At 43.9% G+C, this 72,089-nt stretch overlaps 4 protein-coding genes across 5 annotated transcripts; all 4 read right to left on the reverse strand.

Annotated features, from left to right (window-relative positions):
• Positions 1-26,019: 26,019 nt before the first annotated feature.
• LOC310780481 (chemerin-like receptor 1) lies at positions 26,020-28,212 on the reverse strand (the record flags this gene model as incomplete). Its single annotated transcript, XM_083641059.1, has 2 exons — positions 26,020-27,086; positions 28,203-28,212. 2 exons carry the CDS (start codon positions 28,210-28,212, stop codon positions 26,020-26,022), a joined length of 1,077 nt encoding a protein of 358 aa, XP_083497185.1.
• A 1,773-nt stretch (positions 28,213-29,985) lies between these two features.
• Positions 29,986-43,830, reverse strand: LOC310781787 (membrane-spanning 4-domains subfamily A member 4D-like). Its single transcript, XM_083642417.1, has 7 exons — positions 43,561-43,830; positions 42,048-42,158; positions 40,423-40,479; positions 38,966-39,091; positions 33,096-33,215; positions 30,866-30,970; positions 29,986-30,380 (listed from the first exon to the last, which is right to left on the reverse strand). The coding sequence occupies exons 1-7, from the start codon at positions 43,732-43,734 to the stop codon at positions 30,303-30,305; spliced, it is 771 nt and encodes a 256-aa protein (XP_083498543.1). The 5' UTR covers positions 43,735-43,830; the 3' UTR covers positions 29,986-30,302.
• Positions 43,831-48,471: 4,641 nt separating this feature from the next.
• On the reverse strand, positions 48,472-55,710 carry LOC310780930 (trypsin-2-like). Of its 2 annotated transcripts, none has more exons than XM_083641452.1 (5): positions 55,566-55,710; positions 55,314-55,413; positions 52,047-52,315; positions 49,571-49,704; positions 48,472-48,917 (listed from the first exon to the last, which is right to left on the reverse strand). In XM_083641452.1, the coding sequence occupies exons 1-5, from the start codon at positions 55,603-55,605 to the stop codon at positions 48,747-48,749; spliced, it is 714 nt and encodes a 237-aa protein (XP_083497578.1). In that variant the 5' UTR covers positions 55,606-55,710; the 3' UTR covers positions 48,472-48,746. The 2 variants fall into 2 exon arrangements, with proteins under 2 accessions (XP_083497578.1, XP_083497577.1); XM_083641451.1 differs by having other exon boundaries at positions 55,242-55,413.
• An 8,287-nt stretch (positions 55,711-63,997) lies between these two features.
• On the reverse strand, positions 63,998-66,024 carry LOC310781145 (trypsin-like). The gene is made up of 5 exons (XM_083641690.1): positions 65,880-66,024; positions 65,533-65,686; positions 64,994-65,247; positions 64,732-64,865; positions 63,998-64,543 (listed from the first exon to the last, which is right to left on the reverse strand). The coding sequence occupies exons 1-5, from the start codon at positions 65,917-65,919 to the stop codon at positions 64,394-64,396; spliced, it is 732 nt and encodes a 243-aa protein (XP_083497816.1). The 5' UTR covers positions 65,920-66,024; the 3' UTR covers positions 63,998-64,393.
• Positions 66,025-72,089: the final 6,065 nt, after the last annotated feature.

Genomic DNA, 72,089 nt, shown 5'->3' on the forward strand with positions numbered 1-72,089 from the left:
CATTCTAAAAGATCATACATAAAAACAAGCATTGCAAACACCAGCATCATTAAAATACGACGAGCGTAGATATAAGAAAAGACAGGAGATACACACGGCAGGCGAATAACAGATTGAGTGCTGTATATGATTAAAGGTAGTAGGCTAATTTGAACAGGTGGGTTTTGAGGTGGTATTTGAATGTGGTGATGGAGTCAGACTGTTGGATGTGTGATGGCAAGGAGTTCCAGAGTCTGGGTGCAGAGCAGCTGAAGGCCCTAGCACCCATGGTACTGATGCGAGGGGGGGGGCGGTCAGGAGGTCAGCTGAGGAAGAGCGTAGGGAGCGGGAAGGGGTGTATTCCTGGAGGAGGTCAGAGAGATGGGTGGGTGCTAGGTTGTGTAGGGCTTTGTAAGTGAGCAGAAGGTTTTTGAAGTCAATCCGGTAGTGAATGGGAAGCCAGTGGAGTTGAATGAGGACAGGGGTGAGGTGGTCAGATGATTTAGTGTGGGTGATGATCCAGGCATTTGGAGTCTGTTGAGCAATTTGGTGGGTAGGCCAGAAAGAAGAGAGCTGCAGTAATCAATCTGGGATGTAACAAATGTGTGGATGAGGACTTTGGTGCTGTTTTGGGACAGGGATGGGCGGAGTCTGGAGATGTTGCGGATGTGGAAGAAAGCAGACCGGGTGATGTTTTTTATGTGGGGTGCAAACTGCAAAGGAAAGATTGCTGTCCAGAATGACGCTGAGTCTCTTGACTTGGGTGGAGAAGGGAACAGGGAAGCTGTCAATGATGATGTTTGGGGCAGTGGTGTTTTGAGCTTTGGACAGGATATTTTATGGGCAAGGCCTCGGTTTTACTGGCATTTAACTTCAGGAAGTTACTGCTCATCCAGCTCCTGATGTCCTGGCTGGAGGTAGGCAGTGAGGGAGGTGGGAGGAAGAGCAGTGGTGGGTTTGGTGGAGATATAGACCTGGGTATCATCGGCGTAGCAGTGAAACTGGACACCATGGTGTCGGAGGATTTTACCCAGGGGGAGGAGGTAGGTGATGAATAGGAGTGGACCCAATACTGACCCCTGGGTCAAATGGCAGAACACCCGGACGAGTGGTTCCCTAGTTGGACAAACTGTTGTCTGTCGGGAGGTAGGATGCAAACCAGGAAAGTGCAACACCAGTGATTACCATTCACCTATTCATGCACCGATGGCGGCAGTTTAGGGTGCTGGCACACCATCAGGAGCAATTTGGGGTTCAGTATCTTGACCAAACACACTTCGACATGCAGACTGGAGGAGGTGGGAATCGAACCACCGACCTCTTTTATCCAAAGCGATTAGTGGACGACCCGCTCTACCTCCTGAGCTACAGCCGCTCCAGGCGGTTTGTAATTTAGATCAACTTTATTTTATTGGGTTACTCACATTCTGACTATTTGGTGATGTAGTTCAGCCACCTGGTATTTCCCTCTCCAAATATGATGACCATCAGAGTGAGCATTCTTAACTTATAGGCTATTATGCCAGTTATCCCCATTCGGAATCACCTAATTTGACTGTTTCAGAGAAGATGTAGTAGGCCTATGTCTAAAGAAATCTCATTTGCAATACAACTGTACCAGATATCTCCATACAACTACTGGTCAGTGTTCAATAGCACCCTAGACAACTCAGTAATGGTATATTTTTCAGGGATTTCAGTTTTTCTGATAAATGAGAGAAAAGTGATGGAGTCCTATGTTCCTATCACCACAAAGTACAATTTCCGCCTAAACTAAAGCTATATTTACAGGACTATAATTCATTATCTTTTTAGTTAAATCATTTTCTGACTATTTGGTGATGTAGGGCAGCCACCTGGTTCATACCTCAGCAAATCTGATGAGGAAAAGAGTGAGCATTCTCAAGTTATTGGCTTTTTTGTCACCTTTCCCCTATCGGACTGGCCTAATTTGGCTCTTTTTCAGGGATTGGGATAGTTCTAAAGAACAGCCAAAAAAACCTTTTTTCCCCCAATTTTTTTTTGACAACATTCAATTTCATTAATGGGAGACCCTAAAGATAAGAAAAATCATTGTTGTCATTTGTTCTACCTCGGGTAGGGGTATCTCAAAAACTAAAGCCTTTTTTGAGGACTTGCTGCTAGACTATTAATTTATGCTTACTGCATCATCAACTAATGAAAGGTATGTTTGATGAACAGACTGAGTCATATATGAATTACTATTAAGTAGGCTATGCCTATCTATGTCATGAATTAATTCCTCATCAACACCTAGCATTAATTAATACCGTAATACATGTGTTAATTACCACTATCAACATCCAGCCGCCTGAAACCGAGATGCCACTTTAGCGTTAACCAGCCGCATCTGTTTATAGCCGCCTAACATTACCTTGTTCATCGGGCATTCCTTCCTCCTCGAGGCTTGGTGCAGTGCAGGATTCAAAGCTGGCAGAACATGTCTAGACTCAATAGGAGTAGTTTAAAATACTTATGGCAACTTGCTGTGTCCAATCCTCACAGAAATGATACCCGAATGAACAGCCCTGGAGTTCACTTGTCAAAATACTGGTGAACAAGAAGAGGCATGGTACACGTAATAGACCCTTCCCACGGGGGGGATGGGGGGATTTTGTGTCGAAAAGGCAGGGTAAACACAAGTGCAAGCAAAACACTAATGAGGGTTTCAAACTTCCATGGTTGGAATTTGGAAACCCTCGTGTTTTGCTTGCACCTGTATTTATTAGGATTTAGCGCAGCCACACCTGGTTTAGCATAAGAAACACCCACAGCTGCGCAGACGCAGAAAAACCGGCGCAAAAGTGTCTGCTATCATGGCCGGCACGCAAATTGGCAGCTATGCTCATCCGACGATAGTGACCATTGTGACGCCAATTTTTAAATCTGGTAGCAGGGTATCAGTGGCCAACTACAGGCCAATCAGCATCCTACCCACCATATCTAAGGTTGCTGAAAAGTGGGTGTCGAAACTCATGATTAAACATCTTGACAAAGGTCACACCCCACTCCACCCACTACAATTTCGCTTCCGTGCTCATCACTCCACTGAGTCAGCTAACTGTGTTTTCATTGAAAAGGTTAAGCACATGCTGGACAAAAACCCATATGTTGGTGCTGTGTTCCTGGATCTCAGGAAGGCATTTGACACTGTCAACCATCAAGTACTTCTGGCTAAGTTGTCTCACTTCAATTTCTCTTCAGATACTATACAATGGTTTAAGTCCTACTTAACAAACAGAAAACAGTGTGTCATGGTTGATGGCGTCAGATCCCCTTTTCTTGACAACCCAGTCGGTGTGCCACAAGGATCGATCCTTGGGCCATTACTGTTTTCCCTGTACATCAATGACCTGCCGGACATATGCCCTGACTTCAATGTACAGATGTACGCTGACGACGCGGTCATTTTTGTACATGGTAAAAAAAACGACCTGATCTCTTGTAACCTCACAAATGTTTTAAACAAGGTCCAATACTGGTTGCAAAACACGTGCCTGCTGCTAAATACAAAAAAAACTGTATGCATGATGTTCAGCAAATGACCAGTTGGCATCACAAGGTCCAATGTGTTTCTGGGGGGGGGGAGGAATTGGAATTGGTCTCCCAGTTCAAGTACCTCGGAGTCATCTTGGACTCGAACCTTTCCTTCAAGAAACATATCAAAAAAGTGAAACGCACAATTAATTTTAATTTAGTTAATTTTAGACAAATCCGGCCTTTCTTAACAGTTGATGCTGCTAAAACGTATCTTCACTGCATGATATTCTCTCACATTGAATACTGCTTCACAAACTGGTCGTTTGCAGGTGCCACTGTCATAAAACCTATTGAACAGCTTTATCACAGAGCCATCAAGGTATTTGCTAGAAAACCATTGGCATACCACCACTGTAACATTCTGGAACAACATCTCTTTCTGAGCTTTGAAAATTTCAAAGTCTTAAAAAGTGCTTGTTTTATCTACAAATGCCTACATGGACTAGCTCCCCTTCCTGTACAGGAATTCATCCATAAAAATAGAATCATTGGACTTGGCACCAGGTCAGACACCAGAGGTGACTGCAAGGTCCAACGTAGACTGACCACGTTTGGTCAGAACGTCCTGTCTATAAAAGGCAGCCAAACGTGGAACAGTCTCCCCGTCTCCATAAGGGACAGCCCCACCCTTGCTACTTTTAAAGGTAAACTTAAACAATGGCTGAAGTCCAACCAGTCATGTGACCACAGGTAATATGTTTTTTGTGTATTGCTGCTATGTATTTTTATAAGTGTATTGCTGCTATGTATTTTTGAGTGTATTGCTGCTACTTATGTTTTACGTTTTATATATTCTGTTTTTTGTGTCTTTCGGGGACAATGGATGGAAATTAGCCTCGTGCTAAATCCGGCAATTTTTACACTCTTATTATGTTCCAGGTGACTGTATCTGCTTCATGGTTTTTGTGTTCATTGATTTTGCACTGTCCCGTCCAAATAAACAAATAAATAAATAAACATTTATGTTGACAATTTTATAAGTGGAGCTATAGACAACAGTGACGCGGCTGCGAAACTGTGCAAAAGGCCAGTGAAATAATGGCAATTGTGCTGGAATGGATCTTTGCAAGTGGAAAACGAATAGCTCTGAGCTACAACAAAAATGGACACATGAAGAACAGGGGGAAAACAAGATTTCCACTCCTTTAGAAGTTTTAGGTGTGATCTGGAACAGTGAAACCGATGATTTCACCTTTGAAATGACGGATGTGATAAAACATATCAAAGACAAGAAACTCACAAAGAGAGCGATGCTTCAAACTGCATCAAGGATATTCAATCCCATTGGATTCTTGTCTCCATTCAGTATCAGAGCGAAAAGTCTCTCCCAGAAGATGTGGGAGAGAGGTTTAGATTGGGGTGAAGAACTTCCAACCGATCTAGCCTTATGTTGGACTCAGTGGTGTGAAGAGCTGCCTGATGTGAGTAAAGTGTCTATAAATAGATGTTATGATTCACAGTTTGAACAGAGTGAACGGTCTCAAGCAACGCAAGAGATTGATGTTTTGCGACCAGTGTTGGGGGTACCTCATTACAAAAGTAACATATTACATGTAATATATTACTTTTAGCAGTAACTCAGTAATATAACTTATTACTTACAGGATTTCAGTATACCAGTTACTCTGTCAAGTAACTCAAGTTACAAATTGAGTTACTTTTGATTAAATCAAAGCACATAAAAAAACAATACAATCATTTCCTAATCAAACTGTGTGTTTTTATGCAAATAGCCACTATAGATGACAATAACAAAGGAAAAGGATAACATTTAGAATTTTGGATTGTTTACACTGACTTCAAAGCGGTTGACATTATTTTTCAGGATTGTTCCGGGGCGGCGATGTCATTCTGCTGCTGCTGTTGTTTTGGTAAAAGTAATGCAAAAGTAGTGTAATAATAAGTAATGAGTTACTCTACATAGACAGTAATATTGTAAAGTAACTTATTACTTTCAAATGAAAGTAACTAGTAATATGTAGTATATTACATTTTGAAAGTAACTTGCCCAACACTGTTTGCGACACGAGTGACAGTGCCTACTGTGCCGCTGCGTATTTAGGCACAGCAAAACCAGATGGAGAATGAGATGAAGTTCATGGTTGTAGTAGTTAAATCTGTGGCTAGAAAAAATATTTTTTTAATGGAATATCTTATTTTCAACTGTATTGAGCTAATAACGGGCAGCTTTATGTTTATATGCGTGGTTTGTGTGGAGTTTGGGAACTCACGATACTCTATTTCAAGTTAGCTTGCTAGGTCAGCACTAACCCTGCGTCACCAGGCACAGTCCTTTGACAACACTTCAGGGAAGAGGTGATCACGTGACCATTTGGGAGAGTTGCAGCGACCATTTGTTAGAATTGGCGGAGCCTGAGGTGAATCATCTAGATAGTAATGGAAGATCTATGAAACTATGGCTTCAGATTGTTGTATCTCACACTTCCTGGTTTCCTTCAGTACACAGACGGAGCTGTATGAGTAGACAGACAGTATCCGTCAAATCCATCACTCCATCATGCGAAGGCCTTCCAGTTTGTACTGCTCAAATGCACATACATTTGGCTGCCTTCTATTTCTGCCTATGTACTTTGGTACTGAGTATTTCAAACTGCACCTGGTTTAATATTTTATTCTTTAGTGTTGGACAGCTGACAAGTTATCTCATTACTGCTGCTATACTATCATTAGTACCATTATTATTTTCCATTAATTTATTACTCTGACGGTCACTTATCTGCAAAACCATGTCGACACAGCTCATTTACTGCTGCTACCTTTGATGCACCTTGACCCTGTATATATTCTGTAAACAGCAAACTTAGGCTACCTCACCTAGCTGTCAAGACAGGTTATTCTGTTAACTGTCTATACCTGTTAATACTGTCTTTATCTGTTCATATCTGAATCCTCACCTAGCTGTCAAGACTGTTCATATCTGTTAATACTGTCTATATCTGTTAAAGGGACACTCCGCTGATTTTCAACCAGCTTTGTATCATTAGAACATTAGTAGTATATCAGAAAACTGTAAACTGTTTTGAAGTCATTCATTTAGTTTGACAGTTATTGAGAGTTGATTTGAGTTAAGTTATGGACCAGTAATGTCATTTATGCACAAATGACATCACTGGTCCACAATTTTACTCAAATCAACTCTCAATAACTGTCAACTTAAATTAACGACTTCAAACCTGTTTACAGTTTTCTGATATACTACTAATGTTCTAATGATACAAAGCTGGTTGAAAATCAGCGGAGTGTCCCTTTAATATCTGAATCCTTTTATAATATTTTATAATCTCCTTAGATTTGTTATCTTATTTGTTTGTATCTTGTGTATTTGTTCTTATTAGCTACATGAGGACCAACCACACCAAGACAAATTCCTAGTATGCGAAAACATACCTTGGTAAATAAAAGAAATCTGATTCTGATTCTGAAGTTGCTTACACTGGTCGAGTTCATTCCTTAGTTTTAATTGCATAAGTCATCAAAAATGAAGACAAAACTAAACATAGGCTTCCTCAACCAAACAAAAACAGGGCAAAATTCATACTGTTAATCCATACTGTGGGTAAAACCATTAATATTATAACTGATTCAAAATTCAAGCTTCTGCATCATATTCCATCTCATTACCCTGTCTGTACGTGCTTTATCACTTGTGCTATAATAACATGTTATTAATTAACCCGGTCACTGTTAAACATTCTCTTCTAGGCAATACCAGTTTGACGAAGTGGGACTTTGAGAAAACCAATAAACACACCTAGGATAGTGCTGCTGAGTCATCAGGTTTATGCATTGCCGTCAATGTCCACTCACGCACTTTGAGGTGAGTTCCCGCTATTTACTAAGAGCATGTAAACGCGGAAATCCGATTGCCAGTTACCTGATTATTCTCAGAATCCGTTTATTGTGTGCAGGTAAACATATGACTGCAACGCTCTATGAAGTGGGAGAGAAGTGATGACTCTTTGTAGCACAACACTGCGTGAGAGAAATGGAAACCGTCGTGGTACTCTTGATCATCCTCGGAGTGATCTCAGGTGAGCTCTTTTCACTTCATACAGCAGATAGACATGACAATATGACAACATGTGAGTGCAATTAGACCTATTGTCCACTTATGCCTTCCCTGTGTTGTTTTGATCATTAGTGTGTTTAGGATATGGGCAGGCTCAGGTTTTCTTGTAACAAGATGCCTTCATGTTTTTTGGGGGAAATATTTTCTCATTATTATGTGCAGTTTGTGACATGTCAAAGGTTAAATAGCTAGACAACACACATTCTGGCATTTTATAATACATCACATTGTTGAATAAGCAAGGGTATGTTTGTATGTAACATGGAAGCTGTAACATGTCAGTTAGGCACCAACTGGCCTACTAGACTACTGCATTGTCCATATAGAAGAGATATAACCAGAGAGCTGAAATCCCATTCAAATACACTGATAACTAGAAAAGTGCACGCGGTGGAGTGCAGATCTCCGCCAGGCCCGCGTTTTCCCCCAAGCTGACCATAAACATGCGCGCGCATGTTTATGCGATGTGTCATATGGTTGGTACATAAACCAACCATATGACACATCACAGCGACATCACGTGACGTTTCTGATGAAGATTGCAGGAAGCAGCAGTTGAAACTGGTATTGACAAAACATACTAGTCTTTTCATATGAACAACTTTATAGTATAATACCTGTCTCCTCCAGGTTTAAGCCATGGAGTCACTGTGATACCAGATCATCTGAACGTAGCAGTAGGAGGGAGTGTGATGTTCACCACAACAGTGACTCCACCAGAAACTCCATTTACGACAGTGGCCTGGACGTTTATTGCTAATGGCACTACAAATAGTGATATAATAACCTCAACTGGTAGTTCTCCAGACATCATTGGACCAGGCTATCAAGACAGGATCACCGTCAATAGATCTACTGCATCTCTGGAGGTCAGGAATCTGTCTCTTAGTGACAGTGGAGTATACAGAGTTCTCATCATACCAGATGGAGAAGGCTTGATGACAGGAGATTCCAGTCTCATCCAGATACACGGTGAGTAGATATGTTGTTGTGTCACTGTGAGTAGACTTCATGTTGTTGCATCACTTTTTTCAATACTAAATGAAACGATAAAAATTCAAGATTAGAGTTTTGTTCGAAAATGAGAGATTAAAAATGATTGAATGACAGCTCTCTGCTCTACGGCCACGTATTTGTTAAGCCTCCTATGTTTGCTCATAAACGAGCGATACACCTGAGAGATGTATTAGTCAGAACTGACTGTTACACACGTCCTCTCCATTTCTTATCTAATTTTTTACAAATTGTATTCAATGATCAGAGGTGGGTCCTTTTTATACCCACACTCTGGCAATAAGTTCTTTATCAAAAGTAGGATTTCCTGCAAAACTAAGTTTGTTGTTTACCTTTTGAAATGTCCCTGTGGCCTCTGTTATGTAGGCAAAACCACGAGGGAACTAAAAGTTTGCATTTCTGAACATAAAAGTAATATTAGAAACAAAGATGAGAAGTCGTCTGTAGCCAGACACTTTAATTCAGTTGGGCATGATGTGTGTTCTCTCAGGTTCAGTTGGGCATGATGTGTGTTCTCTCAGGTTCAGTTGGGCATGATGTGTGTTCTCTCAGGTTCAGTTGGGCATGATGTGTGTTCTCTCAGGTTCAGTTGGGCATGATGTGTGTTCTCTCAGGTTTCAGTTGGGCATGATGTGTGTTCTCTCAGGTTCAGTTGGGCATGATGTGTGTTCTCTCAGGTTCTTTAATTCAGTTGGGCATGATGTGTGTTCTCTCAGGTTCAGTTGGGCATGATGTGTGTTCTCTCAGTTTCAGTTGGGCATGATGTGTGTTCTCTCAGGTTTCAGTTGGGCATGATGTGTGTTCTCTCAGGTTCTTTAATTCAGTTGGGCATGATGTGTGTTCTCTCAGGTTCAGTTGGGCATGATGTGTGTTCTCTCAGGTTCAGTTGGGCATGATGTGTGTTCTCTCAGGTTTCAGTTGGGCATGATGTGTGTTCTCTCAGGTTCTTTAATTCAGTTGGGCATGATGTGTGTTCTCTCAGGTTCAGTTGGGCATGATGTGTGTTCTGTCAGGTTTCAGTTGGGCATGATGTGTGTTCTCTCAGGTTCAGTTGGGCATGATGTGTGTTCTCTCAGGTTTCAGTTGGGCATGATGTGTGTTCTCTCAGGTTCTTTAATTCAGTTGGGCATGATGTGTGTTCTCTCAGGTTCAGTTGGGCATGATGTGTGTTCTCTCAGTTTCAGTTGGGCATGATGTGTGTTCTCTCAGGTTTCAGTTGGGCATGATGTGTGTTCTCTCAGGTTTCAGTTGGGCATGATGTGTGTTCTCTCAGGTTCTTTAATTCAGTTGGGCATGATGTGTGTTCTCTCAGGTTCAGTTGGGCATGATGTGTGTTCTCTCAGTTTCAGTTGGGCATGATGTGTGTTCTCTCAGGTTTCAGTTGGGCATGATGTGTGTTCTCTCAGTTTCAGTTGGGCATGATGTGTGTTCTCTCAGGTTTCAGTTGGGCATGATGTGTGTTCTCTCAGGTTCAGTTGGGCATGATGTGTGTTCTCTCAGGTTCTTTAATTCAGTTGGGCATGATGTGTGTTCTCTCAGGTTCTTTAATTCAGTTGGGCATGATGTGTGTTCTCTCAGGTTCAGTTGGGCATGATGTGTGTTCTCTCAGGTTCAGTTGGGCATGATGTGTGTTCTCTCAGGTTCAGTTGGGCATGATGTGTGTTCTCTCAGGTTCCAGGTTTAATTCAGTTGGGCATGATGTGTGTTCTCTCAGGTTCCAGGGGATCCAAGCTGTTGGTCCCTTAAAGAGGGGGGGTGACAGGGACAGAGCTTTATTGCAGAGAGAGGCCTTTTGGATTCACATTCTGCAAACAGAACACCCAAAAGGCCTCAACGAGGAGCAATTACTTGGTTGTTTCCTTTAAAACCCCTTTTTAAATTAAATGTTCTACTTTTTTCTACTTATATATTCCCTATGTATCTACTTTGATCCTATCTATTGCACTGGGAACAATAGGACACATTTTTTTTTATACTTTTAACTACAAGTATGGTTGACCAACCTCTCTTATAGTAATTATGCCTCCATCCCTGGTTGGCACTAGAGCCGATTCTAAGTTGTGGTATGTTGAGGTAATGAGGTTCTTGACATAGCCTTATTTTGAAGTACTTCCATCTTGGACGCTACAGTTATATAACTATTGTATAACTTCTACTGGTGAGGCATATTGTGTTTTTGTAAAATGTTTTATTGAATAATTGATTGTACTTCCGGCATGATTGTATATAGCCGTCATTTTTGCCTGACACAACACAACGCTGAGGAAGGCCTTTGGCTGAAACGTTGGTGGCTGCTGCCCGGTTTTGAGGAACTATTAAAACCTGTGAAAGGACATTTGGAGTGCTGGCTTTTTCTCACTACTGAGCTCTCTGCTCTATGAAAAAATACAGACTGGCTCCTGTCTATTTTAGAGCTGATTGATGATTCCAGGATGAATGCAGGTTTTTGGAAATTAACTCTTCATTTACAGTAAGTTCCATCAGATGAAATGATCATATTACAGGTCCATGGTGAATAATTTTCTTATTTCATCCACTTGTGAACTTTCAAAGGGAAATTCCCACAAAGAACACAATTCACGTTATTCCAATGATGAACTGCCTCATGTTTAAATATGCCATCATATTGATGTAGGCCAGGGGTTTTCAAAGTCTCCGACACTGGTCCTCCCCTCAGACAAAACTTGGAAAAAGGCGGCCCGCCTCGCTCAATTCCTGGATGCACATGGGATCGTGAATGTTATTTGATCCCATATATAGATACTCAACAATTGTGCCAAGATAGCCTGATATTGCGGTTTGACATACAGTACTTCAGAGTACACCAGGTACATAAAAAGGTTCTGTCTGAAGGCATTTATTTGTTTCTGACTCTGGGAAAGTGGGAAAAACAATCAGACACATTTAGGCTATTCAATATGTGTTCTAATTTTGATATCTAATGGCATAATGTAGTATATTTTCACTTCCATTCACTGAGCCTCCCCCATACCTTTTAGAAAACCCATGTCATTGGGTTACTTATGGATGAATTATAGTGAAAATAAATTGTACCCCATTTTGCTGGGGACCCCCTGGAACCCCCTCAAGGACCACTGGGCGTCCCTGGACCCCCTTTGGATTTTTTTTTTAATGAGGCAGAAGTAGGGGAAGTCATTTTAAGGATTTTAACAAGATAATTTAACCTTTCTTGTGGCAAAAACCATCAGACACAAATTATTATTCAAAGTAGATTATTTTATATACATCTTGAAACATGACTTCAGGGGGTCTTTAAGAACACATCTAAAAGTGCTTCAGGGAAAAAAGATAATCCTCTTTTACATGTTATTCACACGCAATTATTCATCTTTCACCAACAGAGAGAATATCAGGTGTTTCAATCACAGCATCAACAGACCTACCAGTTGAGGGGAAGCCAGTGAATCTAACCTGTGAAGCTGCTGCTGGCTCTGTCTCTACCAGAGAGTGGAGGAAGGATGGCTCTCCTCTGGACAATGACATCACTCTTCCAGAAGAGGGCAGAGTGTTGTCCATTAGCACTCTGAAGAGAACACACGGTGGAGAATACTCCTGTAATGTCAGCAACCCCATCAACTCTGAGGAAGTGAAACACCAAATGGTTGTGAACTGTAGGTAACATACTGTAAGCCTTTAGTTATTGTGTAGACACAGAGTTACATCACCATGGGTGAAAATAAATGTTTTACAATGTAAAATACTGTTACTTTAGTTACATTTTACTCTAAATTCAAATCACTATCAGCCTAAAGTTTGTGGTTTTAACTAAACTAGAAAAACGAGTTACTGAGCCAAGCTGCATGGCATATTGCCATATCCGTATTGATCCAGTATGTATGATCAGGTCAGTTCCCATTGATCAGCTCATGTACAATGCCTTTCAAGGTATCAATTCTACCTTTAGACCTTTCCCAGCAAACTTTTTCACATATAACGACCGTCTTCTGCACGTCAAACCAGTACGTCGAGTCAGGGTCTAATTATATATCTGGAATGGAAATCGTAGCGACATCGATGACGTTACCTGCGCTTCCGCTGAACGTAGATTATCTCCTTCCCTGCGACGTTGAAATACGCCGCACCCACAATGGCTATATATATTCACCTATTCTGCTAAAATAATTTGCAGTGTGCATTGAGTAGTGTTACATATATATATATATATATATATATAGCCTACAGTATGTCCAGATTCAAAGATTTTTGTTACATTGGATTTATTTTTGTTTTTTGATCCCAGGGTGCTGGCTTTATAGCGCTTTGTCTTAACCAGTCGGCTGTCGATTTGTTCAACTTACTCTGTGCATTTTGTCATAATGTCCTCAATGGAGATTTCCACTGAAGATTTAAGTTTCAACGTGAAGGTTCCTACTGGAACTTGCATTGCGAGCCTAGCTTGCCTCGCTAGTGTGCTCTTGACTACATTTCAATCATGAAGACTGGCTTTCTGCAGTATCATCCAGTTCCAGGTTATATCACCCCTATGCTGTGCACGCCTCTTTTTCATTCAGGGTGTGTAACTCCCTGCTCAAGTGACATCACTGATGACATCACATTTGCGCGAGTGACATCACAATTGCTCAAGGGACATCACTAGTGACATCACACTTTCTCCATTTTCCCAGTATCCAATCAGCTCAAGACATCTGTCTCTCATTGTCTGCTGAGCCAATCACCTAAGCTGTGGGTGTAGTATAGAGAGCCCATGTTACTACGTCTGTGCTGTCATCCTCAGTTGCTGATCATCATCACTGGAGCAGTTGTTTCGCCCCACCTCCTCCCCTGATCACCACCAATGTCATGACTCCTGAAGAAATCCCTTTGGGGGGATTCTCTATCCCAGGGGTCCCCAACCTTTTTTGCCTTGCGGATCGGTTTAATACTAACAATCTTGCTTCGGACCGGCGGGGGGTGTTGGGGTCGTGATATTAGATACAGCACGTATTTTCCTTGCATGAACAAATTACTTTTCAGCCCACCGTCATTTGCAAGCGTATCTATATATATATGCCATGTTGAACGTTTTTCTTTCTTTCTCTCTGTCTCTCTCTCTCGTTTCTCAAGCTCGCTGCACCCCGCAGCACATCTATCAGCAGGCCATCACCATTAATTACCTCCCGTGCGTCTGTGTGTGTTGTGGGCATCGAGCTGAGCTGCAATGCTGCTCTGCAGTCCGCATGCCAATTGTGCACAAATAGTTCTCAACGGGAGGTAGACCGGAGCGAAAATCTGCAGGACGAGGCGAGCAGCAACAGCGCGAGCAGCAATAGCGCGAGCACCGGCTATCTTCTTTTCCTCTGATTGGTTGCGCTCATGAAAGGTCAGCGACATACAAGTTCAATGCAATTACCACAAACATAGTCTATAATATTATAGCCTATGTTTATTAAAAACAATAATAATTGTGGACCGGGCCCAGTACCAAATATGTTGCGGCCCGGTACCGGTCGTTGGGGACCACTGCTCTATCCTATACTTCACTGACGCCCCCTCCCCTCTCATCTCAAGAGGAGCATCATCATATCATTGAGTCATACGCCAAACTTAATTTGTCTATTTGTTCATTAAAGTTTATTAAACCTTCCTAGTCTCTCATGATTTAAATTCAGTTTCATGATTCCAACCAACGATGAGACAGGTATATATTTTATATCATGTAGGATAATGTAACAGACTATATGTTGACTGTGCGTGCGTCTACTCTGTATGTTTCATTTATCGTTAATCTTGTGTTTGTCCGTCGGGAGATCAAGGAGGAAGCTTCTGATAAATACCATTAAAAGGTACTTACACACACCACAGGTTAAAACTATACTTACATAAACGCGTTTTCGGATTAAAAAAAATGGGCGTTAATTAATAGCAGTGATTGCACATGGAGTGCACATCACACTGTGACTATCTGATCACACAACCAAATAAATTGTCAATCAAATGTAGTTTTATTCAACAAAAACACAAAATACACCTATATGTGGTGTTTTCAAAGCAATAATCAATATTTCTTGTTTTGCAAGCGACAGTCTAGAGAGTATAGTACTTTGGGAGAACGTGGCGACACCATCACCTTGTGGCCGGCCGCCGCCATTACTTTCTGCGAGACGAGCGACACAAATTAGTCGTGACGTCGCGGTCTAGACCATGTTTGCTGGGTTACTAAGGAACACCACCAGGCCTTATCCTAGCCTATACCTTTTATATGCCTATAGAGACAGTCCGCATGTCTGGGAACGCCCATACAGTCTCTAGGAACGCCCACAATAGACGCTGGGTTAGCCTGGAGGCGGGGTCAGGGTGGGGTAAATTCCCCCATTCTATCCATTCAGCAAAGTTAGAATTTAGCTGCTAGCCCAGCCCAGGCAGACACGATCGGGGATTTAACCACCGCAGTAAACGCACATCTGAGCAGACGTCTCTTGTGTTCTGCTCTAGAACCCCCAAACCTGTAGTTTAGAGCCACAGCACCGTCTTTTGGTGAGTCTGCCCATGAGATATATCGGCGGTTTTACCCCACTCGCGCGCCAGCCGTTTAACATTTTGTGGGCGTTCCCAGACATGCGGACAGTCTCTATGACACATATAGTTTTATATTAAATTAATACAAGATGTGTTTTTTTCTCATGTTACACAACCTTTTTATCATTTTGCATGACCAATCAGTGTATTCCCACATTGATTATTTTGCTTTGATTATATTACAATGTGTTTCAGATGGACCGGTGAGTGTTAAAATCACGGGTCCAAGTGAAATAGACGTGAATCAGACCTTAGAGTTAACCTGCTCTGCTGAGTCCATACCGACTGCTAATTACATCTGGAGGCTGAACGGGACAGAGATACATCAAAACTCTGCTGTGTTCACTAAAACAGTGATTGAGGCTGACAGTGGAAGTTACACCTGTCAAGCCATGAACGCAGTTACTGAGAAATCATCAGCATCTGGCATCCATAGATTGTCTGTAAAAGGTAAAGTTAAGCAGGCTAGTTTGGTTACCGCAGAAAGTGCATTTGCATTGAGCCATGCTTGATCTTCAAGCTATATAGTGTTAATTTTAGACTATATTGATACTCTGGGATATCATGATAGATGTATACATATGTACCTCCAACATAATAGAATCATTGTTTAAATAAGAATATGGCCACAGTCAATTTCATCTATTTCATCTGGATGTCTTTGGCCAGGGCTACAATAATATTTTTGTGTATTTATGCAGCACTATAGAGAGGCAAAGTGAACGTCACTTCCTGCTTTTCTCTCTGTACCAGCCGCTGAAAAAATATGAATGGTGGTGAACGGCGAATAACGTTACTTTTTTGATCCCGTTTGAATTGTGCCACGGGGTGCCAATGCTAATTTTGTCAATTTAAAACATAACTTTGCATGTCAAGAAAAACACAGTTTGTCGCCAAACTGTTGCACTATAAGTTATAAATCAGAAAGACTACATACACTGTCGCCTAAGTGACGTCACTTACTCTACCGGCAAAGCTGAAGACCGGCGACATGCCACGAGCTTCCACGAGCTATGTAGTTTTTATACAAAACTGCAACTTTCTTGACATGCAAAGTTATGTTTTAAATTGACATAATTAACGTTAGCACCCCGTGGCACAATTCAAACGGGATCAAAAAGGTTAACATTATTCTCCGTCCACCGCCATTCATAATTTTTTCAGCGCTGGTACAGGGAGAAAGCAGGAAGTGATGTTTCACTTTGTCTCTCTATTTGCATCATTGTCTGTTTCAGCTCCCTTTGCTGTTGACTATGCTGACCTAATAATATGGTCAACTGTACTTGGAACATTGGTCCTGATGGGAGCTGTGGGCTCAATATATGCTGTGATCTACGAAATAAAAAGAAAACAAAGGAGGAAAAGGTAAATAGAGAATAAAGGCAGGCTATGCTTTAACATGACCTACAAGAGGAACTGTTTTCTGTTGGAGAAGGCCTGGTAACATTATCGATGGCATCAACAGCCACAGCCTGTTCAGTGGGTGACTTTTATATTACTAGGTATTAGGTAGAAATCAATCTGGGAACCCAGAGTCTATTTTTATTTGAAAAATAGACCCTACCCTACCGTTTTTCCCAGCTTCCTGTACAGCACGCCTCTCCTGCAACCATCACTTCCTTTTCCGTGTCCATGCTCCACTGTCTAAATAGCAACTTGCGCCGCAACTTTACAGTAATTTTCCACTGTTGTTGTACGACGAGTTGACGTCTTTTATGCAGTGTGTTTATGCGTTAACGTTATTTTCCACTTTCCTTTTCCACATCTGTTTCAGCTATTTGCTAATAACATTAACGCACATATATATATATATATATATATATATATATATATATATATATACATATATAAATAATCTGTGTGTGTGTGTGTGTGTGTGTGTGTGTGTGTGTGTGTGTGTGTGTGTATATATATATATATATATATATATATATATATATATATGGTTGTTTCACCCCACCACATATATCAGCAACTGAGATGACAGCACAGACGTAGTACCATGGGCTCTCTATACTACACCCACAGCTTAGGTGATTGGCTCAGCAGTATATATATATATTACACAGTATACACACACACACACACACACACACACACACACACACACACACACACACACACACACACACACACACACACACACACACACACACACACATCTCTTATCATCATCATATAAAAGGGAGGATACACACATAGGCTACTATATCTTATATATCATCATCATATAAAAGGGAGGAAGTGGGCTCTCTTGTTTGTTTCAGTTTTTGTCTCCCACATTGGATGGTGTCATCAGTGATGGTCAATTGTGATGTCACTGATGATGTCACAATGTCTATGACATGCAAAGTTCAGCAATTGTGCACTGAGTGACGTCACTCGAGCACATGATTGAAGGAAGTTGATGTCAGTGTTTATTAGGGTCTGAAATGTCTAACAACTAAAGTAGGAAAACTTTGCTTTATATTGTTCAGGAGGGAACGTGCAAACATCTCGGACCAAGGTCAATCACAACCCAGGGGTCAGTGGAGATGGTCGTGGTACCTTCCAGGCAAGTTTATTTCTCACATTTCATTCATACACAAGTGCCTTGCATGAAATAGATAAAAGAAAATAGCAAAAAAAATGCATTACTGTATATTACAAGAATCCAAACAATAGAGATATTTTATTCATTTAAAGAACACATAATCGTGGTGAAGAATAGTCGCATTATTTCTTAGTATTTCCAGTTGCACTGACTCTTGTGAGTGAATCCAATGTGTATTCTTTTCAAATATAATAATTCATATTGTCTTCCTGTCCAATGCACATTTTGCCTCAATCCTGCCCTTGTTTTTTGATCAGAGTCCTGCCTGATCTCACCATGCTGCTGGAATTGTCATATTAGGTCAAAGTATCTTCCATTCTTAACCCATTGATACCTGATGCAGCATTTGCGTGTATATCCCTCATTTGTGTGTGTATCCCTTTAAGACCGTATCCCTTTAAGAGGTCTTAAAGGGATACACACACAAATGCTGCATCAGGTATCAATGGGTTAATGGAGATATTACACAAGGCTCAGCCATTCTAGCTCACCAAGTTCCCATGTTTTTCATTTAGTATCTGATCTCCCTGCGCTGCTGCAGAGCTCGTTTTACTGTTACACCAGCGACCATTTTGTCAGAGTACAGTACGTGTCACATTTTTCAAATGATGGGTATTCAATTGCTGATGATGGTCTTGTAGACCGAAAGCTCGGCCTAATAGAAATACATTGCATAGATCAGTAAGTGTGCATCGGTTTTCTCTTTTTTTAGTGTGGATGTCTAGTTTTGAAATTAGAACTCTGAAATCCATTTGGTTTCATTAATGTACATACTGTATTGACTCTCTCTCTGTCTCTCTCTCTCTCTATGCACAGGTTCTCATCATGCTGATCTTGATGACAATAATGATAATGATAATAATAATAATACTAGCGCCCTCTAGATGGTTGTTCTGGATGAACGTCGCCTAATCTGTTTGCATGCTCATTGGTTGTTTGGGGTCACATAGTCTGTAGTTTGCATCCTAATTGGTTGTTTGAAGTCACATGACCTGTTAGTGAAATATTAAGAGCAGCGGTGCTTTCCACTGAAGCGGGATAACAGCCTGAGTCAAGACATCGTTTCATCTCGCGCCATTTGCATGTGTCATCCACTGTACATTCTGTGACCGCCTTCACTTAAGTAAACAGTTGAACAGTCTTTCAGCATCTATGTTGTCATTGCTTCTCATCGGAGCCCCCAGGATGAAATAAGCATAATATTAAACCGGCACCAGCTCCAACAATTCTCTATACTTACAGTAGGAGTCCACAGAAAACAAGAAAAATAGAAATGACCAACAGGCAACAGATACAATTAACAATTCAGTCAGGGATATAAGGAAAACAGAGGGGATGAAGGGAGTGTGAGGGAGGGACAGGGGAGAGAGGGAAGGGGAGAGGGGGGTGGAGGAGGTGGTTAAGGGTAGGGGAGGTTGTAAGCTTGGCAGAACAGGTAGGTTTTTAGTCTGGATTTGAAAGTGGAGAGTGAGGGTGAGTCTCATGACAGGCTGGGGGGAGGGAGTTCCAAAGTCGGGGTGCTGCTCTAGAGAATGATCGGTCTCCAAAGCTTTTCAGTTTGGATGGTGGGATGGTGAGGGTAACAGTGGAAGAGGATCAGAGAGTTTGGGTGGGGTGATGGGGGAGGAGGAGGTCAGTCACATAGGGGGGGGGGGGCAGGCTGTCGAGGGCTTTGAAGGTGGGGAGGAGTAATTTGAAGTTGATGCGTTCTTTGATGGGGAGAGAGTGGAGGACAGGAGTGATGTGGTCACGGGGACCGGGTATGAGCGAGCAGGCGGTCGGCTAAATTCTGAACCATCTGGAGTTTATGGAGGGAGCAGGAGCTGATGCCGGTGAGGAGGGAGTTGCAGTAGTCAAGGCGGGAGGAGATGAAGGCGTGGATGAGGGACTCAGCATCAGCAGCAGGGGGGATAATGAAAATGACAGGACCAAGGCCGGATCTACCATATGGGCAACCTGGGCAGTTGCCCAGGGGCCCTCAGTATGAAGGGGCCCTCAAAAAAAAAAAAATATATATATATACAGTATATATATTGAAGAGTTCATTTGCAAAAACAGGTATCTCCGTTTGGATTTTTTATCATTTTATTTTATATGTATTGATACTGTAATCTATTTATTTTGGGGAATTTTTTATTATCAATCATAACTAAAACATATTCATCTGAAAATTTTCACATAAACCACCTCAATAATGTTTTCTATGTGCGCTCCAGGCAGTATCAAACAGATGTTTGTTCATTTTAAGAATGGCGTTTACCTGTTTTTGCAAATTAACTCTTATATATTTTTTGGGTCGGGCTCATGTCGGGCTCCACAGAACTGTGACACAAATCTAAGACCAATCAGGACAAATTAAAATTTGTTTCCAAGAAGATTAAGTCTCATTGAGTGTCATTGGATGCCTGTGGGCAAGTGGTGACCAGGGCGCGGGAAGTGGCGGTGCTTGTGGTGCTGCAGCACCCTCTGCTGTTTTGTTTTGGAATTGTAATGTCAGTTAAAACAATTATAATGATTAAAATGTGTTTCATATGTTTTATATTGCAATATTTGGGGTTTAGTTGAAGACTAGGAGCAAAGCAAAGAGGGTGGAGATGTTATTTTTGATGTTTGGTTTATAATAATAAGATAATAAAATATAATACTAAATAAGTTCAGTGTTTCTGCCTGTGTTGCTGTCTGTTGTAGTGTAAAATGATCTAAAGGGAGAGCAGGTGGTGACATGAAAGTGAGTGAGAAAAGGAGAAAATACTGAATAATGACATCATAACATCATAACCCTAACCCTAACCCCATAACCTAATATTAATTTAAAATTAGATATTCCTCTAAACATGGCTAAAAAAACATCCAAACGCCCTTGCGGGAGCCGCCGGAAAAAGACCCTTCCTTGCAGCACCCCTACTTTTTTTACCCCTAGCATTTTGTAAAATGCTTATAAAAAAAAGATTTGCTTGGTCAAACAAAGCGATTCAGTTATATTTACAATCAGCATTTTACTTGGCATTTTTTTTGTTTTTGTTTTTATCTTGTTTTCCCCCTTCTTGTGTCCGAGTGTAATGTTCGGGGGGGAGAAGGGGGGGGGGGGGGTCATGTAGGGGGGCGTTAATCTGGCCTTGGACAGGACCAGCGCTGCCCCCAAGAGTGAGTATCCAGTCCATGTCGGGGTGCACCACATAATGGCACATAATAAGTTGATCTACAGTAAGTATTTACTTATTGTATTGTTATTTTCAGAATCTGTTTCAGTTTAAAAAGAAGAGAAGCACTGTAAGCAATTTACTTGATATCTTACTGTATACTGTACATATAAGCATCATCTCAAAACTGCTCAATTTTCAGGCGTTCCGCAGACCCTGCCCTGAGGCCAACACATCACCTATGCCGCTCCCTCCGTTTTCTGCCCTCGCCCTTTCCTTCGTAAGCCAGCACCCTCACGCTCTGCCCTCTTCTCACCACAATCCACGTCTCACCACGCTGCCTAGTTCTTTATGAGGAAAGGACTGGCCAGCTCCACGGTTAAAGCCTACGATGCTACCTGGCGGTCATTTGCCTCGTTGTGCCTCATCATCGCCCTCAGGCATGCTAAAGCAGGCGAGGCTTACTCATCGCCCTCAAACGTGCTAAAGCAGGCGGGGCTTACTCCATAGCATAGTCATCGCCCTCAAGCACGCTAAAGCAGGCGAGGCTTACTCCATAGTCATCGCCCTCAAGCACGCTAAAGCAGGCGAGGCTTACTCCATAGTCATCGCCCTCAGGCACGCTAAAGCAGGCGAGGCTTACTCCATAGTCATCGCCCTCAAGCACGCTAAAGCAGGCGAGGCTTACTCCATAGTCATCGCCCTCAGGCACGTTAAAGCAGGCGAGGCTTACTCCATAGTCATCGCCCTCAGGCACGCTAAAGCAGGCGAGGCTTACTCCATAGTCATCGCCCTCAGGCATGCTAAAGCAGGCGAGGCTTACTCCATAGTCATCGCCCTCAGGCACGCTAAAGCAGGCGAGGCTTACTCCATAGTCATCACCCTCAGGCACGTTAAAGCAGGCGAGGCTTACTCCATAGTCATCGCCCTCAGGGACGCTAAAGCAGGCGAGGCTTACTCCATAGTCATCGCCCTCAAGCGCGCTAAAGCAGGCGGGGCTTACTCCATAGCATAGTCATCGCCCTCAAGCACGCTAAAGCAGGCGAGGCTTACTCCATAGTCATCGCCCTCAAGCACGCTAAAGCAGGCGAGGCTTACTCCATAGTCATCGCCCTCAGGCACGCTAAAGCAGGCGAGGCTTACTCCATAGTCATCGCCCTCAAGCACGCTAAAGCAGGCGAGGCTTACTCCATAGTCATCGCCCTCAGGCACGCTAAAGCAGGCGAGGCTTACTCCATAGTCATCACCCTCAGGCACGTTAAAGCAGGCAAGGCTTACTCCATAGTCATCACCCTCAGGCACGCTAAAGCAGGCGAGGCTTACTCCATAGTCATCACCCTCAGGCACGCTAAAGCAGGCGAGGCTTACTCCATAGTCATCGCCCTCAGGCACGCTAAAGCAGGCGAGGCTTACTCCATAGTCATCGCCCTCAAGCACGCTAAAGCAGGCGAGGCTTACTCCATAGTCATCGCCCTCAGGCACGCTAAAGCAGGCGAGGCTTACTCCATAGTCATCACCCTCAGGCACGTTAAAGCAGGCGAGGCTTACTCCATAGTCATCACCCTCAGGCACGCTAAAGCAGGCGAGGCTTACTCCATAGTCATCGCCCTCAGGCACGTTAAAGCAGGCGAGGCTTACTCCATAGTCATCACCCTCAGGCACGTTAAAGCAGGCGAGGCTTACTCCATAGTCATCGCCCTCAAGCACGCTAAAGCAGGCGAGGCTTACTCCATAGTCATCACCCTCAGGCACGCTAAAGCAGGCGAGGCTTACTCCATAGTCATCACCCTCAGGCACGTTAAAGCAGGCGAGGCTTACTCCATAGTCATCGCCCTCAAGCACGCTAAAGCAGGCGAGGCTTACTCCATAGTCATCACCCTCAGGCACGTTAAAGCAGGCGAGGCTTACTCCATAGTCATCACCCTCAGGCACGTTAAAGCAGGCGAGGCTTACTCCATAGTCATCGTCCAATCTTCATTTCGAGGAGAACATTCTGCAGGCAAATGGCCGCCTAGTGCCTGTAACCTGGCAGAATTTCTAGCCCATAAATGAACTAATAACTTGGCCAATAAGTACAGTATGTAACCTACAAAATAAAGCAAACGGTAATGTCTTCATTTGATGTAGAATGCAGAGGACATGTAACTTGTTCGTTAAACTAGCATTCCAGGAATATTGTATTTACCACTCCCTTTACCGCGGCTAGTCGACGCTCCAAGCCGGCAGCACAGATGAAAGAGGTGACTAGTTTGCATCCCTGAATACAAAGTAAACACACACAGACCACAGGAGGCACCATTATATTCAGCTGTTTTAGTGTGCTTTATGCTGCCAGTAGCTGGGGGGGTACGGGGGTATGAGTGGGAGAGTATGATGTGTGAATGGGGGTAAGGGGAAGGAGGGGAATGGGCACTGCACTAGCCAATTATTACCAATTATTAATTAGCTTCTAATCAAAACACTTTATTTTCTTTTAGTGTTAAAATGCTATTTAAAGATTTATGTGAACATTCCTTTGGTTGTGTCTCAGAGCAGTGATTTCTGAATTTGCTCCCTCACCTCCACTAAAATGTGACCACCTTTCAGACACATACATGCAATCATTCCCTCAACAATATACTGTATCCCAATGTGCTCCATCCCTCACCACCCACCCCTTGAATCCCTGACACAGAAAGGACCTGGGACGGACCGGGGTTCGAACCCAGGACCTCCGTGCTGTGAGGCAACATTGCTAACCATTTTGCCACCATGAGGTCCTTTTTTTTCTTCTTTAAGTGCCAAAATTGCATTTGGACAAACTGTGTACATACTGGAATAGACCGCCTGCAATAAGGGCACATCCTACTGTACATGACCCACTTTTAAGATCCATCTCATCCATCTTTTTATTTTTATTTAACCTTTATTTAACCAGGTATGTCATTAAGAACAAATTCTTATTTACAATGGCGACCTACATCTACGTATGTATACGGCGGTATGCACAATGTACATTGTCTCAGTCTGGTCTTACATTTCATATTTTGACTCATTCATTCATGTATTCATTTCTCTAGACACAATAAATCCACAATTGCTTCCTTAATTTCACTTTATGCTACTATGTTTTCTTTTTGTGTTATTCCCCAAACTGTGTGACCGGACAGACAGTCATTAGTTGTGATGAAACAAAAACATATATTCTTTTATTGTTTGGTAATAATTTTCATACAGACTTGAACACTTAAGATTACACAATCAAGCATGATACTGTAAGGCTATGTAAGGATTAATACACTGATGTCACACACACACACACACACACGCATGCACGCACGCACGCACGCACGCACGCACGCGCGCGCGCGCGCACACACACACACACACACACACACACACACACACACACACACACCTAGAATGAACAATGCAGGTACAAAAGTGATGAATACACAAAGAGTTAGAACTTAGTATCAGTGTGTGTGTGTGTGTGTGTGTGTGTGTGTGTGGCAGGGGGGGGGGGGGGTGAGACCATCAATGCAAGAAGAGCCCCATCATATAAACATTTTGCAGTTGTGAATCTAGTCACATCAAAACAGTTTAAGTCCGACTGAATGGGTGTAATAATTATATAGCAATATACAAAGATGTGTGTGTTGCAAACATGCATTTACCGTTTTTAGTCCAAAGAATGTTTGGATGGTGGATTTTATTGTATTTGCTCAATTTAGTTTCACAGATTGATGCATGTTTAAGTGGGACATTCATCCCAAAACCAACTGATAGTGATTTGATCTGAGCATTGTCTAATCGCATTGTGTGATTGCTTGATCATTATTATTACATGTTTTCTTTTCAGTCAGACGTTTCTGAGACATTTCGTACAACTTGGGATAAACCAACAAGCTTCTCCGTCATTTTCTTGGCTCCATATTGGTTGTGTGAAAAGGGCCGCTGGTGACGACACCAGTGCCTTTCTGAAAAGTTCACAGATTAGAACTAGAAGCGATCGGAGCAGCCACAAGATAATGTCTCAGACTGTTTTCAATAATGAAGGCTACTTCCCCCTTAAATGTCTGATTAACCATTCCATTCATTAATCCATTGTTCCTTTCCATTCATCTCTCTCTCCCCCTGCAGCAACGCCCTGTTCAGGTTATATCATTCATTCATAAATATGCACGCCCCTTCATTCCTGTCCAATCAATGTCTCCCACACGCTTTCCCTCTCTCTGGCCTGCTGGCCAATCACCTAACTGGAGTTCTATATCAGTTCCTTCGTATTCTAGAGTGTGTAATTCACCTTGTGTGTCACCCCTCAGTGATGATCCCCGCTGTAGCAGTTGCTTCGCCCCACCTCCTCTCCTGAACACCACCAATGTCATGACTCCTGTAGAATTCCCTATGGGGGATTCTCTGTCTATCCTATAAATCACTGGCGTCCTCCTCTCGTCTCAGAGGAGCGTCATCATACCATGGAGTCATACGCCAAATCTAAGTGTTGTTTGTTGCATCATTAAACTTTATTGTACTTTCCTTCTAGTCTCTCATCATTGAAAAAAGGTTGGAGCTCTCGGAAAGACGCTCCTGCACGCAGCGCCTCTGCATAGGTTCTCTCCTAATTTGGAACAATTGAAAAAAGATGCTGAAGAAGCCAGGTCAAGTTCAAGTTCAACAGCTCGATGGCTGGGTTGGGGGGCAGTGAAGTTCAACAGCCCGATGGCTGGGGGGGGGGGGGGGGGGGGTTTGGGGGGCAGTGAAGTTCAACAGCCCGATGGCTGGGGAGGGGGGGCAGTCAAGTTCAACAGCCCGATGGCTGGGGGGGGGGCGGGTTTGGGGGGCAGTGAAGTTCAACAGCCCGATGGCTGGGGAGGGGGGGCAGTCAAGTTCAACAGCTCGATGGCTGGGGGGGGGGGGGGGGGGGGCAGTCAAGTTCAACAGCTTCAACAGCCCGAAGGCTGGGGGGAGGGGGGGAGAGAGGGGGGGGGGGTGCAGACAACTATTTTGAGGCCGAGTGAAGCATCCTGATGGCTTGGGGACACACGCCCTTACAGATTAGGCACTTCTAAATGTGGGTTCACCAAAAGTACACTGGGTGCTGGCTGTTGGGCCTTGTCCTGCATTCAGTATCTCTCCTCCATGGAAGCGTGGTCTGAGTTGCTCGTGGTCAAGGCCATGGATGTGCCCTTCCTCTCAGTAGGCGGAGCAAAGTCAGACTTCCGAGAGAGGTGCGAAGCCGCGGTGCGAGATGAGGCGAATCGCGCGTGGTCCTCCGCCAAGGCGGTCTCGAACACCAAGCATATAGACCGCTTGAGCTTCTTCCGCAATTCACCGCACATGAAGAAATAGAGGATGGGGTTCAGGCAGCTGTTGAGAGTGGTCAGACATTTAGCCAGTAGACTTCCAGTACTCACAACGCGTCTAGTGACTGTGCTGCTAGAAGCCTTCAATTGGAGAAGCTGCAGCACGTGGAAGGGCAGCCAGCAGAAGAGGAACGCAAAGATGATGGCAATGATGATTCGGAAAGATTTCTGTTTCCTTCCTCTCTGGAGGCGCCTGACACGCACGGCGATGGCAACATAAGAGAGAGTGATGACTAGGAAGGGGACGAGGAAGCCCAACACAAAGCGGAAAATGGTGAGGGTCCATTTATCCATTGACTTAGAATAACCACACACAAACCGTCCCCTGCCTACCTCCCGAACCTCCCGCAAAACGACGTATGGTAAGCTGCAGGCCAGAGCAGCCAGCCAGATGACAACGCAGATGATCTGAGCTTTGCGAGGGGTGCGCTTGTTTTGGGCCCACACCATCATCCAGGTGGACAGGCAGCGGTCCAGACTTATGGCCACCAGGAGGAAGATACTGGCAAACATGTTCACTAGAAACACTAAGTTGTTTGACTTGCACATGAAATCTCCAAAAGGCCAGTTGCCACCGCGGGAGGTGTTGACGATGCTGAAGATCAGGGAGGCTGTGTAGAGGAAGTCAGCCAGGGCCAAGTTGAGGAACCAAACTGAGTTGACCGTTTTCTTCATCCTGAACCCCGTCACATAGATGACCAGACTATTGCCTGTAGTCCCAAGCACAAACGCCACACTGCAGATGATCATCTGGAATACGTCCATGTTGCTGAGACCAGGCGGCTGAATTGGTGGTGCGACAGTGGAACGGAAGCTTTCATATGAATCTAAAAAAAGAAGACACAAGTGTTATTAGTGTGATTATGTTATACAACATGCTGTTAACAATTTATGATAATCTGGTGATTTGTTTCACAATATATAGTATATATACCAGTATTATCTTAGCCTTTAGGATTTGACATTGAACATGAAAGCTGGGACTACTGAAATTTTTGACAGAATTAGAATTAGGCCATTGAATTTTTAAATCGAGACACTAACGGTGAATAGGGTAAAAACGCCATTCTCTTTTTCTCTTTCTCATACTCTGAGCGAGAAATCTCCACTTAAGTAGCACATCCATACACCAAACGTTCTATTCCTAACTTCTGAAGGTTTTTCCAGAATGGTTTGTTCATATATCATTCACAGCCTGATTTATATAATATTGTATTCCTAAAAACATGGCATTTTTATGACTGTTGACAGTTGACAGTTTTCTGATTTGGAGTGATGAGTACATGAGTCACAACATGTGAGCAAAGATGCGTAAGTCTTTGTTTGAGCTGTAATTCCTCAAATGGCTACTTGAGGCAGGGCTCAGAAGTCCCGTCGTTCCTGTTAAAATGCCCAACTTTATAACAGTAATTAAGCATCTTTACAGTCTGGGCCTTAACACGATTTTGGTCTATATAGCTAATTTCACCTTTTCATAACAACTGTAGGGGGGTCATTTTTTCAGAATAACTCACCCATCTGGAGTAAAATAGATGATAAGAAAACGGTGTGATTGACAGATCACCTGTCCAGTGATCGCGCAGCTTGCCGATCACGGACCAATAGCAGGCGGAGCTGTGGCTCTGGGAAACCCCCATCTCACTGAAATTGCAACTTAATCCCCCCCCCCCCCCCCCACACTCATTTCACCAAATGCAGGTGGATCACACATAATACCAAAAAAAGTTTATAATAGTTTGTGCATGAAATAAATATTTTCAGATCAGTTCTCTTCTGCAACAAATTATGACCAACAGAACCTTGCTGTTGATGCATTTCAGTAAGCTTATGCAATACTCCATGCATATTTGCAAATTATATTTTTGAAGGAAAACAATAATGTTAAAAAGCCTATTGCATTATGCTCCCAACGTGTCGTAAAGTGCAGATTTGGACCATCTTACCTGTCCCCATATTCCTGCTGTGATGACAAAGAGAGCACAAACCGAACCTAACGCCTGATAGTTTTAAATTTTTGAACCAGGAGGCAGAGACAAGTGAAGTGTCACTTCTATTGCAGTTGTGCAAATGTACACACCCTAACGACCATGAAACCACCAAGTTCTAAAAAAAGAGAACCCTGTCAAACACCTCCTACTGTATAGCCTCAGCCAGGAAGGATGACATCGCTGATGACCTCATCACTGATGACGGTAATTAGGGCAATCACCTAATTAAAAAATCTGGCTCAGTCAGGTCACCTGCACGGGTGCTCTTTACACCCCCTCAAAGTTTCAGCCCGATCGCATGGAAAACAGCGGACACAATTCTGCTCGCACTGGAATGCACACACACACACACACACACACACACACACACACACATTGAATTGAACACTTTTATTGAAATATTTACATACACTTTTTTAAACCAGTGAATGAAAAAAGTGTGATTTCAGTCTTTCAGTCAAGCAAAACCAGCACAGCTGTGACATTTGACAATGAGACGACGATGTGACTGTGCAAGGTGTATTCCATGTAACACCAATCTTGTGTCAGCCTCATCCTGGTCACTATAAATATCCAATAAACAGTCAACGCCTGACTTGCTAACTATCTTGACCTCCTCACCATTTTGGGGCTGAGGGTTCAAATCTCACATGGCACAAGTGTTAGGTATAATGATGATGTTTCACTTTATATAATGGTACACAAAAAGAATAACTAATGGACATAATTAAGTAACGATTCAGTACTCATAAACTACTGAGTATGATCATGATGCACCACTTTACAATAGGGTACACAAAAAGAGTAACTAATGGACAGGTAATAATGAAGTAATGATTAACTAACGATCAACTATTACACTCACAAACTGACCATTAACTAACCATTAAATAATGAGTAATTACTCTACTAAGGAACTGACAAATCATTAATATACTACTACTACTACTACTATACTCACAATGTGACTTTAACTAATGATTAACTACTATACTCAGAACTGACTTTAACTAATCATTAATTAATGACATTGTTCACTGTTGATGACATTGTGACAGCATCAGTAGTTTATATCACTGTAGACTCAGCTCTCAGTCTTATCACCAAACGTCTGGAAACCGAGACTAATATCACTGATGATTTCACTATTGACATGATTGTCAACATTGCTCGAGTAACTATTTTGGCTCGACAACAAGACAACTTTAAAGTCATTTTTCTCAGTTTTGCACTCTGGGAAGTTACTGCCTTTTTCCTTTGTGGGGCAGTATTCACCTTATGTAGAAGAGACAGTCTGGCTTGAGCGACTAAGCAACAAGGATTTACTTTATATATTTTTGAGATTTTCTTTTTTGCCTAATGTTGCCTATGGAAGCTGGGTCAGAAGCTTTTTAATTTCTCAATTCAATTATTCCATCACAAAAGACACTTGGCCAGCCCCTGTCAAAAGATACTATCCTCTCCACCCTCTTTTCAGCTGTGGCTGGCGGACATGATGTTATACGGATGGAGAGACTCAGGTTCCTGAGGACCATCTCACTCGCGAGATTTTTTGTTGTTTGGGACCCGTTTCTCGCCCACCTCCACGAGGTTAGGGGCGATGGGTGACTCGTACCGGCTGGTCACCGATAGACCCCCCTTAATTATGAAACAATGATATATATTCCTGTAGAATCCATACATATGTACAATATCATCTTTGTTTATTTGAAGGAAGAAGAAAAAAAGCATACACATGTCTGGTAGCCTCCTCTTTTATTTTTGTTTTGATTTATCTTGTTATTGTTTCATTTCCATGTTTGTCTTTGTTGTTATTTTTTTCCTTTTATTTTTTATTTTCTTCTATGTCTCACACTGTCCATGTATGAACACAAAACTGAAAAACAAAAAAAAACATATATATATATCCTACAGGCCGAACAAGGAAACCCTGTTTGTGTATATGTGTGTGTACTAACAGATTATGCGAGGTGTGTATGTTTGCCGGCAAGCAAGGCTACATTCAACTGTGTGCTCAGCAGGTGGCTTGGCATGATGCAGAGCAGCTTGGCCTCCTCAGCAGAGGACTGTGCCATAGGCCGGAGGGAGACCGCCGGGTGATCGTTGTTCTGGAGCTGTAGGAAACACCATGGTCTGAAAAAACACCAACACGTGAGCTGGAATCTGAACTGAACTCCAAACTGACTCACATGATGTCACACATCTACTAGGGATGGGACCGATCCGATCCAATATCGGTATCGGGTGCCGATACTGACATAATTCACGAATCGGAATCTGATTTTTTTTCTTCATTTTTTGCAAATCCAGCGCACACGTAATTTGCCCATGTATAATAGTATCCTTCTTTGCCTTGTATATTTTCTTAATTTTGTCTGCTTTTTGCAAGGTATATTAAAAAAAAACTTTAATTGGCCAAATCTTTGCCTATACTGTATATTCAAGAAAAATATTGGTATCGGAATAATATCGGTATCGGCAGATATCCAAATTCAGGTATCGGAATCGGATCGGAAATGAAAAAATGTGGATCGGTGCATCCCTAACATCTACACCACACATTTACATCACATGATGTCACACATTACATGACGTGACATCACACATTTACAACAAACCTCAGGGTTGTTGGCCTGTGAAGGGAGCAGAGACTGCAAAGTAGGTGGAGCCTCCATGGCCACTCTGCTGCCTTGAGGTACATGACTGTTCACCATGAACACTTGCTATAAGACAAACAACAGAAGTGTTTTTGGTCACATTTTACAAGTAGAAGTCCACTCGGAGAGTGCGCGGACCTCCACCAAGGCCAATACTCCAGTCTGCTATGATATGCACATTTTGTGAGTCGGATCAGAACCCTAACCCCTAGTAGTTGATGAGTACAGAATCATTCATTATTATCTGTCCATCTTTGCTCCCCCTTTGTAACTACTCTAGATTTTGTGTAGTACCTTATTTTAAAGTGTTACCGTCTCGCCATATTTTAAACAGATAAAGTCTTTCAATTATCTGTTGTTATATGAAAACACAAAGCAACATTAACCCGGACAGAGAGTGAATACATAATTCATAGTAGAGGCTTAAGCTTAATTTATACTTATTAGAAAGTGTCGCTCAGCACATGGTCGCAGACGAAAAAGAAAGTGTCGCTCATGGTGTTTGCATTTATAGACCAATTATACGCCTACGTCACAATGACAACAAACAGCGTCAGATGCGCAAGACGGAGGCAGAAAGACAGACTCCGCGCAGCCCTGTCAAGTAGTTTTCCAGTGCCTGTGAAACTATTCCAGCAAGACATGTCTTCGTGTTGTGCAGTGCGATGCCAGAATTGGAAAGCTATTGTAGCAGAGTATTCGGGTCCGCCTATTCACACTTAATAAAATAATAAACGATAGAGCCAGGCTGTAACGTTATACAAGCTTCTCCCCACATATCCTGTTCTACGCAACTCGAGGGAACATACACAGCCTCGCACACACGCAATAGAACACAACACAACACTGAACAGTCTGTTACACTATCAACAAAGCAAGGACTAAAGTTTTACCGAATCCCGTCAACTCATACTGCTTTTAATGCTAACCGTAGGTGTCTTTGGTTGCAAGCCGAAAGAGGAAATCGTTAAAAATGCCCGACTTTGCAGTGCTCGCTCATTTCATATCAGGTAAACTGTAGTAGGCTGCTAACAGCCACATCGCTCGGTTAGTTAACAACCAAGTAGCCTAACGTTAAATAATGTCATTATTGAGTTGAACTGATTGGAACGAGGACATCATTAAAAATGCCCGACTTTGTAGTGCTCATTTCATAATCAGGTAAGCTGCCTGAAGCTGTAGGCTGCTCAGCCACATCGCTCGGTTAGTTAACGACCAAGTAACGTTACATAATGTCATTATTGAGTTGTGTGCATTATCAACATAACAATATATCTTTGCAAGTTACAGAATAATTATCTACGCTATCCCCAGTTATAAAGGAATGCACGATATGTGCTTGGCCAATTGACAGCGCCAGTGCGTATGGGTCTGTAAGACATATCCCATTAAACAACGTTTATTTCGATGCATAACATTGCTTATCACTAGGCGATAAGCTGTGGTAGTAAGCCGAGAACTGCATTTTAAAACTAAAATATAACTGTGTGTTCCAGATGGGCATAGAGCAGTCCTGACAGCGGGGCTTTTACACAGTTCTCACTGTCTGTCAATGCTGGGCTGACGGGTTTCTGCCTACACGATGCGCGCGCAGCTCAATGTTGACAAGCTGTATAAGGGGTCTATACTTCAGTGAACGTTCGTCTCGGTTCAACGGTCACGTGACACCCGAACGTGCTGCAGACAGCCACGGACGGCAAGAGAGGGAATGGAATGCACAGTGAAACCACCTCGGAGGCAAGAAGTAACATACTTGGCTGCAGCCGCATATAAACGACACACAACCACACAACTCACATCCTCTCTCTCTGGGAAATTGGTCACGATGTTCTTTGTGATTTTCACGAAGTCATACATCAAGGACAGGCTGATAAAAATAGCGGGGACACGTTCATTCATTTAAATCGAGCGAAAACCAAAACAAGGAAGTCAAGCACGTGCCGTCTATATAGCCAATCAGACTTGCGCGATACTATGACGTAGTCAGCGACACTAGACACTTCACTAGGTAGCAGACACTGCTCGCCGACACTTGAAAGTGTCGACTCAAGTCCTCATTTCTGTCGGCGACCGTTTCAAAAGTGTCGGCAGACAAAGCATAAATTGGGGCTTTAGCCTCTGAGCTCTGTGCGGTCATTTGGCGCCCTGTGATGGGTGTGGTGATCTGTTTGTAAGATGCAAGTGGCCTCACCTGGGGCTGGGGGTCACAGTTGCAGGTAGCTTTGCAGGCGTACACTGCAACGGTGATGGAAACAGCCAACTCCAGGAGAGCGAAGACAACCAAGACCCCTGAAACCCCCATCGACAAACCCTGTGGACAACATGGAGGAAACTGCAGTCAGACCTCCTGCTATTGGATGAAATCATTGTACAGGTTTATGTCCAACTAGTCTCAACGCCAGACCCATGAGAGTTCTTATGCTGATACTACATTACTGCATGCTGCAGATCTCTCTCTGGGTCTGGGACACTTTCCCTCAGCCGGCTGGTTATGGGAGGGAACCGTTCACTTGGCCAGTCATATGCCAGTGATGGCTTCAGTCCTCTGAATCAGTAACCAATCAGTAACGACTTTGCGATCAGACGACACGGGAGGCGCTGCCCATTTTTTGAACCGCTCTCTCATCGGTGCTACGACCTGTCACTCATTCAATTTCAACCCGCCTTCAAAACCAGCAGTGGCTGTTAACTGCACAGACTCACTTATGTAGTATGCGGAGCGCAGCGATTCAACGTAATATTTGAGTCTGGGGAGAGACTAATGTCCAACTTACTTTTGTAGGAGCCAGATCTGGTCAAGGCTTCACCCCCAGTTAAAGTGGTCTTCTTACCTTGCCACCATTGCTAAGTGCATGCTCTTGTTGGGAAATTGCGTCAATTGCTACCTGACCTGTGCAGTTAAATAGCCGGTGCATGTGAGAATTGTAGCCTGGTCTTCTACCTGCTCTATTTGTAAAGCGCCATTCACCATTCACCCATATATTCTAGCACACATTCCCCCATAAAGGAGAGACGACGGAAGTGACACTCCCAAAGTCCGTGCATGTATGTACCTTGTTCTGTTTTACATTTCCAACAAACACTGTTTTTAATCAGACCCATTGATCTTGTTGGAGTGTAATAATATGAAGTATTTTATATTGAATAAATGTGCCTTTGGCCAGAGGCACAGCTTGTGAACAGGCAGGGCAGGCAACTGCTTGGGGCCCCAGGCCATTAGGGCCCCCCGTGGGCTGAAAAACGTTACTCCACAGCAATGACACAGCAACCCCTCTCCATTAAGCAGCTAATGGACAATTTGCAATGCATTGAAACCTCTCTAAAGGGGTTCCATGTCATCCCCTGGCCTGGACAATTTGGAATGATGTAGGAAACCTCCCTAAAGGGGACCCGTGTCATTCCCGTCAAACCTACATGATTCACATAATGTTTTGAATTGAAAGTGAATCATTACCATTATCAAGATAATGTACCGGTATGTGAATCATGCAAGTTTGACAGGAATGATTCACGGTCATTCACCTTCACCTTCACTTTCAATTCAAGAAAATGTATGTGAACAGTCTCTGACACTGGGGACAACTGTTGCCAAAAAAACATTCTGAAAGAATGGAAGTCCCCCTCTTCACCTTCTTTCCAACTGTGGTTGACGGACATGGGCCTCTATCGTCCCACCGGCCTTAAATGAGCGCTTAGCGCCAGGCGCAGCGCATATTAGTGGCCGTGGACCGGCGCACTGCCTATTCTCCTGTCGGCGCTACACGCAGCCTTAGGGCCTGTGTCCACCTAGCTTCTTTTTCCGACGTTAAAAGCTGGGAGTGCGCTGGGGAACGCTGATCCCAGCGCACAATATACAAGGAAGCAGTCTGCAAGTAACGTTAGTTCAGCTTGATAGCTGACAGCTAGCAAGCTAACAACACAGGTAGGCTACGCTATTAAAAGCAGTAAGCACAACACTCACCAGAAATATTAAGTGTCTAGCCGATCTGCTCCCACAATTGAGCCGTTCTGTCTCTGTTGCGATAGTTTTTCCATATGATTAGTTACCAGAAAAGGAGCAGCCGACACCAGCGTCTTTCTGAAAAGTTAAAATATTTTCAGCTGGAAGCGCTGGGAGTCGGCGCACAAAAACGCCGAAAAAAGACGCTGGGCGCTCTGCACTTTCTCTACACGTCCGTGTGCGCTCGCATACGCTCTCCTCCCATTGGAAAAAATTGAAAATAGACGCTGGACCTGAGGAAAAGACGCCAGGTGGACACAGGCCCTTAAGCATTAACCACGCCTTTTAAGCGTAGAATTATTCACACCGTGCTCATTGGATAAGTGCAGTAAATGAATCACAATGTCCCTTTCATGTTCCATTCCACAGTCAGAAAAGCCCGACCAAAGCGCTCTGAGCTCCCCCCTCCCTCTTTCATCCCCGTCTGTCTCCATATATATTATTCCATATTATTATGCTTCTCAAACCAATCTCACTGCAGTTTCAATACAGCAAGCATGTAAATACGCTACAATAGCAAGATCAAAGTGAAAAGAATGTTCTAAATGCATCGGCTAGAAAAAATATAGCCTATCCCTGGCTGGATGTCATGATGAGATTAGATTGGTGAAAGTTTGGGCAGAATTATATCGTTTTCTCTCGCTACCTTTTCTTATCCCACAGGTAGGATGATGCAACAGCCTCTGAATGACAGGGGCTCAAAACTACGGTATAACAACTTTTTTTTTCATCGGTCATTGTGCCTGTTTGACGCGCGAGAGAGAGGGAGTGAGAGAGAGAGGGGGGGGGGAGAGAGAATGAGATGGCAGAGGAGAGCTGTGTGCAATTACGCACAGTCATATATCCGGCGCACTGAATAAGGCCTGGTTTTGAAGAGTGCTAAATGCTAAATTAACGCCAGAGGGGAAGATAGCGCTAGGCCGGTATTTAAGGCCGAAACGCCCATTCTGGCCTATTCTGGCACTGCGCCACGCCTCTTCGGCGTAAAGTGCATTTCGGGGCCTAAAACCATGATGCTATCTTCCCGAGGCAGGCTCAAGGCGCGTTTTATTGCGTTTAACGCCAGTTTTAGCGCCTTAGGCCAGTGGGAAGATAGGGTCCATGATCTCTGTTATAAGGATGGAGAGTAGAGGCTCAGATCCCTGAGAGCCAACTCACTTAAAACGTTTCTAACTATGATGAGAAATGTGAAAAACTATGCTCATACTGTACGAACATTTTTCAGCTCTCTACATTTATCCCATCTCGCCAGCACTGATCTAGTTCTCTCAAGAAATGATCTACGGAGTCTTGATCAAGCAGTTGCAGAGGCAGACAAGGAGAAATGGCTCTTGCAGATTAACAGGCCAGACGGAAACAAACTCCGTACTTACTGTTCTTTTAAGAATGTTTTTGAATCAGAACCCTATGTACAATGCATTATGCCCAGGCAGCATAGAAGTGCCCTTGCAAAGTTTAGATGTGGAGTCGCTCCCTTAGCTCTGGAAACCGGCAGATACACCAACACCCCAGTTGAGAGTCGTTTCTGCACACTGTGGAACAGTGGTTCTATTGAATCTGAAGCCCACGTTCTATTACACTGTGAACTTTACAACGACATTCACGCTGATCTTTTTATTTTTCTATCAAAACACTATGAGAATTTTAATGACCTTGATGACATAAATAAATTGCGTAAAATTTTAGCTGGTGAACACGGTATTAATGAATGTGCCAAGGCCTGCCACCTCATCCTAAAAAGAAGAGTAGCCTTCATGAGCACCGCCCAATAAACTGCCCCCTCCCTTTTACATATTGTATTTTCTGTGTAATAGTACTTGTAGTATGTTTTTATCTTTTATTGTTTTGAATTGTATTGTGTCTCACAACTCCATGTGAGTGGTCCCCAACTTTTTAATGCACTTTTTGTTGTTTTTTATACCATACTTGTTTGTTGAGGAGTGACACAAAAATAAAGCTATATCTATCTATCTATCTATCTATCTATCTATCTATCTATCTATCTATCTATCTATCTATCTATCTATCTATCTATCTATCTATCTATCTAACTATTTGGGACCCATTTCTAGCGTACCTCGACAAGGTTGGGGGCAGTGGGTGACTCGCCCGGATGGTTCCTGTTGGACGCCTTGCGTGGGACCCCATGCACGACATATCTTACAAGTACATAAGCACCCTATATGGATGGTAGCACCACATTATAACTGTCGATATTATTTTCATTTCTTTTCCTTTCCTGTGTCTGAGCTTGTTCGTTTGTTTTGTTCAGATATTGTTAAATTTTAAAATAAAATATAAAAAAGAGAATGTATGTGATGACATTCAAGCTTGCATGATTGAGGAATTCTCTTGAATTGAAAGGGAATAAAGGGAATGGAGAAGTTACTGTATTTGTAAGTCAAAACGAAAGAGAAAAGAGGATGTGGCAAAAAAGCAAGACAGTGGAGCAGATACTGATTAAGCAGATTTTATTATAGCCTATGGGGAGATATACTTGAATAGCTTCAGCTAACAATGGACTATTTTTAGTTTTTTAGTTAGCTAGCTAAGCTAACAGTTAAGCTATGAATGCTATAAAAGCAGGGCACACAATGCTGGTAAAATATAAATATGCAAGTGGCTGATGGATTTGCTTGCTTCACTCACCCCATAATCTATTGAGTGGCTGGTAACATTTGAATATTCACTAGTCATTTGGCCGGTGGACAGACAGTTAATTTTGCACCATGTATGAAAGTTATGAATAGGCTAATGAAATAATGTCGTAGGAACTTGAGGAATTCTAATTATTATGTAATGTATTTTTTGTTGGTGTCAAGTTATTTAAAAAATAATGGCGATGAATGCTGCTTGGAGGGGCACCCGCATAATTTTTGACTAGAATCGTCACTGCCTCTGGCTTATCTCATAGATTTACCATTGTTGGAAAGAATGTTTCCCCATGTTTCTTCATCAAAAGTACAGTCCAAGTATCTTTCCCATCATTATAAGATTGGTACAACCATTATTCACTAGGGACGAGCAGGGTAGCCTACTCAGATGAAACGAGTATCCAGTACAGATAACATACTTTTTACGGTGCTGCGTCTATGTGCCGACAGGCCGCAGTGCCGACAGGTCGCAATGCCGATAGCCCACAAGCAGAACCAGCTGAGCGAGGCGGCGGTGGAGCTAACCTCTCCCAGCCCCCACGCCAAACCTAACCTCCTCCCATGCCTAAACCTAACCTCCCCCAGACCCTAACCCAAAACCTAACCTCTCCCAGCCCCCACGCCAAACCTAACCTCCCCCCATGCCATGCCTAAACCTAACCTCCCCCAGACCCTAACCCAAAACCTAACCTCTCCCACCCCCACGCCTAAACCTAAGGTCGGCATTGCGGGTGGTCGGCATAGCGGGTGGTCGGCATAGCGGGTGGACCCCACTTTTTACGAGTATCATCCGAGTACAATGTGTCAATATCCATACTCGTGATTAGGGCTGGGTATCTTAAAAAAAATGACAATATACCAGAGTATCCTTGTGATACCGGTAGAAAGAGTTAGCCATACTTTGCACATTTTGGTTCTGAATGACAATGTAGCCAGGCGCAGCAGCTCCACTTGTTGTACTAGCAGGTACTGCCGCACCTGGCTGCAGTGAACATTTCAGCTAAAAATAGGGTGTAAATGACATCTTTTCAAGTCAACTTGGCATCTCAGGGCTTGTGGAGACTTGGATTATGCCAGGTGAGCAGTATAGAAGCATTTTATGTATTTTCTCTGTTGCTTTTGATGTTTTTGCTCATGGCCCCTTCACACTCAGCAGACAGCTCTACTTGCCTGATGCGGTCAATCTCCATTTCTCCAAACTGGGCCACGCCGGCTGCATTCTACTGCATGGACCCCACTTCAAACAAACCAAACTATCCCTTTAAGATGTTTAAGATGGCCCAATTCTATAGAGCAAACAATGTGCATTAGTGTCACGACACAAGTCCCGTGAGAATATGATGGAGCAAACACATGGTATTCTTTTAGTTTTTTGACAACTACATATTTAAAACCAAAACATCGTACCAGATTTTGGCCGCAGCCATAGTCATAGCAGTGGAAGGTCACACCCGTGGTGTCCAGAGAGTAGAGGATGGTGGCGATGCCGGAAACCACCGCAGCAACAACACTGAGGCAGAGAGAGGCGTTCAACTGCCGAGTAAAGAGACGACATCAGGGCAACACGTCAAAAAACATACACTGTATACGTTGCAAGCTAGATAACTAACGTTAGCTAACAAACACTGGCTAATTTCATTTGTAAAATTAGTTGAATTCAAAATATTCCTATAATCAGAGGGACATATAAATAATATAAACACATTGCATAATTACACATCAAGTTAGGTCAACAAACACTTTTATAATCCATTACTATGAAGGCCGCCATGTTTGATGTCAACTGCAGGTTAAGGTAAGGTGATAGTAATATAAAGTTACTAACCAGCAGTATTTAGTAGGTTAAGGTGATAGTAATATAACGTTACTAACCAGTATTTAGTAAGGTAAGCTGAGAGTAATATTAACCAGTATTTAGTAATAATAATAATAATAATAATACATTTATTTTATAAAGCGCTTTTCAATGACCCAAAGACGCTGAGACAGTATGAGTACACATAAAACAAGATAACAACATGCAACAGATAGAAGTAACAGTTAACACATGGATCAGGGATATAGAGAGCCAAAGTGAAACGTCACTTCCTGCTTTCTGCCTGTACCAGCGCTGTGAAAAATATGAATGGCGGTAGACGGTGAATAAGCCCTCGTTCACACAGGACGCCGAACATAAGCAGAACTGAAGCTTGAAACAGGCACAAGCTGAACGTACGCCTAACCGTTCACACAAGACGCCTTCTCTTTTCCTCTCAGCTCCTCTCAGCGCCTACTCTCGCGCCTTGAACCCGCCCATAACTCCCTCATTGACTTCATGCCTCACGGCTTCAGCGTCAAGCTTGGAAACTCGGCGTCAGGCCTGAGTGATCGCTTCGGCGTGGCGTGAGTGTGGCTTCGGCACGGTGTCAGCGTGGCACGTGTGCGGGTGGTGTGAACGGCTCCGCCTGTTAACAAGGACGCCTAAATGAAACTTGTGGGTACAGTGTAGGTACAGCTTCGGTTGAGCGTTGCTTCGGCGTCCTGTGTGAACGAGGGCTAAGGTTACTTTTTTGATCCCGTTTGAATTGTGCCACGGGGTGCAAACGCTAATTTTGTCAATTTAAAACGTAACTTTGCATGTCAAGAAAGTCGCAGTTTGTCGCCAAACTGTTGCACTAGAAGTTATACATCAGAAAGACTACATACACTGTCGCCTAAGTGAAGTCACTTTCTCTACCGGCAAAGCTGAAGACCGGCGACATGCCACGAGCTTCCACAAGCTATGTAGTTTTTATACGAAACTACGTTTCAGTTTGACGTGGTGTGTAGACTAAATAAAGCCAGGGTTTGTCCATCCAGTTTCTTCTTCATCTAAAGTTACTAACCAGGCACCGGCTCCTCGACTTGCCAGCAGCCACCGTCAGAGATCCAGCCACGACATACTGTAGAGAGGAGGACAGAAAGATTCAGTACAGTAGGCTACTCACTCCTACCTGAATACATTACTGACACCACAACATTAAAGCAAATCATGGTACTTTTTTAAATTGATCTTAAAGCCCCCCTCCAGTCAGTCACGTTTCTACCTGTTTAACGGTTAACACGTTCAGTGCCAGCGACGCCATATGGCGTCATAACTCCAAATTGTTTTTTTGACGGGGGGGTGTCGATCTAAGCTTCTTACGTCGCCTCTAACAATATTGTAGCTATTGGAGGTCGATAACCTATTTTACAAACCCATTAGGTGGCGACAGCACTCTCCTGATCAGAGAAAAAGGAGCCAAACACACAGAAATAGTCACTGGGGAAAATGAGGAAATCGCATCGCATCCGTCCGTATGCATCGACGTGCCTCCATAAACGAGCACAACGCCAGCTGTGCCCCCAGCAGCAGCATCCGCTGTCACAACTGAGCACCTCCATGTACGCTGCAACAGCACATTCACATAATCAGCCTTATTATTCCGAACTGGAAGCATGCCAGCCCGTGACAAACACACGCGGAACCAAAAAGCTGAATGTCGCGCACCATTCACTGTGTGTGCGCAGCAAACTCAGCAGAGACTGAGAGCCACCAGACACATAAGACACACCCAGGAGGCGTGTGCAGTTGAGGGGGGGGGGGGGGGGGGGAGCACGCAGAGCAGCAGAGCAGCATACACTTCACCCAGACAGACCCAGACATCAGAAAATTAGCTTCAGAGTCAGTGATGTGCTTGAAATGTTTAATTTCACAAAAGGCTCATTATCTCAGCTCGTAGAAAAAAAGGGATGTTTTTGCTTCAATCAAGCTATCTTCTCCGGCTCATAACTAAAGAACGGAAAATGGGATCAATAAACTTTTTTTTGCAGGTGATAGAAGAGAGTCTCATCGTTATTTGTGCGTGTTCAGTGTTTACATAGTAATTATTAAAAAAATTATATGACTGTTTTAAAATGCATTGCGGCCTATGTGGCACAGCAAGCAACCTTTTGCCCAAGGGCCGTGGCACTCAAAGTGTTAATGTTCTTTTCCAAACATTCTATGAGCACCTGCTATAGTAGAGTTGCACGTCATCTGATTCTGTGCTACGCTATTCGCGTAAGCTACACCCGGAAAATAGCGTAACTATAAGCTACACTGGAAACAATATACACAGACGTCCCTCTGCAGCTTAGCTGCAAGAGATAGCCGCATTACCTTCACCTGACAGCGGAGAGCTTCACTGGCAGGACGTAGCACGTGGGCTGATCATGCTATTCCCACCAGTTCCCTTCCGCCATGAACAGGCGCCCCGACCAATCAGAGGAGGCGCTAGTGCAGCAACCAGGACACATACCCTCTAACCGGCTTCCCACCCGCAGACACAGCCAATCGTGCCTGTATGGACCACTGGATGCCCGACCAAGCCGGAGGTAACACGGGGGCGCGAACCTGCGACCCTCATGTTGGTAGGCAGGGAATCTCCCGCTACACTACCCGGACGCCATCTACATGTAGATACAGATGTTGACTGTGAGGTAGACTTACAAGTAAAGCTCCCCAGAAGAACACGCCACTGAACACGCCATATGCTGGCGAATGCACCGCCATCACGATGCCGAACAGGAACGCCAGCAGCCCGATCATGATCTGCACCGTCTGGAGGGATGACATGACAGGCAGCAGAGACCGTTAACCAGTGCTGTAGTCAAGCCACCATATTTTTATTGTATTTATTTACTTAATTTATTTGACAGGGACAATGGACAGTCAGAAACTGTCGCAGAATTAGCTGGAAGCTAAATTTCATCTGCAGTCCCTGGGTCCCTAGAGATGATACAAGGATCAGTCAAAAACAACAATAAAACAACTACAACAATTACAGTGTAAATTTGGTACACATATACAATTCTAGTACAAAAGCATGATAAAATACAACACATACAAAATAAGATAAAAGGGTACACTACTTGGTTTGAGTGTTAATGACTAGATGATTGTTGGGATTTCAGCCATGATTTCAGTTGGTGTTTAAAACTTGTAAAGTCTGGGCTTTGTCTGATTTGTGCTGTGAGAAGAGACTTCCTGTTGATAACCACAACTTACTGTACAAGCCACCGAGAGATGAACTGCTGCCTTTTGACTGTAGGAGCAGAGCTCTCTGAATTAAACTACAGAATCTTTGCAGCTAGCAGTTGTTGGTGTCATTTATTGGTTTCAGTTTTCTCCCACTCAGGCTGGGTCTGTAGACACACAGCCTTTATTATGAATGAATAACAAGTCAGAGGCCTCATCTCCAACTTCCGAGTCTGAATGCATGAATGCTCAAATCCGATCAGCAAGCCCGAGTTGAGTCACGAGGACTCAGAAACGAGTCCGACTCAACTACAACACTGCAGTTAACTTACAGTGCACTGAAAAAAGTAAAGAAAAACAGTAAATTGTTATTCTCTTGGCTTTGATTGTGTCTGCTGTTGTATTTCTTGTAGTCTACTGCTGGCTGTTTTACTATTTGACTGTCTTGCGATGCATGTTACTATTGTACTGTTTCTGATGCATGTTACTATTGTGCAGTTTCAGTGGTTTTATTTGTCCAGTATCCCATCGTGAAGCACTTCCTATCACAGTTAAAGGGGGTATTTCGCCTTCTCAAAGCTTGGCTCTGTTTTTGTTCTGTAAACTGTATCAAACAGTAACTTGATATTTCCACTCTTCTACTTCTACTTCTACTTCACTTCCTCTTGGGGTTGCATCAGCAGTAGACAGGGGTTTCACACATGTGAATGAAAAAAAAAATCTAAAATGTAACGAAAAACAGAACAAAATAAAATGTTATAATTAAGAGATACAAAATAACAGTAGGTTCAGAATACATGCTACAGCATGCGCTGGGACGCGTCATCAGTGATGTTGACTGGGGTCGTAAGGTGTTTCGGGTCTCTCAACATCATACACCCTCGCCCAGTAGACCCAGCCGAGTAAGCTTATGCTAACCTCTAACCTCAAAACAAATAAGTGAAACAACAAGTCAAGTAACAACAAACAACGGACTGGTACCTACCCCCAGAACCCGCGGCCGGCACTTCTCGAACTTCTTGGTGTCTGGACCGTGTTGGGGTGCTGGGTACCCCTGGGTGCCTGGGTCATGTTGGGGTGCAGCACCCTGAGGTCCTGGGTACACGTTGATCACCACCCCCCCGCCCGTCGTGGACGATAGGCCTACTGACGCCGACATGTTTCAGCTGAGATTAATCTGCGCTGCTCTGTGGCCTGATCCCGCTCTTCTGTTTCCTTGTTGCAACCACTCAATGGTTGCAACAACCAGCAACCCACAACTACGAAATCTGCAGTTTAGTGTGTGTGTGTGTGTGTGTGTGTGTGTGTGTGTGTGTGTGTGTGTGTGTGTGTGTGTGTGTGTGTGTGTGTGTGTGTGTGTGTGTGTGTGTGTGCCTGTGTGTGTGCGTGTGTGTGTGTGTGTGCACACGTGTGTGTGTGTGCGCGTGTGTGTGTGTGCGCGCTCGCAGTGTGTGTGCACGTGTGCGTGAGTGTGTGTGTGTGTGTGTGTGTGTGTGTGTGTGTGTGTGTGTGTGTGTGTGTGTGTGTGTGTGTGCGTGTGTGTGTGTGTTGTGTGTATGTGTGTGCACACCCGGTCATACAGTATGAGGTCAGGAAGTGTTTCACAAGAAAACAGGAATTGATCCTTCTTTGGAAATGGAAACTAACATCACTCTGCAGACTGTGTAAGCAGCAGAATGCATCAGCCTTGCTCCTCTAGTAAAACATGTTAACTCAAGGTTAACTTTTTGTACACAGATATAGTGCAAAAGGGAGTGGTTGCAGCCGCTGTGTCAAGACAGGCAGTTTGTGGTTTAGACACGGTTTCCTGTTTGAAAGCCTGCTCTCTTGCACATTGTTTCACCAGAGAGGGTTAAGGAGAAGGCAGAGAAATACACCATCATCACTTAATCAATCACTTAATCAATCACTTAATCAATCAATCAATCAATCAGTCAACCTTTACCCACAGGGCCCTTGAAAAATCCGTAGCCCCGGGGCCCATGGCTACTTTAATCCGGCCTTAGATATAACCCCTGTTTTATAGAAAAGGCAAGGAGGACCCCGCAAATGGGGCATCTTGCCTCTGCAAGATCTACAGAAGACAATCATCTCTACACCGTTGTGAACACATTGGGGTGCGGCCAAAAGAGGCGTACCCTCTGCGCCTGGCAAGGGAAGATGCTCCTATATATATGCCCAAGCAGATTGACAAGACCTCTTCTCCATCCGCCCTGGTCAAGTAGGGTGGTCTGGCGAGGTCCTCCTCGCCTTTTTCTATAAACCCGGGGTTATATCCATAACCTTGAGTTAGATCCAAAAATGGCTTCAGAGGACCTTGCAGATGGGGATTATACATGTTTATTGTTTATTAAAAGGATCCCCTTTAGCTACCGCCAAGAGGACTGCTAGTCTTCCTGGGGTCCAAACACATGACACATGACATTACAAGCAGTAGTAAAATGCAATAGTAAAATGACAGTAAAATGATAAGAATTAGTCAAATGCAGTGAGCACAAAGGAAAATCACAAAATGTAGAATAAAAAGCAATACAAAAACAAGACAGACAATAGCTTGGTCAGCTAGATCTCTAGCTGACCTATAGCCCAAATATTATAGAGAGCCAAAGTGAAACGTCACTTCCTGCTTTTCTCCCTGTACCAGCGCTGGGAAAAATATGAATGGCGGTGGACGGAGAATAACGTTACTTTTTTGATGCCGTTTGAATTGTGTGTGGTCAATTTAAAACATAACTTTGCATGTCAAGAAAGTCACAGTTTGTCGTCAGACTGAAACGTAGGGGTTAGTTTTGTATAAAAACGACATAGCTCGTGGAAGCTTGTGACATGTCGCCGGTCTTCAGCTTTGCCGGTAAAGAAAGTGACGTCACGTTAAACTTTTTTTTTTTTACATTTTTTACACACTCCAGATAACATCCACTTCTGCAATCATCCTATTAGAAAGATATATGTGCACCTATATATTTTCATCAACAAACCAAAACACCAGAAAAACACGCTCAACCCCCAATAGTTTCTGTGGGTGCTGAATCCTCCAAAAAATGTCACAGAAAGGAATTACTCCAAGACAGCACTCCAATAACTTAGATTTTTAATTTTTTTTGTGTCTGCACACTCTCTCCCCAAAGTCTAACCCTCCCCCACCCCATATAAGGGGGGAATCCCCCCCCCCCACCATTTACAAAATAAATGTTAGTATTGTATTGTAGGTATTGTATGGTAGAGAGAGAACAGACTGTCTGTATTGTAGGTAGAGAGATAACAGACTGTCTGTATTGTAGGTAGAGAGATAACAGACTGTCTGTATTGTAGGTAGAGAGATAACAGACTGTCTGTATTGTAGGTAGAGAGATAACAGACTGTCTGTATTGTAGGTAGAGAGATAACCGACTGTCTGTATTGTAGGTAGAGAGATAACAGACTGTCTGTATTGTAGGTAGAGAGATAACAGACTGTCTGTACTGTAGGTAGAGAGATAACACATGTACTTTGATGTACTGACCCACTGGTCAAAGATTTGCCCTCCTTCAACAGCTCTCTGTCTCCCTCTGCTGCTGACAACTCAAGAAACTTTCCCTGCCCATTTCATATTTTATGTGTTCATATTCTGTTATTTCCCTTGCTGAGTCCGAGCTGCAAAGGTCTAATTTTAACCAATAAATCTATAATTGATCTAGTTTCCAGACTTAACACTAAACACAAAACAACTCAATAGACGAAGAATGTGAAGAGTGTTGCTGTTGGGCGTCCCGGTGCCTCACCTGGTAGAGTGCGTACCACGGCACGGTGGCTCCGTGGGTAGCATTGTTGCCTCACAGCAGAAGGTCCCGGGTTTGAACCCCGGTCCGTCCCAGGTCCTTTCTGTGTGGAGTCTGCATGTTCTCCCCGTGTTCGTGTGGGTTTCCTCCGGGTGCTCCGGTTTCCTCCCACCACCAAAATTCATGTATGTTAGGATTAATACTCCTGTCAGTGCCCCTGACCAAGGCACTGGTAGAAGAACTGGAGTTGGTCCCCGGGCGCTGCACTGCGGCTGCCCACTGCTCCTAGTTCTAGGAAGGTTCCTAATAGAGGATGGATCAAATACAGAGGATGAATTTAAGGTAAGTTAAGTTATCCTTTATTTATCCCCATGGGGAAATTCATCCTCTTTAGGATGAATTAGGATTACAGAAGGATAAGATGGCAAATGCAAGAGAGCAACAGGTAAAAACAAAAGTATACATTATAAAATATACATTAAGATGAGATGTACTGTGCATGGTTTGGGTCAAATTACTCTCATTTCAACCAGTGAAGTCAAACTTCTGTGCATTGGTCAGTCATAGAGTATTGACTCTCATTGATTTCACTCAAGACAGCAGGTATGAACTTTTTTCAAGATTTTTTTTTTCTTTGAGTTTTTGGATTGAATCCAGCACCTTAACTGGCTGAATAGAAAGTGAATTAGCCTGTGCCATGTTTCCAGGTTCAGCTCGCAGTGACATCACTGTCTCCTGATTTCCCCTAGTCTAGGGGCGGCTGTAGCTCAGCCAGCGGGTCGTCCACTAATCAGAAGGTCAGTGGTTCGATCCCCGGCTCCTCCGGTCCACATGTCGAAGTGTCCTTGGGCAAGACACTGAACCCCAAATTGCTCCCGATGGCTGTGCCAGCACCCTGCGTGGCAGCTTGCCGCCTTCGGTGTGTGAATGGATGAATGTAGGCACATTGTAAAGCGCTTTGGATAAAAGCGCTATATAAATGCAGTCCATTTACCATTTCCCCTAGTCTGGATGGTGAAACCTCGCTCCGTGACTTCCGGCTATGGCCGGAACGTAGGAACCAAAGTGCTGTGCTGTAATGTTATGGATCCAGCAAGTTTCTTCAAGTACTTCTTTGAATACTTTGTTTTGTATATGGCCATACTTCTTATTTTTTCTCTAACTCATAGCGACTGGCGAGGTTAGGTTGCCTACTGCTGCATTTCTACAGTATATCCTGGTAAACCAGCCCGTCACGTGAACTCACATTTCATTTGGTTCTGCGAGACGGTCTGGCCCCAAAGCCATTGGGGGGATTTAGCAGAAGCTGCAGAGCGGAAGAGCCAATCAGCGACTGCACTGTGATTGACAATCAGGAACGCAGGCTAGCATTTCTATGGGGGAAGGAAAACACTGCGGACCAGAACACAGGACCGGAACACGGGGCGGGACATCCTGCCTGTAGTAATAATGTACCGGAGAAGAGCCTGGTGACGCGAGGTTAGATTCCCCCCCTAGATTACGATGAAGCGCTGCCTCTTTTGAAACCAGGAGCTTTATTGACTCAATAATAAGAGCTGTGTTCATACTCTGTAAAGAGATCTCAGTTGGTAGAAGCTTCATAGAACTCAACTTCTGCATGCTATTTAATCATAAATATCCACATACCTTCTTTTTACAATACCAATTGGAGACAGTGGATTAGTTAATCTGTTAGAACAATTGGAATATGAGTTAACACATAACAAACCTAATGCGCCGGCCTTGTGGTTGTGAATTGAGACTCGGTAGAAAAAGTGAATTTTAAGTGAACAGGAAAGAGCACCCCTGCAGGTGACCTAACGGAGCCAGATTTTTGAATTAGGTAATAGGGCCGACTAAATTGGCAAAAACAGCTAATCAGTTGGGCAAAATGACAACAAAGGCTCAGCACGAGAGTGGAGGAGCACACAGGTGAGTGGAGTTTGAATCAGCCAGGGAATTGGACTCTAAAAACCATCTGGGGAGATTGAGGGGAGGCTGCATGCTAACTCTGTGAGTGAGGCCTGTGCAGATTAATGGCCGAACTTGCGATGCTGTGCAATGGCTACGCAGCCCGATACACTGTGCGGGTATTCTGCTAGTCACTATTAAATCAGTAGAGGGCGCTAGAGGCAAAGCAAGGCAACTTTATTTGTAGCACATTTCATACACAGAGGCAATTGAAAATGCTTTACATAAAAAAATATAAGAGCTATTCTTTTCACACACATTAGACTTTGAGTTTTCATATTCTTTCATACTGCTGTCAATTATGGCACTGAAGGCATGAGTGCTATTGGTCAATGCCATGCTGACACACAGTGATAGAACCACACTGTACACACAGTAAATCACAGTTATACACACAGGTTTGATGGATGCCCAGTTTAATAATCTCATGAGTCTATGCTGCTCAGCCAGATGCCATGGTCTCCTTGATCCAGGAGAGGTAATTGTAAACTTTTGTGTACACGCCGGGCTTGCCTCTCTGAGCACAGCCGAGCCCCCAAGACACCACACCCTGGAGCACTTTAGGAGAAGCCCAAAACTTCACATTAGATACCATGGGACCCCCAGAGTCACCCTGAGGAAGAAGAGAGAGGGGGGGAGGGAGAGAGAGAGGGAGAGGGAGAGAGAGAGAGAGAGAGAGGGAGATGTTATTTTCATATAGAGAGGCAAAGTGACCGCCTACTTCCTGCTTCAGCACTGTACCAGAGATTTTCATCCGCCATTTATTTTCCCATACACATTTTGTAAAATGTGTATTTTACACACATTTATTTGTGTAAAATACACAAATAAATTTTACATTTTGTAAAATGTGTATAAAAATAGTTTTACTGGTTCAAACCCAAACAGTACAGATATATTTAGAAACAGGAGAGATCGCATAACATTTCACTGGGACCAAAACATAAAAAATAAATCAATGTTGTTTTTTAAGTTTTGGTCCGAGTGAAATGTTCTATGGTATGGTCTCTCCTGATTATAGCGTTAGCTGAACCATTTGGTTCGACGAAGTACAACTATTTTATAAGCATTTTACGAAATGTCTATGGGAAAATAAATGGCTGATGAAAATCTCTGGTACAGTGCTGAAGCAAGAAGTGACGTTCCACTTTGCCTCTCTACTCAGAGCCACATCTGAGCAGGTGTGTGTGCGTGTGTGTGTGTGTGTGTGTGTGTGTGTGTGTGTGTGTGTGTGTGTGTGTGTTGTAGCTGTGAGCTTTAACTTACAATGCAGGTGTCTTTGCCTCCCTCCATGAACCCAGCACAGATCATGTTCTCAGTGATGGCGTCAGGATAGGCTTTAGAGCAGATGTTGTGGCTCAGGATGGGGGCATCCAGGCACTGCAACTTGTCAGCGAGTGCTGGAATAGAGAAAATAACCACACACATAAAGGAGTTGGTCACCAATCATTTTCCTACAGATGTTTTTGAAAAATCCTTAAGAAAGGGTTTTACTTGGTCAAACTACCGCCGCTTTGTCACGTACGTGGGATGTTAAGCGCACGGTACGCTTGTGCGCAAGTATGATATGCCCACGGACGCGCTGTTAAAGCTGCATTCAGCGATGTTTTTGTGTTAAAATAAGTGTTAAATGACTATATTCTGACATCAATCACTGAAATAGAGTGTTTGGTCAGTGACTTGAAACCCCCCACCGTCCACGGTCCTCTGTCTCTCTCCTGTAGACCTGCAGGCAGGGTGGACGTATCTCTGCACTCGTAGAGACTCACGGATGGTGGTGTTGGATTCGGGGTGGAAAATTACAGTACATATAGTCCTTTTTACGCATCACGATCTGACCTTCCGCTTCCAAGAAAATGTCAACCTTTCTCTGATTGGATAGTTTGAGGTCGGCGCCAATTTTGATCCAATCAGCGAAAAAGTGACATTTTCTGAGAAACGGAAGGTCCAATCGTGATGCCGTCAAAGGACTATAATGTATTTTTTCACCCCGAATCCAATGCCTCTGACCCCTTTCTCCTGGAGACGCTAACCCTACACCTTCCCCTGGAGGCCCCACCATATCCAAACCCAAACCCCAACCAAATAGAACGTGTTGCCTATTCAGAATCAGGAGAGACCATAGAACATTTCACTCATACAAAAAACGGGGCGTAAAAAGGAAAATTGCTCTCTCTTTAGTTTTGGTCGAACTAAAATGTTCTATGGCCTCTGTCCTGATTAGGGATGTCACGATACTAGAATTCCTACTTTGATACCGATACCCAGGAAATTATCGATACTCGATACCATTTCTGATACCATGGGGGGGAGGGGGGATGACAACACATCAAGAGGCATAAAAAATAAACGGAGAGAGATGGACGGACAGACGCACACTTCTCCATAATCTAGGCCCGATAAAACTAATTAAAAACTTTGCACTTACACAGCAGATTACCCCTGCTCTAGCCATCAGCCTATCAGAACACAGCAGATTACCCCTGCTCTAGATACCCACCAATGATAGGGAGGGAGAAATCAGTAGTATGTTTGATTTTTCATTCAGAGAAAGCACTGCTGGTAACCATACTGTTGCAAATGAGTATTGTATCAGTTTCCAATCTTTAGTATTGATTTTTATCGATACTATCAATACTATTGACAACCCTAGTCCTGATTCTGAATATGGCTGATCGATTAGATTGACCAAATCTCTTTTTATACGCATGTTACAAAACATCGATGGAAAAATGAATGGGGTTAGAGCAGGGGTGGCCAAACTATGGCCCGCACAAGGGTTTTCTGGTCTAATTTTTTTCCACTTTCAGTCTAAACAGGTTGAAAACTGCCGCGCTTAATATTGTTTGGCCCGCGACTCCTTATATTTTTCCCACAACCAAAAAAGTTTGGCCACCCCTGGAGAGGGTGTGACTTTGGCACTCTATCAAGTAGAGCAGGCGTGGGCAACTATTTTTCATGGGGGGGCCACATGAGAAACCCAGATTGTTGCCGAGGGCCGAACAAATATTGTCATGCTATAACCCAGGGATGGGCAACTTTGATGATAGAGAGGGCCACAAAAAAAATCCTCGCTACCAGGTTTTGCTGAGGGCCGAACGGCGCCAGCGCGAAAGATTTGGGGCATTTGAAGCCAGGTTTAGAGGAATAACTCATTTTAAATTAACAGTTGTGATGTCATTATTCTTAACCACCAATATTTTATCCTTTTCTCACTCACTCCTCACCACCTGCTCTCAGGGCTTGAAATGAACTTTTTTGACCACCTGCTAATATGGCTGCTAGATTTTAAAGTTACCAGCCAATTAGAATTTCCACTAGCCGAAATGTTTTTCTTGAAATAAACCAGAATATGAGTGGATTAATTTAAGCATAAGTATCAGTAAGTGGCCCGGGATGATCAAAGCCTGTGTTGAGGGTCACACGAACAAAAATGCACTCTTGAAGCTAAATAAATCCAAAACCAATGAGTTAATTATTTAAATTTCTACTTCAATCTAGCCTTTTCTGAAATGCTATAACAGAAGTGGAGTATTGGCCAGAATGACATGAACATTTGGACACTTATTCAGCGGGTATCTTGCATGTTGCGTTCAGGTGCACTGTAATTTTTTTATTTTTTGCAATTCCATCGCGGGCCGTATTTTGCCCATGTGTGAAGTAGAGCATGTCTCCGCACAGTAGCTCGTCAACTATTGGCCTTTGGAAACAACACACACAACTATTTGACTGTGAAACTCACAGTTCTCTGTTGTGGGAAGAGTGTTCCCCCATCCAGAGATATAGCCCATGGTCCCATCAACGGGGGGCATTGTGGGGAGGGCAACGGGCCACACATCAGAATTCAGAATGGCCGGTCGGCTCAGCTTAATCAGCATGATGTCATTGTCCATAGTGTGCTTGTTGTAGTGAGGGTGGCGGATAACCTTGGACTGGATGGCCATGATGTGCTGTTCGCTCCCCTCAGAATGCTGGAGGCTGTGCAGTCCCAGCCCTACTTTTAGATTTGGCCTGGAAGAGTTAAACACATTATAGAGACCGTTATGATCATCTGAGAAGAAGTGAGAGAAGCTTCCTTAGCGAGGGGCGGACTGGGAAAACCATTCATGCCGGGAAATATACTGCAAAATATAGCCCCGGTCAGGCGGGGGTCCCCCACCAGGAAGATGTACTTACAAAGACTTCATTTCCTGCATTCTGGTGCATTCTCGTTTATTTGACTGCCATTGGACAGCTGCTGCAGCTAATGCTGGAATAGCTTGATAGCTTGTCTTTTGCTATTTTGGCTAGCTGGCAAGCGTCTACGGGCAACATTAGGCTACTGCAGGCCTACCTAGTTAGAAAAGTTGCAAACAACACTTCTGAAATTAAACTTGAAAACCATTACTCAGTGGCTCATTAGCTGCCATCACATCTTAGCCTACTTGGTTTTGAGACTTTTTGAGAAAAAATGTCCTAATATCGAACCTCCTTTGCCTGCCTGTGTGCAGCAGACTGCGCCAAAGGAGGAGATGCTGTGGTTTTTCAGAAAAAAGGTCCTCTGCTTATTTAATCTTTTTATAAATGCAGTGTTCTAAATATTGAAGGGAATGTTTCCCCTCCTCAATATATGCCTTTAGGCTGGCCAGAGATGGGCAGTATTTTAAATACATGTATTTAAAATATGTATTTTAAATACATTTGTGTATTTTGTTATTTGTATTTGGCTGGACCGAGAAAAATAAGATGTAATTTGTATCAAAATACTTTCAGACTTAGTGTATTTTGTGTATTTTAAATACATAAAATACTTTTTTTATTTAATTTTATTCTCAAATTGACACGTTTTAAACATTGACACAGGTTTAAACTGTGGAATATAAAAAAAACCTGCAATGTGAGATGTCACTTCTACTCCGCCTCTGATTGGCTTACCCTCAACTCAACTCAACCACAAATCAGAGGAAATTCCCCCAGAGAATAAAGTACTAAATGTGATGATTAGATATTGCATGCTAAGGCAAACACTGTCCTACAGTATCTGCAAATGCATGCAAACAAGTGTATCATATTAGAGAGACACAACTAACGCTATAATTCAACAAAACAAAGCAAAACAACAACAATAACAAAAGGATGTTTGGTTCTGAGCTTTAACGGTGTGCAGAACCATGAGTCCCCCTGACCCTCTGATTAAAGCTGTGGTGAACCCGTTACCCCACAGAGTGCCACATTAGACCAGACCTGACCCTCTGATTAAAGCTGTGATGAACCCGTTACCCCACAGAGTGCCACATTAGACCAGGCTGGAAGTCTAATGCTGACTGACAGCCTGAATGATTACAGGTCTGTTGCTGTAACAGTTGTCATGAAGGTGTTTGAGCGACTGGTCTGTATCATTTATCCACTGTTGAAATGGACAGGAAGTCTAACTCAAACAGGACAGGAAGTCTGACTCAAACTACTACTGAAGCCTCGTGTTGGTGGAAATTCCCCCAGAGATCAAGTACTAAATGTGATGGTTAGATAGGCCTATTGCATGCTAAGACCAACACTGCCCTGAAACTGTTTACTGCATGCAAACCAGTGGATCATATTAGAGAGACACAACTAATACAAAAAAACACACCTCCGTGCCCAGCTCAGGTCTACAAAATGGATAAATAAATGTACTGCTACAAAGCTGACAACCTCCATACATTTCCATACATTAGCCACAGGATTAGCAAATTCCCCTCACCATACTGCAAGCGCCATGCTTACATGTTCCTGAAAAGTAACCTTTTATGGTGGAATAAATAATGTTGCTGTATTTCTATGCACGCAGCGTGTTAAATAAAGACTATATTATTAGACAATTTACTGACATGGTGGATGTGAAGTTGTTTAAAGGGGACGTACTATCATAACATAACTTTCATAACAGATATCATATATATGGCTAAACATGGTCAAAGTTCCAAAACGTGAGGTTAACGTGTAGAAATGCTACCTGTAACTCAAAAGCCCTCACAGAAGGCAATTAACAGCGGAAGTGAAGGAGAAATAAGTTGTGCTGAAAAACAATTGAAATGGAAGAAGTGTGTGTTAGAGGGTACTGTACGCAAAGGAGAATACTGCCACAGAGGACTAAAGAAACCAGAAAATTTCACATTTGAGAGGAATCAGAGAATTAAGACATTTTTCCTTAAAGAAATGGCTCAAAATGATTAATAGATCATCAAAATAGAAAATTAATGTAATATTTGGCAATGAATAGATGAATTGACTAATCGTTGCAGCTCTTTATCAGTTTTTGTCAAATGTATTTTTATGTATTTTCAAAATACGTATTTGTATTAAAAAAAAAAATGTAAGACCAGTATTTTGTATTTGTATTGTGATACATTTTTTTTCAGGAAATATTTGTAATTTGTATCAAAATACTTTTTGATGTATTTTCGCCCATCTCTGAGGCTGGCGTGGTCTGCTTCTACGTTCAGTCTGACTGTGGGCAAAAAAGAAGAAGCCTGCAGGCCATTTTGCAGGCCAGGGCACCGGGAAAGCTGCCTGTGCTCCCTATGGCCAGTCCAGGCATTCCCCACCCAAGGGACTCACAACAGTTAGGGCTGTTACAATACCAGATATTCACTACTAATTATATTTTCACCAGGGGGTGGGGTGCGGGGGGTGGGGGGGTTAGAACAAAACCAGAAAGGAAAGAAACTGAAATTATTTAAGAGGTGCTGGATTATTGAAACAATATGTGTATATTATTAACTCAATATCAAGTATAGTTTTTTACGATTATTGTCATATCGCGATTATCGCGATGCCCCTCCTCACAATCATTAAGTCATTTATAACAGAATCGAATAGCTTATCTATTTTCAAAAGCAGCAAAAAAAATTAAATAAAATATATAAAAAATAAAGTTTTAAACACGAGAGAAGAGTGGTTAGAGACAAAATGTTCTTACTCTGTTTCGCAGTGTGCAGCAGACAGCACCCACTCACTAGACAGAAGAGTCCCTCCACAAATGTAAGTGTACCTCTTGTGGGTGTCATATGCTTCCAGATAGGCTTGGTAGGGCACAGAGTGTGCTGGGCACTCGTACCCTCCAACAATCTGGCTCTCTTCCTCCAGGGCAACTGTATTAGTTTAATGAAAAGTGAAAACATGGAAGAGACAAAAAACAGAACATGTCATGTCATTCCTGTATCGTTGACATCATTAGATGTCCTGTTTCAACTCATGCATCATCAGACATAATTCATGTTCATGTATCAATGTTGTAGCGTACCTGCCCATCCAAAGAGTGCCAGAAGAAGGAGATGCTTCATGCTCTCTGCCTGTCTGGTTGGCAGGACTAGTGTGTCCTCAGCCTCTATTTTCAATGTATTTAGTGCTCTTATCTGCTCTGTCTCAAGGTATGTTATCTTCAGATGTACACATCAAACGGTGACACTTTGGAGCAGAGAACACTGGCTTTAATAAGACTGTGATGGCCCCACCCTCTCTGCTGGTTGTGTTCCCATTGGCCTGTTTCCTTTTCCTCATGGCCAGTGGGCGGATGCTAAAGGGCTGTCTGGTTGAGTAGGGTAGAGCTGCCAGAGTATTTCAGGGGGTGGCCAGGGTGCCACCCCCAAATCCTGAGGGTGTCAGAATCAGCAGCCGACATTAACTGTCTTTCAGAGGATCATTTTTAAAGCTAGACTGAAGATGCTGGGATCTAGAAGACCTAATGCAGGGTGTCAACACCAATTTCTATCTATCTATCTATCTATCTATCTATCTATCTATCTATCTATCTATCTATCTATCTATCTATCTATCTATCTATCTATCTATTGTGACATCACTGATGATGACCCCCCCACCCCATGACTCCCACTCCAACCAATTCTGTTACTATCTGTATTGTAGGTAGAGAGAACAGTGAACCTATGGCCAAAATAGTAGTTTCTTCTACATTTTCTAATTGTAAATTCTTGTAATTGAAGCATCACTTCAATAACAAGAATGAAATTAAATGAAATGTAACGCTTCATCAACTCCCCGAAGGACCCCGGAACTGGATAGCTTTGTCCAAGAAAACGTGATAGCAGGATCACCAAGCCAGCAAGAGTACTTGTGTCTCAGAAACTGGGAGGCTTAACCACTAGCCTACAGTACATGTTAAGGCCCAATTATACTCCACGTTAAAGACGGAGACGGAGACGGACAGAGCCTTCTGTCCGTACTCTGCGTTCATTTCGTCCGTTTTCTGTCCGTCATCTGAAAGCTTACGGATACGCATGAAACGGAGCAAAACTACACACACACTCATGCATTTGACTCTCTACTGCCCACTGGTGGATGTATTGCTTAACATGATACCAACGTGAAAGACGCATGGAAGTATGTGGGCAGTGACGATTACACTGTTTGAAACGGACGCCCTTATTTACGGATGAAAATGGAGTATAATTGGGCCATTAGCCCTCCAGTACTAGCAGTCACGGAAAAGTCAAACATATGCACCGCTAGCTGTTAGGGTAGGCTTTGACATCTGCCTCGTGTCCCTTATCTACTCTTACACTTCTGTTTGTAACCTTCTCATCTTATCATCTGTTGCACAAGCAGCCTTGCATAATCTGATCAACCTGTACATATCTGCATCTTTCATATTTCACAATTGAAATTTCATAATTGAATATTGTATTTAATTACTTTGTTGACTATCTTTTTTTTGTAACATATGTCGATCTATGTGTAATTTATTTGTCCTTTTTTCTGAATCACATTTAGCAGGACAAATGTGACTGTTGGGGTTAGGGTTAGGGTCTCCCTCCCTGAAGTGGCATAAAGTACTGAGATCTGCTCCCCTGCTTTGCTTACAGGATGTGGCTAACACCTTAGAACAGTTTTTCATAAACAGGAACACATCACCTGGTGGGTTTCAAGTGGAAAACATTTTCAGTCAACCAAACAGGAAACTATTAGATAGCATCTCTATGAAATCAATGATATGTTCTGAGAAAATTGTGCAGCAGGTTGTGTGGAGAAAAGGCTGCAGACTTGACCCGAGCTGATCTTATTAAGGTTATGCACGCGTGCGTGATGAAAATAAATAAATAAATAATAATAATAATAATAATAATAATAATAATAATAAAAAATAAAAATAAAATAATAATAGTAATAATTAAAAATAATAATAATAATAATAATAATAATACTTAAAACTTAAAAACTTAAAAGGAAAACAATGATTAAAAAATGTATGAATATGCATGTATGGATTGTGTTGTTAGTTTTGTTATTTGCTACTCACTGGTTTTTTGACTGTTGTATTATTTATTTACTTTTTTTTTGTTTCTTGTATTAGGATATTTTTCCTTGAAATCCTTTGTTTTATTTGAAGGCAAGTAATGGACAATGTCCAAAAATGTCTGAGGAATGATCATGATGATTTTCTTATTTTAATTGCAAGAAAAGGGGGGGCTTTACATAAGCGTTTGCTTCTGCCCCTAACCTTTGGTTGTGACCTAAGTGTATGCTTGGTGGTGGTGACCAATACATTTTTTTCATTCATTCATTCATTCATTCATTCATTCATTCATTCATTCATTCATTCATTCATTCATTCATTCATTCAAGCTTGTTGGATTGTATCCACATCCCCATGAGACAGCCCAGTCTTGTTGAGCGGTTGCTCAAGACAGCTTGGTCTGACTGTAAGTTAACCGATGGAGTCTGTTGCCCTGCGGGCATTATGTCCGGTGGAGCACTGTCAGGGCCCTGACGGGCACCGTGACCATCCACACAGCCCTGCTTCACCGTCCTGAGGAGGGTGAAAGGGCGTAGCTCAATAACCAACTGGTGTGGCCCCCGGACCAGACTTTAGGGTGGAGTGCAGGCTGTAAGCATCAACAGTCCTCCTCTGCCGAGGCATGGAGCACTGAGCACATGGTCATAAGAGCCAGAGGCACAATGTGCACCTGTGGAAACCTTCGACCCCCAAGGGGCTGAGGCACCACCTTCAGGTCACCCTGGCCACCAATGAAAGCGGGACAAGCAAAATCTGGGGGCGGCTTGTTAAGGAACAGTCCGACATCCCCGTAGGCCGGGATTGTATCCACAAGCCAATGAGACAGTCTTGCCTTGGAGACTGGCTTCCCAAGGCAGCTCGGCCTGTAATGGACTGAGGCCGTCGCCCTGTGGGCACGTGTCCGATGGAAATGCACTGTCAGGGGGCCCAACGGCCCCACTGACTGCCCACTTTAGCCCTGCTTCACCATCCAGGAGAGGGTCCCTAACTCTGATGCCTTTATAGAATATAGAATAATGTATTTATTTATTGGATGTATTTATTATTTGGGTCGATGCACTTTACCTATGGTGTTTCACTGTACGTCTCAGGGAGATGCTTTGTCTATATCTCGTTGTTGGAGTAACTTAACAATGACAATAAATATACTTGAACTTGAACTTGAAGGGGAGCAGGCAATACGCAGCAAGAATGCCCCATGCTCTGCAGGGCATGGGGCACTGTGCACACGCTCAGAAGAGCCAGGGGAACAACGTACAGGATGTAAGACCTCAGCACTAAGGCAGAGGCAGAGGCACGATCTCCCAGTCACCCTAGTCCTCAACCGGACTGGAACAAGCAAGGCCCGAGGGCGGCTTGTCTACCAGGCATTAAGGTACAGTGTTGTGGGTAACTCATTCCAAAAGTAACATATTACATGTAATATATTACTTTTAGCAGTAACTCAGTAATATAACATTACTTTCAGTAATATTATACCAAAGCACATATTTAAATAAAGATGGAATCATTTCCTAATCAAACTGTCTGTTTTTATGCAAATAACTACCACTACAGATGACAATAACAAAGGAAAAGAATAACCTTTAGAATTTTGGATTGTTTACACTGACTTCAAGGTGGTTGACATTTTTCGGGATGGTTCCGGGGCAGCGATGTCCTTCTGCTGCTGCTGTTGTTTTGGTGAAAGTAATGCAAAAGTACTGTAATAAGTAACGAGTTACTCTACACAGATAGTAATATTGTAAAGTAACGTATTACTTTACAATGAAAGTAACTAGTAATATGTAGTATATTACATTTTGAAAGTAACTTGCCCAACACTGTTAAGGAAGAGGCATCCTTTGAAGAGGTGGACATAATAAACCAATCTCAAGGAAGAACGCATGGCGGGAGAACCCGCTGACATGCCGACGGCTCTGCCTCCGTATCCCTGAGGGGAGGAGGATAGCCGGCATCTTGACCTGGTGAACCGGACTGCCTGCACGCAAATCCTGTAAGCTGCAGGTACATCAGACTCGTCCACAGTGACGCTGAACCCACATCACACTCCCTCTAGAGCATTGGTTCTCAAATGGGGGTCCGGAGACCCCCAGGGGTCCGTGGCACTTTGCAAGGGGGTCCGCAAAAAGTGTTCAGGAAAACAAAAAAATAAAAACTTTTTTTTGTGCAAAAGCTTCATAGTTCAACAAAAATATTGTATGCTTTAAATATAAAATGGTTCATGGATTACATTCTAATCTAACAAACCTATCAATTTAAAAGTCAAGCACGTTACTGTGGAAACAATTCACCCAAAATCACAAATCAGAATGAGGGGGTCCCCGGTATATTTTGAATCTTGTAAGGGGTCCTTGGCTGAAAAACATTTGAGAACCTCTGAGTGGTGCATAACAGGTACCAAGGGAACGGCGGTGGCACGCCCGGGGGCACGGTGAGCCAGGCTGTGTGCCTGCAGGCTCGTGAGCCGCCTGCACGCAGACCCGTCGCCATTGCTGCTGACACATCGTACTAGCTGGAGTGGTTTGTGGCAGGCACTGAGGCACAGTCATCATCATCATCAGTATCATCTGTTGCACAACCAGCCTTGCATAATCTGATCAACCTGTACATATCTGCATCTTTCATCTTTCATGATTCAATATTGTATTTCATTACTTTGTTGACTATCTTTTTTTGTAACATATGTCGATCTATATGTGTCGTTTTTTTGTCCTTTCTTCTAAATCAAATTTAGCAGGACATATATATGTGACTGTTGGGGTTAGGGTTAGGGCCTCCCTCCCTGAAGCAGGAGAAAGTACTGATATCTGCTCCACTGCTTTGCTTACAGGACGTGGCTAACATCAGTTTTTCATAAACAGGAACACATCACCTGGGCAGGTTTCAAGTGGAAAACATTTTCAGTCAACCAGACAGGAAACTATTAGATAGCATCTCTACGAAATCGATTAGATGTTCTGAGAAAATTGTGCAGCAGGTTGTGTGGAGAAAAGGCTGCAGACGTGACCCGAGCTGAACTACACAGACCAGGTTATGCACGCAGGAAAAATGAAAGAGAGGAGCTATTCCTCTGCATCAGCATTCCAGGTCCCAGGTACTCCCGATCAGTGCTGGGCAGTAATGTTGCTGAGAAAGAGGTTAATTTACAAAGAATGTTGAATATTATGAGCATGGTGCATGCCGTAAATGGAGACTTGTCATCAACAGTGAAAAAACTCAGACTATACATTTTAGGAAAAAATGTGTACAGCAGAGTGATTATGTATTTCAGTTTGGTTCAATGCCTTTAATGTACACTTCCTCTTATAAATATCTTGGTTTTGTTTTCAATGAAAACATGAGCTTTTCAGAAGGAAGAAAAGTACTGGCAGAGTCTGCAGGAAGAGCATTAGGCTCTGTGATGAGTCAAATGAAACCATGTCCTGACCTTGGCTTCTCAACATTTTCTAAACTTTATGATTCAATGGTTGGCTCCATTTGATTTGATGTTGCAGGAGTGTGGGGGTTTGAGGATGCGTCTGACTGTAATACTATCCAGAGTGCAGCCATGAGATGCTTTCTTGGAGTGCATAAATATACTGCGAAGGTGGCTGTTGAAGGGGATATGGGATGGGAGTCATGTCTTGTTAAGCAGAGAGGTGAAATGGCTCGTTGTTGTGGAACCGCCTTGTCCAGTTGCCAGAGGATAGATAGGGTGACCAAAAAGATATTTAATTGGGACAGAGCACACAGTTATCCTTGGTCAAGAGAGGTATCTGCAATATTTTCATTTTGTGATTTACATATGATTTTTATGAATAATCTACAGTGTAATGTAAGTATAGTCAAACAACAACTGTTTCAGATTCAAAAGGAACAATGGATGGAGGAGATTTGGAAGAAACCAAAGCTCAGAAATTATGTCCAAATTAAAGAAGATTATTTTACTGAACCATATATAATGTCAAATCTAAAAAGAGGACAGAGGTCCATATGTGCTCAGTTAAGAACCGGTAGATGTGTTCCTGAAGAGTTGCGTTTGTGTGTTTTTTGTGATCTTGGTGTTGTGGAGGATGAATTTCATTTTGTGTTTCATTGTCCCATATACAATGATTTGAGAAATCCTTTATTTGAGAAAATCCAGTTGAAGAATCCCAATTTGTTTTGGTTGTCAGAATATGTTGAGTTGACTTTTTGATAAGGACATTTTTGTTTTAGCCAGATTGATAGAAAATGCCTGGCGACTAAGACAGGGAACATTGTACCCAGTAGCCTATAATTGTTTCCGGAAAGTGAATGTCTCAGTGAAATGCCCTTTCTTTTCTTTTCTTGATTCTGTACAAAGGTATATTATGATTTGTTGTGTGGCCATCTTGGCTATTGTAAATATAGTGTCTTGTAAGCCCATATGGGCTGGGCACCCAGGTGCATGACACTTAAATAAAAATATCAATCAATCAATCAATCAATCAATCAATCAATCAATGTATTGCTAAAGTGATATATCACGTAATATATTACTTTTCCCCAGTAACGAGTAGTGTAATGAATTATATGTGGCATATTGACACATTTACTGTACATGTACATTCCCTCATACTGTATACGTATTTCAATAATGAGAGACTAGTAGAAAGTATAACAAGCTTTAATGAGACAACATATTAATTTTGGCGTATGACTCCATGATATGATGACGCTCTCCTGAGATGATGAGAGGGCGTCGTCAGTGAAGAATAGGATAGGAAATCCCCCATAGGGAATTCTTCTATCAGGAGTCATGACCGATGGTGGTGTCAGGGGAGGAGGTGGGGCAAAACAACTGCTTCAGCGATGATGATCAGCAACTGAGAATGACACATACACAACACATAGCAAACAGAGTAAACATGGACCCTGATATACTACGCTGATTAGGTGATTGGGATCAGCTGGAGAGGAATACCTTGGGCTGATTGGTTATTGCCACATGTGTGGTAAACTGTGAATGGGTGAGGGGACAGCATCAGAGAAAGGGGGCGAGCCTAACAATGAATAGGTTATACGACCTCAAAGAAAGGGGGCGTGCACTGTGATATGACGAGATTGGGCGTTGCTGTTAAGTAGTCTTCATTATTGAAAATAGTCTAAGACTTCATTTAAAATGTACTCCTTACACCACACTTATTGTATATTGACTCCTTAGAAAAATTAGAGAAAACACACGCACATCTCTTCTTGTAGGTGCTGAGTCCAAAGTGGTTAATTCATCAAGATTAAAAGAGACTCGCGACACTGATTTGCTCCCAATGTTTTGTTTAATTTTGCATTTTAAAAGACAACGTTTCGAGCCGATGCAGGCTCTTCGTCAGGTCAGGCAGCAACCTTTGCTGCCTGACCTGACGAAGAGCCTGCACCGCCAACCCTTGCGTCATCTGCATCGGCTCGAAACGTTGTCTTTTAAAATGCAAAATTAAACAAAACATTGGGAGCAAATCAGTGTCGCGAGTCTCTTTTAATCTTGATGTATTGACTCCTTAGACCACACGTATTGTATATAGTAGTTACTGTATTTAAAATAGACACTTGCACCACACTTAATTGTATAATAGTTAACTGTAAATGTCTGCTTATGTCTATGTACCATTTTTGCCTGCCTGTTTTTTCTTTCTTTTTTCTCTGTATGTGTGTACTATGAGAGCAAAGCAAGGCCTTGCTTAAAACACACCTTTTCGCTCTAGATGATCACTGAGTTACTTTGCTGTTGTGTTGTGTGTCTGAGGTGTACGGATGTTCTCTGTCTGTCCGTCTGCCTGGTTCCCTGTCTCCATTGTCCTGTCTATTCATTTCTTTTCTTTCTTTTTCCCCCCCGGACCAATGTAAAAGTTGGCTGAGGGGCGCAATATAAATGAAAATATCATATCATATATCATATCATCAAAGCAAACCGGAGCCCAATTCCTTGTATGTGTCCATACTTGGCCAATTAAAGCTGATTTTGATTCTGATTCTGAAAATGAGCAGCTCACGTTCATTTATTCGTTATTATTCTGTTGCTAGTTTGTTTCTACATTAGAATTGCTATCGTTCAGAAACATACAAAGATGTCCTTATTAGAATAAGGGTTAATGTTGTAATCAATTCAAGACACTGGTACTGGCCTACAGGGCAGCTGCACACCAGACAGTTCCAAAGCTCACCCCGCTCCCTTCGCTCCTCCACCCTGAAATTTATGTTAATATTATGATAGATGAACACATCCCAGACCCGAACTGTAACAGTATAAAGTGCAAAACACAATTGCAACAATTGCACTTCAATCAACACTGATATAAAAGATCAGAATGAATATCAATTATCTTGAAATGATGCTCAGCAACTTTCACCCATGGCGTTAACATTTTTAATATTTTCTTTCTGTTAAAAACTAACCAATTATGCTATGTTCTACCTAAGCAAGCACAAAGCAGGAGATGGAGCTGGAGGCAAGGCAAGGCACGTTTATTTGCATGACACATTTCATACACAGAGGCATAAGGTGCTTTACATAGAAAAAGATAAGAGCTATTATTAAGTCCGTCCCTCCAGGATTTTGCGGAGGTTTCTTGTGATTCTTGCAATCAAAATGCTTGATTTTGCAGTGCCTTTTCTCAAGTTTTTTTTTCTCTGGGTAAAATTGGGGGAACTGGCAAAAATGGCAACTTGAGGAACCCGTTTTGCTGTTTTTGCGGAGAAATCACGGGAATTTTGAAAAATTGCAAGCCCCCACAAATATTGGCTGAGGTTGGCTGAATTTGCATTAATTATTGCGAGCGCTAAATCGCAATTTCCTGGAGGGATAGATAAGTCTAGGCTGCTCAGCCAGATGCCATGGTCTTCGTGATCCAGTCGAGGTAATTGTGAACTCTTGTGTACACCCCAGGCTTGCCTTTCTGAGCACAGCCACCCCCCCAAGACACCACACCCTGGAGCTCCCCGTCACAGACCATGGGACCCCCAGAGTCACCCTGAGGAAGGAGAGAGAGAGAGAGAGAGAGAGAGAGAGAGAGAGAGAGAGAGAGAGAGAGAGAGAGAGAGAGAGAGAGAGAGAGAGATGTTAGTTGGTGGGTCCTTCATATTCAGAGCCAGGTCTGAGAAGAAGAAGCAGTGTGTGTGTGCGTGTGTGTGTGTGTTGTGGCTGTGAGTTTGAACTAACCTTGCAGGAGTCTTTGCCTCCCTCCATGAACCCGGCACAGATCATGTTCTCAGTGATTTTGGCAGGATAGGCCTGACGACAGGTGTCGTTACTCAGGATGGGGGCATCTAGGCACTGCAACTTGTCGGGCTTTGCTGAAATAGAGAAAATAAACACACGATTGCTTTTATTATTTTGATGATGTCATTAAGTAGAGCATCAGCAGTAGCTTGTAAGATAAATACAGGCAACACACACAAAACTATTTGACTGTCAAACTCACAGCCCCCGTGAAGAAGTACCCCCCATCCAGAGATACGGCAAATCATCCCAAAATGGGGGGGCTTTGTGGGGAGCGCAGCGGGGCGCACATTGCAGGCCAGAATGGCCGGTCGGCTCAGCTTGATCAGCATGATGTCATTGTCCACAGTGTCAGAGTTGTAGTCAGGGTGGGGGATAACCTTGGTGGCCTTGATGCGCTGTTCGGTCGCCTCAGAATGCTGGAGGCTGTGGACTCCCAGCCGTACATTTACTGGCCTGGAAGAGTTAAAGCCATGATAGACACCATTGTGATCATCTGACAGGTGAGAGATGCTTCCTTATAGCGTTTCCCACCTAAAGTGCTCATTTCAAGAGACTCGCAATCATTAAGTCATCATCAGTTTTCAAATGCAGTCAACAGCAGCAACAACCTCTGTTTTAACCCATTGATACCTGATGCAGCATTTGTGTGTGTACGCAAATGCTGCATCAGGTATCAATGGGTTAAGCACACTGTTACAAACAAGCTGCTAGCAGTGGTTAGTGACAAAATGTTCTTACTTTTTGTCGCAGTGTGCAGCAGACAGCACCCACTCAGGAGACAGAAGAGTCCCTCCACAAATGTACCTCCCATGGGTGACATAGGCTTGGTAGGGCACAGAGTGTGCTGGGCACTCATACCCTCCAACTATCTTGCTCTCCTCCTCCAGGGCAACTGTATTAGTCGAATGAAAAGTGAAAATATATGGAAAAGACCAAAAACAGAAGATGTCATGTCATTCCTGTATCGTTGACATCCAGTTAGACATATATAGCTACACGTGAGTTTATGACATCATTAGATGTCCTGTTTCAACTCATGCATCATCAGGCATAATTAATGTTCATGTATCAATGTTGTAGCGTACCTGCCCATCCAAAGAGTGCCAGAAGAAGGAGATGCTTCATGCTCTCTGCCTGTCTGGTTGGCAGGACTAGTGTGTCCTCAGCCTCTATTTTCAATGTATTTAGTGCTCTTATCTGCTCTGTCTCAAGGTATGTTATCTTCAGATGTACACATCAAATAGTGACACTTTGGAGCAGAGAACACTGGCTTTAATAAGACTGTGATGGCCCCACCCTCTCTGCGTGGCTGTGTTCCCATTGGCCTGTGTCCTTTTGCTAATGACCAGTGGGCGGAGCCTAAAGGACTGTCTGGTTGAGCAGGGTACAGCCGGCTGCCAGGCCCCCAGGAGGAACAGGCTGTGAATCAAGTTGAACATGGTGGCCAAGCTCGGTGTTGCAAGTCATGTGACGCCCTGCAGTTCAAAAAGAGAATTTCACATCCACTTAACATGGGGAAAGCAGCAGCTGTTAAGCTCAGGGAAATGTTTTCTCTGTGTCACGCAAAGTTAAAAACAACTCTTTTAATTATCAAATATTTTCTTATGAGGCCATTTTACTTCCGAAGCCACCAAGAGCCGGCTGTTCATAAATGAGCATCTAGGCCACGGGGATGCCATTCATCATCAATTCTTTGTTGTGAACCTATAGGCAGAAGATTTTGGTATTGGCGTTAACTGGAAACTGGAAATCCAGACAAACACGTATAGCTACCAAGCGGGAAGCGGGTGTAAAATTGCTCCAAATTCAATCAAGATACAGTATCTGAATGAAATTGAGCTCATTAGAAGCGCAAGTCTTAGCTTTACAGCCACATCTGACATGTCAGCTATGGGGTTTAAGAGCTCCAGGGTCCTAAAGGCAGTGTTCTGCATACAGTGAAAATGTCTGCTTTCTTCCTTCCCCATTTCTGCACACTGTGGTACCAAACGTAAAAAAGTAAAATAAAGATTTCAAATTTGAATGAGCAGTTATGTTTGAATATCACCACACAGCTGACAGTGGCATAACACATACATCCCAGTTTATTATCTCTCTCTCTCTCTCTCTCTCTCTCTCTCTCTCTGTCTCTCTCTCTCTCTCTCTCTCTCTGTCTCTCTCTCTGTCTCTCTCTCTCTCTCTCTCTGTCTCTCTCTCTCTCTCTCTCTCTCTGTCTGTCTCTCTCTCTCTCTCTCTCTCTCTCTGTCTCTCTCTCTTTGTCATGTTATGTTTTGTTTTCTCATGTATTTGGCAAGGTGGTCCTCAGAATTTTGTTTAACTATCAGAAGTGGCCCTTACAATACAAAAGGCTGAGAGCCAGTGTTGCCAACTTGGCGACTGTTGCAATATTTAGCTACTTTTCAGACCCCCCTGGCAACTTTATTTCTCAACAGCAACGAGCAACAACACTGGCAACTTTTTCTGAGCATGTGAAACAATGTGAATGTGGTGAATCCACTTGAATCCCAACGGATTTGCCAATAAATTGGTGCGACTGCTGCCATGTTTTCTCTCTCTCTCTCTCTCTCTCTCTCTCACTCTCTCTCTGCCTGTCTGATATACAGTAAACAGCGCTTCAGTGCAGCCCCTCCTCTCCCTTCTCTCCTCCGCTGAGAGCAGCAGGATATGATTTACTTGTCATTTCTAATGATGTACGCCGAATCTGGCCCGGGCAGTCAGCACTTGATATTGCAGCCAGTCAATGATTACATACGCCGAGATGTGCTTTTATTGTGCTATTAATTTCTTCATATATTGATATGCAAAGTAGCGTGTGACAGAATCTAGCGACTTTCTGAGCAGCCAATGACTTTCCAAGAGTTGGCAGCTGTTGAGAACCCCTGCTCTAGTCGGCCTTGTCCGTGGCTTTTTAGTCTAGGGAATCTGTGAGAAAAAATGACCCAACCTTAAACAAATTGCAACAGAAATTATTTGTGTTGTATTCAGCTCTTGAAACCTTCCAATTTAACATACTGAAAATCCCAGAAAATCCCAGTAGTGGAACATTCTCAAAATTGGCATTGTCTCCACAAAGGAGGTGATGTTTTCGGTGCCGTTTGTCTGACCGTTTGTCTGTTAGCAGGAGGATTACGGCAAAACTACTGCGCCGATTTTCATGAAACTTGGTAGAAGGGTGTAGCGTGGGCCAAGGAAGAACCCATTACATTTTGGAGCGGATCTGATCCGGGTCGGCTCAATGGAGGGGGCGGGGCTAGGGAAAAGAGTCCGTTGATAGGGATAGGAAGGTCAGTAGAGAGTCTGGATTCGAGAGGTGGGTAGGGGGCATGGACAGGTGTATCGGGGGGGAGTGTATGTGGGAGGTGGGAGGGGGTGTGGTCAGGAAAGGGGTGGGGCTAGGGAAAAGCTCTACCTACAAACATACTGTAGCGAATCAGCAGTACACATACAGGGGTGAGCATTGGTAGTGTCTCAACTACAGATAGGAACTGATGTGTGGGAGTGTTGTATTGGGGAACACTATGCTGTGGGGATACTTCCGGGGAAGACTGAGCATGCGCGTCAGTCTCCACACACTGCTAGAAGGGAAGGTTGCTAGTTATGAGCGTGACAACCGCTGAGAGTTGTAATATAACTAACGGAGAATAAAGAACCTTGTACCAACAAGAAGCCTCTGCCTCATGAGTTACCAGGAACGTTACACTGGCGTCAGAAGTTTAAACGGTGAATATTGCCTCCAGATTCGGCGAAATGGTTAACAAGTTCCTGAAGAAAGAGCGCAAATGACTCAATCGAGAGGCGGGAAAGGCAAGAGCCGGAGCAGACTACCAGGCGTCCGAAGAGGAAGATGTCTGGGTAGACGCAGCCGCTACCACAGAGAGCCAAGCGGGAAAAACAGCAGAAAGCCTGGGGTTGGTGAAGATAAAATCCGGACTAGACAGCGCTATCACCGTAGCCACGGAAGCTATCCCGCAGCTCAAGGGAGCTAGCAGGCAAGCTAGCGAGGCGGGAGAAGGAGCGGAGGAACCGGGGCCGGTGAGGGTGAAGATCGAGCGGGTTGACATTGCCGCTGTAGCCATGGAGGCTGTGCCACAGCCCAGCGGAGCTAGCCTGCGGGCCGAGGACAAAGACGGGACACGGGTCGAGGCGACAAAGGACAGCGGGCGGCGAGGAAGAAAGGAAATCACCCCGCCAAAATTCAACGGTAAAGGCGAGTGGGAGGCATACTGCAAGCAGTTTGAAGAGGCTGCAGAATGGAATGGCTGGACGAGAAGGGAGAGAGCCAGCCATCTCGTGATGGCCCTCGAGGGCGAGGCTACGGCGTGCGTGTCGGCAATAGCTGATACAAAGGACTTGGATGTGGTGATGGGGGTCCTGCGGAGACGCTTCGGCCAATGTGAAGAGCAGGCCATCGTAGCCGCGGAACTGTGTAACAGACGCAGACGGCAGGGTGAGTCGCTGCGTGCACTGGCAACGGACATTGAGACTCTCAGCCGGCGCGCATACAGCCAGCTACCGACGGAGGCGCTGGATGGGTTAGCCCTAAGCTACTTTGTCCAGGCCATCGAGCCACGGAGTCTAAGCCAGAAGGTAACGCTGGGACACCCAAAAACACTGGGAGCAGCGCTGGGGTTGGCGCTGGAGATAGAGACAGTAGAAGGCTGGGACAAGAGCAGCGGCATAATGGAGGCCGCCCCAGTGGTGAGAATGGCAGCGGGGAGCCAGCTACAAGAAGAGCCAGCGTGGAAGACGGCCTTGGCAGAGCAAAGCAACACGGTGAAAGAGCAAGGCAACAGGGTGAAAGAACTGTCCGAGTCAGTACAACAGCTGACAGAACAACTGCTCCACAGAGCGACCCTGCAGCCCAACCCCGCTCGGCAGCCCACCCAGCGGAACAACAGCTGGGCCAGAGGGAGCATGATCTGCTGGGGATGTGGACGCCCCGGGCATCGGGAAGCAGACTGCCGCCGGAGAGCGTGGAACCAGGGAAACGGCACAGGGCCCGTCCAGATGGGGCGAGACGGGTCTACGATGCCACAGTCCCCGTAGCCACGTCATCGCAGGAAGGAGCCCACCGACAGCAACGGGGAGGTGGGGCTCCGCCGGGCCCCGAAGTAGACGACATCGCCGGAGCTGTCAACATGCAGAGCGGGCCGCGCGCGATGAACGGCTGCCATGTTCCAGTCTACCTACAGGGGAGATACTGCGCCGCCCTGGTGGACACGGGGTGTACGGCAACGCTGGTGAACGTCAACATGATGCCCGAGGGGACGCGCCTGGAGCAGCCAGCAGCACAACTGCTAAGAACAGTATCCGGTGAGTTGATGCCAATGAGGGGGAGGGGACACGTAATGATAACAGTGGGGGGACAGACAGTGGACTTTCCGGTGTGGGTGGTAGAAATGACGGGACCCTGCATCCTGGGGGAAGACTACTTAACGCTAAACAAATGCACAGTAGACCTAGGAAAAAGCACATTGACATTTGCAGGGGGGCCAGTAGTCCAGATGGGCCACCCTCCCACCGTTCCAGAGGAGAGAGCTAATGTAAATAACATCACTGTATATCGCGTCACCGTAGTGCATGAGCCCCACCCAGCAGACCAAGCCCCTCCACAAAGCCCCGCCCCTAGCCCACCTCCAAACACTTGCCCTCAGCCAGCGCAACAGGCAGAGGGGGAGAGAGAGAGGTTAGAGATGCTCAGGGGATTGCACCAACGCCAGAGCGAAGGGTTAGAACCCCAGCAGAGCGATGAACTGTGGAGGGTACTAGAGGAATATAAAGACATTTTCGCCATGTCGGATGATGAGCTAGGCTGTACCCACCTGGTGGAACACGAAATAGACACTGAGGGAGCGCGACCCGTCAGGTCATATCCCCGTCGGGTCCCAGCAGCGATGAGAGAGATAGCGAACGAAGCTGTAGAGAACATGCTGCGGGCGGGGATCATTGAGCCATCAGACAGCCCGTGGGCGTCAGGGGTAGTGCTGGTGAGAAAGAAAAATAGCCCCAAAATGCGATTTTGTGTAGACTATAGGGGGCTGAACAAAGTGACAAAAAAAGACGCATACCCGATGCCCATCATCGAGGAACTGTTAGACGCCGCGGGAGAGTCATCCTGGTTCTCATCCCTAGACCTCCGTAGCGGGTACTGGCAGGTGCCCCTCCGCGACGATGCCAAACAAAAGACCGCCTTCCGCACAGAGAAGGGGCTGTGGCAGTTTCGAGTACTCAGTTTTGGGCTGTGCAACGCACCAGCAACGTTCGAGAGGTTAATGGAGAAGCTGCTGGGAGACATCCCCCGATCCGAATGCGTCGTGTATTTAGATGACATCTTGACACACGGGGGCACGTTCCAGGCAGCAGTGGGGGCGTTACGAAAAGTCCTGCAGAAGATAGCAGAGGCGGGTCTAAAGTTACACCCAGACAAGTGCCACTTCCTGAAGAGGAGGGTGGAGTTCTTAGGGCATGGCATCGGCGCGGGGGGCATTCGCAACCTGGAAGAGAAGACTCAGGCGGTCATGGAGTGGCCCACCCCCAGAAACAAAGGCGAACTCGAGAGCTTCGTAGGGCTAGCCGCATACTACAGGAAATTCGTAAACGGGTTTTCTAAAATAGCGGAACCACTGTTCAGGCTAAAAGAGAAGAATGCAGACTTCCACTGGACGACAGAATGCCACCTAGCCTTTAAAGCCCTCAAGAAAGCGCTGACCGAGTCTCCGGTGCTTAGAGCACCAGACCCCGCCCTGCCGTTCCTACTAGACACTGATGCCAGCAACGGGGGTATGGGGGCCGTGCTGTCCCAGGCGGGGCCGGACGGGGAGCGGGTGGTGGCGTACTACAGCAAGACTTTCGATAAAGCAGAACGTAACTACTGCGTCACCCGCCGGGAGCTCCTCGCCGTAGTAGAAGCACTACGACACTTTAGATATTACCTCCTGGGACAGCCGCGGTTCACCATACGGACCGACCACTCGGCGCTGCAGTGGCTGTGGTCCTTCCGAGAGCCGGAGGGGCAAGTGTGCCGCTGGTTAGAGAAAATGGCAGACTACAACTTCACGATAGAACACAGGGCAGGGGCGCGCCACGTCAACGCAGACGCCCTGTCACGACGACCCTGCGCAGAGAGAGGGTGTACGTACTGCGAAAAGAGAGAAGGAAGAGAGAGAGAGATCCAAGAGGAAGCTAGGATCTGCCCTAACCACACGGGGGATGGACCAGTGTGCAGGACGCTGCGGATGGCAGAGGCAGCGGATTGGAGGGGCCACCAAGAAAACGACAGGGAGCTGTCACCAGTA

Source organism: Poromitra crassiceps (genome assembly GCF_964638095.1).
Source record: "Poromitra crassiceps genome assembly, chromosome: 8".
NCBI classification, from domain to species: Eukaryota; Metazoa; Chordata; class Actinopteri; order Beryciformes; family Melamphaidae; genus Poromitra; species Poromitra crassiceps.

Bases quoted from the DNA above. Each gene is read 5' to 3' on its own strand.
- LOC310781787 (XM_083642417.1), bottom strand. From the start codon at position 43,734: ATGTCGGCGTCAGTAGGCCTATCGTCCACGACGGGCGGGGGGGTGGTG. The intron at 40,480-42,047 runs GTAAGTCTACCT...TCCTCTCTACAG, and splicing joins TCTTCTGGGGAGCTTTACTT to TATGTCGTGGCTGGATCTCT. The intron at 30,971-33,095 runs GTGAGGCCACTT...TTTGTCTTATAG, and splicing joins ACTGTGACCCCCAGCCCCAG to CAAGTGTTCATGGTGAACAG.
- LOC310780930 (XM_083641451.1), bottom strand. From the start codon at position 55,605: ATGAAGCATCTCCTTCTTCTGGCACTCTTTGGATGGGCAG. The intron at 52,316-55,241 runs GTAAGAACATTT...TAACTCTTCCAG, and splicing joins GCTGCACACTGCGAAACAGA to GCCAAATCTAAAAGTAGGGC. The intron at 49,705-52,046 runs GTGAGTTTCACA...TCTCTATTCCAG, and splicing joins TCTTCCCACAACAGAGAACT to CACTCGCTGACAAGTTGCAG.
- LOC310781145 (XM_083641690.1), bottom strand. From the start codon at position 65,919: ATGAAGCATCTCCTTCTTCTGGCACTCTTTGGATGGGCAG. The intron at 65,248-65,532 runs GTAAGAACATTT...TAACTCTTCCAG, and splicing joins GCTGCACACTGCGACAAAAA to GCCAGTAAATGTACGGCTGG. The intron at 64,866-64,993 runs GTGAGTTTGACA...TCTCTATTTCAG, and splicing joins GGTACTTCTTCACGGGGGCT to CAAAGCCCGACAAGTTGCAG.